The sequence below is a fragment of the Arachis stenosperma genome, chromosome 9, assembly GCF_014773155.1.
Source record: "Arachis stenosperma cultivar V10309 chromosome 9, arast.V10309.gnm1.PFL2, whole genome shotgun sequence".
Lineage (NCBI taxonomy): Eukaryota > Viridiplantae > Streptophyta > Magnoliopsida > Fabales > Fabaceae > Arachis > Arachis stenosperma.
This window is the reverse complement of record NC_080385.1, coordinates 108,811,892-108,883,980: the sequence shown is the minus strand read 5'-3', so window position 1 is coordinate 108,883,980 and position 72,089 is coordinate 108,811,892. Positions and strand designations below refer to the sequence as shown.

Sequence of the window (72,089 nt, the reverse complement as noted above, 5' to 3'; positions counted from 1 at the left end):
ATTAGGACTGTTTATTTTTATTGGTTTAGAGTCTTTTTAGTTGAGTCTAGTTTCATATTCTAAGTTTGGTGTCCTATTTGTGTTTTTCTCTTTAAAATTTTTGAAAAAATTAGTGTTTGATTTTCTAAAATTTTAAGTTTGGTGTCATTTTGTGTTTTTCTCTTTCATCTTTTTAAAAATCAAATCTTTTTCATAAAAATTTTTCAATCATATCTTTTTAATTGCTGTTTTCAAAATCTTTTTAATTAACTAATTGATTCAGTTCTCAATTTGCTTTGATCTTCTTTTCTTTTTGATTTTCGAAATTTTATTCTTTTTTTTTATTTCTTTTTGTTTTTATTTTTATTTTTTGTTTAATTCAAAAAAAAAAAACCAAAAAAACAAAATTTATCTCTTTGCAATCATTATCATTTCCCTTTTGTCCATTATGGACTCAAGTGGAATTAATCAGTCCAAGAGGACTCTGGGGTCATATGCCAACCCCATTACAGCTGCATATGGGAGTAGCATTTGTATACCCCCCATCAAAGCAAGCAGCTTTGAGCTAAACCCTCAACTCATTATCATAGTGCAGCAAAATTGCCAGTATTCCGGTCTTCCACAGGAAGAACCTACTGAGTTTCTGGCACAGTTCTTACAAATTGCTGACACAGTACATGATAAAGAGGTAGATCAGGATGTCTACAGACTATTACTGTTTCCATTTGCTGTAAAAGATCAAGCTAAAAGGTGGTTAAATAACCAACCTACAGCAAGCATAAAGACATGGAAACAGTTATCAGACAAATTCCTGAATCATTTCTACCCTCCAAAGAGGATGACACAGCTAAGGCTGGACATCCAAGGCTTTAAACAAGAGGATAATGAATCCCTTTATAATGCCTGGGAGAGGTATAGAGGTATGCTTAGAAAATGCCCCTCTGAAATGTTTTCAGAGTGGGTACAGTTAGACATCTTCTACTATGGGCTCACAGAAAAAGCTCAGATGTCTTTAGACCACTCAGCTGGTGGATCTATACACATGAGGAAGACAATTGAAGAAGCTCAAGAGCTTATAGACACGGTTGCTAGAAACCAATACTTATATTCTAGCAGTGAGTTCGTTCCAAAAGAGGAGGTCATGGCATTAGTCACTGATCCTAATCCTCAAGAACAGATGAATGAGCTTAATCAACAATTGCTCCTGATGACAGAACAGTTAACAGAATTTAAAGAAATGCTCCATGATACTAAAGTTGCTAACAAGAACATAGAACTGCAGTTGAATCAAGCAAAACAGCAAATATCTAAACAGATAACAGAAGGATGTCAAGCAGTTCAACTAAGGAGTGGGAAAACACTGAACACCACTGCTCAAAGGAGCAAGAAGGCAAACAAAGAACAATTGACAGAGGATAACCAAACCACTGTTCAAAATCCCTCTGAGGACAACAAGAGCCCAGAGAGGAACATTATTGGCGTTCAAACGCCAGAAAGGGAAGGAAAGTTGGCGTTAAACGCCCATTCCTTGCCCAGTTCTGGCGTTCAAACGCCAGAAAAGGGGGAGAAGTTGGCGTTTAACGCCCAATCTTCACCCATTCCTGGCGTTCAAACGCCCAAGGAGGATCAGACACCTGAGAGTGCTGATAATTATCCCTCTAACAAGGCTTCTTCAACCACTTCTGTAAGGAATAAACCTGCAGCATCTAAGGTTGAGGAATATCAAGCCAAGATGCCTTATCCTCAGAAACTCCGCAAAGCGGAACAGGATAAGCAATTTGCCCGCTTTGCAGACTATCTAAGGACTCTTGAAATAAAGATTCCGTTTGCAGAGGCACTTGAGCAAATACCTTCTTATGCTAAGTTCATGAAAGAGATCTTAAGTCATAAGAAGGATTGGAGAGAAACTGAAAAAGTGTTTCTCACTGAAGAATGCAGTGCAGTCATACTAAAGAGCTTACCAGAAAAGCTTCAAGATCCTGGAAGCTTTATAATACCATGCACATTAGAGGGCGCTTGCACCAAGACAGCCCTATGTGATCTTGGAGCAAGCATCAATCTAATACCTGCATCCACTATCAGAAAGCTTGGGTTGGCTGGAGAAGTCAAACCAACCAGGATATGCCTCCAACTTGCTGATGGCTCCATTAAACACCCATCAGGCATAATTGAGGACATGATCGTCAAGGTTGGGCCATTTGCCTTTCCCACTGACTTTGTGGTGCTGGAAATGGAGGAGCACAAAAGTGCAACTCTCATTCTAGGAAGACCATTCCTAGCAACTGGACGAACTCTCATTGATGTACAAAAAGGGGAAGTAACCCTGAGAGTCAATGAGGATGAGTTCAAGTTGAATGCTGTGAAAGCAATGCAGCACCCAGACACACCAGATGACTGCATGGGCGCTGACATTATTGACTCTCTGGTAGAAGAGATCAATATGACTGAAAGCCTAGAATCAGAGCTTGAGGACATCTTCAAGGATGCTCAACCTGATCAAGAAGAACTAGAGGAAGTAAAGGAATTTTCGAAAATTCCTCAGGAGGAGGATAAACCTCCCAAACCTGAACTCAAACCTCTACCACCATCTCTGAAATATGCATTTCTAGGAGAGGGTGACACTTTTCCAGTGATTATAAGCTCTGCTTTAGATCCACAGGAAGAGGAAGCACTGATTCAAGTGCTAAGGACGCACAAGACAGCTCTTGGGTGGTCCATAAGTGATCTTAAGGGCATTAGCCCAGCTAGATGCATGCACAAGATCCTATTGGAGGATAATGCCAAACCAGTGGTCCAACCACAGAGGCGGCTAAATCCAGCCATGAAGGAGGTGGTGCAGAAAGAGGTCACTAAATTACTAGAGGCTGGGATTATTTATCCTATTTCTGATAGCCCCTGGGTGAGCCCTGTCCAAGTAGTTCCCAAAAAGGGAGGCATGACAGTGGTTCATAATGAAAAAAATGAACTGGTTCCTACAAGGACAGTCACAGGGTGGCGTATGTGTATTGACTACAGAAGGCTCAATACAGCCACCAGAAAAGATCATTTTCCTTTACCATTCATAGACCAAATGCTAGAAAGACTAGCTGGTCATGACTATTACTGCTTTTTGGATGGCTATTCAGGCTACAACCAAATTGCAGTAGATCCCCAGGACCAAGAGAAAACATCATTCACCTGCCCTTCTGGCGTGTTTGCCTATAGGAGAATGCCTTTTGGTCTGTACAATGCACCTGCAACCTTTCAGAGGTGCATGCTCTCTATCTTCTCAGACATGGTAGAGAAATTTCTGGAAGTCTTCATGGATGACTTCTCAGTATATGGAGACTCATTCAGCTCCTGTCTTAACCACCTATCACTTGTCCTGAAAAGATGCCAATAGACTAACCTGGTTTTAAACTGGGAGAAATGTCACTTTATGGTGACTGAAGGAATTGTCCTTGGGCACAAAATTTCAAGCAGGGGAATAGAGGTGGATAAGGCAAAGGTAGAGGTAATTGAAAAATTACCACCACCTGCCAATGTTAAGGCAATCAGAAGCTTTCTTGGGCATGCAGGATTCTACAGAAGGTTTATAAAGGATTTTTCAAAAATTGCCAAACCTCTAAGTAATCTGCTAGCTGCTGACACTCCATTTATCTTTGATAATGAGTGTCTGCAGGCATTTGAGACCCTGAAAGCTAAGCTGGTCACAGCACCAGTTATCTCTGCACCAGATTGGACATTGCCATTTGAATTAATGTGTGATGCCAGTGATCATGCCATTGGTGCAGTGTTGGGACAGAGGCATAACAAGCTTTTGCACGTCATTTATTATGCCAGCCGTGTTCTAAATGACGCACAAAAGAACTACACAACCACAGAGAAAGAGTTACTTGCAGTGGTTTATGCCATTGACAAATTTAGATCTTATCTAGTGGGATCAAAGGTGATTGTGTACACTGACCATGCTGCTCTTAAATACTTACTCACAAAGCAGGATTCAAAACCCAGGCTTATCAGATGGGTGTTGCTTCTGCAAGAGTTTGATATAGAAATAAGAGACAGAAAAGGGACAGAAAACCAAGTGGCTGATCATCTGTCCCGAATAGAACCAGTAGCTGGGGCGTCCCTCCCTTCTACTGAGATCTCTGAGACCTTCCCAGATGAGCAACTCTTTGCCATTCAGGAAGCTCCATGGTTTGCAGATATGGCAAACTATAAAGCAGTGAGGTTCATACCCAAGGAGTACAGCAATGTGCAAAGAAAGAAATTAATTTCAGATGCCAAGTACTACCTCTGGGATGAACCATATCTCTTTAAGAGATGTGCTGACGGAGTGATCCGCAGGTGTGTACCCAGAGAAGAAGCACAAAGGATCTTATGGCACTGCCATGGATCACAATATGGAGGACATTTTGGAAGTGAACGAACAGCCACTAAAGTCCTCCAGTGTGGCTTCTACTGGCCTACTCTCTATAAAGATTCCCGAGAGTTTGTGCGCAACTGTGACAGTTGCCAAAGAGCTGGTAACCTGCCTCACGGATATGCCATGCCTCAACAAGGGATATTAGAGATAGAATTGTTTGATGTATGGGGAATTGACTTCATGGGGCCATTCCCACCATCATACTCAAACACTTACATTCTGGTGGCAGTGGACTATGTATCTAAGTGGGTAGAAGCCATTGCTACACCCACCAATGATACCAAGACCGTACTGAAATTCCTCCAGAAAAACATCTTCAGTAGATTTGGTGTTCCCAGAGTACTAATCAGTGATGGGGGCTCTCATTTCTGCAACAAACAGCTATACTCTGCTATGGTTAGATATGGAATCAGCCATAAAGTGGCAACTCCGTATCATCCACAGACCAATGGGCAAGCTGAAGTCTCTAACAGAGAGCTAAAAAGAATCCTAGAACGGACTGTGATAGCCCGAAGAAAGGATTGGGCAAAGAGCTTGGATGATGCTCTGTGGGCATACAGAACAGCATTCAAGACCCCTATAGGAACCTCTCCATACCAACTGGTGTATGGGAAGGCCTGTCATTTGCCTGTGGAACTGGAACATAAAGCCTACTGGGCAACCAGATTCCTAAACATGGATGCTCAGTTAGCTGGTGAAAAAAGATTGCTCCAGTTAAATGAGTGGTGCGCGAAATTGTGAACAATACTTTTCACAACTCTCATAATCCCTGGTCATGAACTCCAAAAACTTGGTGGTTCAATTCCATGGCATTACACAACTTCGCACAACTAACCAGCAAGTGCACTGGGTCGTCCAAGTAATACCTTACGTGAGTAAGGGTCGATCCCACGGAGATTGTTAGCATTGAAGCAAGCTATGGTCATCTTGTAAATCTTAGTCAGGCAAACTCAATTGTATATGATGATGAACGAAAATAATATAAAGATAAAGATAGTGATACTTATGTATATCATTGGTGTAAGAGCTTCAGACAAGCGTATGAAGATGCCTTCCCTTCTGTCTCTCTGCTTTCCTACTGCCTTCATCCAATCCTTCTTACTCCTTTCCATGGCAAGCTCGTGTAGGGTTTCACTGTTGTCAGCAGCTACCTCCCATCCTCTCAGTGAAAGCAATTGCATATGCTCCGTCACAGCATAGCGGAATTCATCTGTCGGTTCTCAATCAGACCGGAATAGAATCCATTGATTCTTTTGGCGTCTGTCACTAACGCCCCGCCCTCAGGAGTTTGAAGCACGTCACAGTCATTCAGTCATTGAATCCTACTCAGAATACCACAGACAAGGTTAGACCTTCCGGATTCTCTTGAATGCTGCCATCAATTCCTGCCTATACCACGAAGACTCTGATCTCACGGAATGGCTGGCTCGTTTGTCAGGCGAGCACTCGGTTGTCAGGCGATCAACCATGCATCGTGTTATCAGGAATCCAAGAGATAGTCACTAAGCCTCAGATGCTTGTAGAACAAGAATGGTTGTCAGTCACCTTGTTCATGGGTGAGAATGGTGATGGGCGTCAATCATCACCTTCATCATGTTGAAGAACAAGTGATATCTTGGATAAAGAACAAGCGGAATTGAATGGAAGAACAATAGTAATTGCATTAATACTCGAGGTACAGCAGAGCTCCACACCTTAATCTATGGTGTGTAGAAACTCCACCGTTGAAAATACATAAGCATAAGGTCTAGGCATGGCCGAATGGCCAGCCTCTCTAAGATAGCATAAAACAAAGATAGCTACCAAAAGTCTCTCTTAAAGCTCTTAATACAATAGTAAAAGGTCCTACTTATAGAAAACTAGTACATAGATGAGTAAATGACATAAAAATCCACTTCCGGGCCCACTTGGTGTGTGCTTGGGCTGAGCAATGAAGCTTTTTCGTGTAGAGACTCTCCTTGGAGTTAAACGCCAGCCTTAGTGCCAATTTGGGCGTTTAACTCCCAATCAGGTGCCAGTTCCGGCGTTTAACGCTGGAATTTCTTGAGGTGACTTTGAACGCCGGTTTGGGCCATCAAATCTTGGGCAAAGTATGGACTATTATATATTGCTGGAAAGCCCAGGATGTCTACTTTCCAACGCCGTTGAGAGCGCGCCAATTGGGTTTCTGTAGCTCCAGAAAATCCACTTCGAGTGCAGGGAGGTCAGAATCCAACAGCATCTGCAGTCCTTTTGAGTCTCTGGATCAGATTTTTGCTCAGGTCCCTCAATTTCAGCCAGAAAATACCTGAAATCACAGAAAAACACACAAACTCATAGTAAAGTCCAGAAAAGTGAATTTTAACTAAAAACTAATAAAAATATACTAAGAACTCAACTAAAACTACCAAAAACATACTAAAAACAATGCCAAAAAGCATACAAATTATCCGCTCATCACAACACCAAACTTAAATTGTTGCTTGTCCCCAAGCAACTGAAGATCAAATAAGATAAAAAGAAGAGAATATGCAATGAACTCCAAAAACATCTATGAAGATCAGTTTTAATTAGATGAGCGGGGCTTTTAGCTTTTTGTCTCTGAATAGTTTTGGCATCTCACTCTATCCCTTGTAATTCAGAATGATTGGCTTCTTTAGGAACTCAGAATCCAGATAGTGTTAATGATTCTCCTAGTAAAGTGTGATGATTCTTGAACATAGCTATTTATTGAGTCTTGGCTGTGGCCCAAAGCACTCTGTCTTCCAGTATTACCACCGGATACATACATGCCACAGACACATAATTGGGTGAACCTTTTCAGATTGTGACTCAGCTTTGCTAAAGTCCCCAATTAGAGGTGTCCAGGGTTCTTAAGCACACTCTTATTTGCCTTGGATCACAACTCTTATTCTTTCTTTTTCTTTCTTCTCTCTTTTTTTTTCGTTTTTTTTTTCGATTTTTTTTTTTGCTTGCTTTCTTTCTTGCTTCAAGAATTATTTTTATGATTTTTCAGATCCTCAGTAACATGTCTCCTTTTTCATCATTCTTTCAAGAGCCAACATTCATGAACCACAAATTCAAAAGACATATGCACTGTTCAAGCTTACATTCAGAGAACAAAAGTGTTGCCACCACATCAAAATAATTAAACTATTATAAAATTCAGAATTCATGCAATTCTTTCCTTTTCAATTAAGCACGTTTTTATTCAAGAAAGGTGATGGATTCATAGGACATTTATAACTTTAAAGCATAGACACTAAGACACTAATGATCACAAGACACAAACATGGATAAACATAAGCATAAAAATCGAAAAACAGAAGAATAAAGAACAAGGAAATCAAGGAACGGGTCCACCTTAGTGATGGCGGCTCTTTCTTGCTCTTGAAGATCCTATGGAGTGCTTGAGCTCCTCAATGTCTCTTCCTTGTCTTTGTTGCTCCTCCCTCATGATTCTTTGGTCTTCTCTAATTTCATGGAGGATGAGGGAGTGTTCTTGATGCTCCACCCTTAGTTGTCCCATGTTGGAACTCAATTCCCCTAGGGAGGTGTTTAATTGCTCCCAATAATTTGGTGGAGGAAAGTGCATCCCTTGAGGAATCTCAGGGGTCTCATGGTGAGAGGGGTCTCTTGTGTACTCCATCCTTTTCTTGGTGATGGGCTTGTCCTCATCAATGGGGGTATCTCCCTCTATGTCAACTCCAACTGAATAACAGAGGTGACAGATGAGATGAGGAAAGGCTAACCTTGCCAAAGTGGAGGTCTTGTCTGCCACCTTGTAGAGTTCTTGGGCTATAACCTCATGAACTTCTATTTCTTCTCCAATCATGATGCTATGGATCATGATGGCCCGGTCTATGGTAACTTCGGACCGGTTGCTAGTGGGAATGATTGAGCGTTGTATGAACTCTAACCATCCTCTAGCCACGGGCTTGAGGTCATGCCTTCTCAATTGAACCGGCTTTCCTCTTGAATCTTGCTTCCATTGTGCGCCCTATTCACATATGATTGTGAGGACTTGGTCCAACCTTTGATCAAAGTTGACCCTTCTAGTGTAAGGGTGCTCATCTCCTTGCATCATAGGCAAGTTGAACGCCACCCTCACACTCTCCGGACTAAAATCCAAGTATTTCCCCCGAACCATAGTGATATAATTCTTTGGATTCGGGTTCACACTTTGGTCATGGTTCTTGGTGATCCATGCATTGGCATAGAACTCTTGAACCATCAAGATTCCGACTTGTTGAATGGGGTTGGTAAGTACTTCCCAACCTCTTCTTCGGATCTCATGGCGGATCTCCGGATATTCACCCTTTTTGAGTGAAAAGGGGACTTCGGGGATCACCTTCTTCAAGGCCACCACTTCATAGAAGTGGACTTGATGCACCCTTGAGAGGAATCTATCCATCTCCCATGACTCAGAGGTGGAAGCCTTTGCCTTCCCTTTCCTCTTTCTAGAGGTTTCTCCGGCCTTGGATGCCATAAATGGTTATGGAAAAACGAAAAAGCAACGCTTTTACCACACCAAACTTAAAATGTTTGCTCGTCCTCGAGCAAAAGAAGAAAGAAGAGAGTAGAAGAAGAAGAAATGAAGAAGAGGGGGAAGGTGGTGTGTTCGGCCAAGAAGGGAAAGAAGGGGTGTTTAGGTTGTGTGAAAATGAAGGGTTGAAGAAGGGTATATATAGGAGAGAGGGGGGTAATGGTTCGGCCATGATGGGTGGGTTTGGGAGGGAAAGTGGTTTGAATTTGAAGGGTGAGGTTGGTGGGGTTTTATGAAGGATGGATGTGAGTGGTGAAGAGAAGGATGGGATTTGATAGGTGAATGGTTTTTGGGGAAGAGGTATTGAGGTGATTGGTGAATGGGGGAAGAAGAGAGAGAGTGATGGTGGGGTCCTGTGGGGTCCACAGATCCTGTGGTGTCAAGGAAAAGTCATCCCTGCACCAAGTGGCATCAAAATTCACGTTTTGAGCCATTTCTGGCGTTAAACGCCGGGCTGGTGCCCATTCCTGGCGTTTAACGCCAGGTTGTTGCCCTTTACTGGCGTTTAACGCCAGTCTGGTGCCCCTTTCTGGCGTTAAACGCCCAGAATGGTGCCAGACTGGGCGTTAAACGCCCAACAGCTAGCATTACTGGCGTTTGAACGCCAGCTTCTTTTCCTCCAGGGTGTGCTGTTTTTCTTCCTATTTTTCATTCTGTTTTTGCTTTTTTCATTGTTTTTGTGATTTCTTATGATCATCAACCTACAAAAAAGATAAAATAACAAAAGAAAATAGTTAACTATAAAACATTGGGTTGCCTCCCAACAAGCGCTTCTTTAATGTCATTAGCTTGACAGAGGACTCTCATGGAGCCTCAGAAATGCTCAGAACCGTGTTGGAACCTCCCAACACCAAACTTAGAGTTTGAATGTGGGGTTCAACACCAAACTTAGAGTTTGGTTGTGGCCTCCCAACACCAAACTTAGAGTTTGACTGTGGGGGCTCTGCTTGGCTCTGTTTTGAGAGAAGCTCTTCATGCTTCCTCTCCATGATGATAGAGGGATGTCCTTGGGCCTTAAACACCAAGGATTCTTCATTCACTTGAATGATCAACTCTCCTCTATCAACATCAATCACAGCCTTTGCTGTGGCTAGGAAGGGTCTGCCAAGGATGATGGATTCATCCATGCACTTCCCAGTCTCTAGGACTATGAATCAGTAGGGATGTAATGGTCTTCAATCTTCACCAAAACATTCTCTACAAGTCCATGAGCTTGTTTTCTTGAATTGTCTGCCATCTCTAATGAGATTCTTGCAGCTTGCACCTCAAAGATCCCTAATTTCTCCATTACAGAGAGGGGCATGAGGTTTACACTTGACCCTAAGTCACACAAGGCCTTCTTGAAGGTCATGGTGCCTATGGTACAAGGTATAGAAAACTTCCCAGGATCCTGCCTCTTTTGAGGCAGTTTCTGCCTAGACAAGTCATCCAGTTCTTTGGTGAGCAAAGGTGGTTCATCCTCCCAAGTCTCATTTCCAAATAACTTGTCATTTAGCTTCATGATTGCTCCAAGGTATTTAGCAACTTGCTCTTCAGTGACATACTCATCCTCTTCAGAGGAAGAATACTCATCAGAGCTCATAAATGGCAGAAGTAAGTCCAATGGAATCTCTATGGTCTCATTTTGAGCCTCAGATTCCCATTGTTCCTCATTGAGGGGCTCAGAGGAGATTGGTACACGCCCACTGAGGTCTTCCTCAGTGGCGTCCTCCTCCTCTCTTTCCTCTCCATATTCGGCCATGTTTATGGCTTTGCACTCTCCTTTTGGATTTTCTTCTGTATTACTTGGGAGAGTACTAGGAGGGAGTTCAGTAACTTTCTTGCTCAGCTGACCCACTTGTCCTTCCAAATTTCTGATGGAGGACCTTGTTTCATTCATGAAACTTTGAGTGGTCTTTATTAGATCAGAGACCATTGTTGCTAAGTCAGAAGTATTCTGCTTAGAACTCTCTGTCTGTTGCTGAGAAGATGATGGAAAAGGCTTGCTATTGCTAAACCTGTTTCTTCCACCATTATTGTTATTGAAACCTTGTTGAGGTCTCTCTTGATTCTTCCATGAGAGATTTGGGTGATTTCTCCATGAAGAATTATAGGTGTTTCCATAGGGTTCTCCTAGGTAATTCACCTCTTCCATGGAAGGGTTCTCAGGATCATAAGCTTCTTCCTCAGATGAAGCATCCTTAGTACTGTTTGGTGCATTTTGCATTCCAGACAGACTCTGAGAAATCAAATTGACTTGTTGAGTCAATATCTTGTTCTGAGCCAATATGGCATTCAGAGTGTCAATCTCAAGAACTCCTTTCTTCTGACTAGTCCCATTGTTCACAGGATTCCTTTCAGAAGTGTACATGAATTGGTTATTTGCAACCATTTCAATCAATTCTTGAGCTTCTGCAGGCGTCTTCTTCAGATGAAGAGATCCTCCAGCAGAGCTATCCAAAGACATCTTGGATAGTTCAGAGAGACCATCATAGAAAATACCTATGATGCTCCATTCAGAAAGCATGTCAGAAGGACATTTTCTGATTAATTGTTTGTATCTTTCCCAAGCTTCATAGAGGGATTCTCCATCCTTCTGTCTGAAGGTTTGGACTTCCACTCTAAGCTTACTCCATCTTTGTGGTGGAAAGAGCTTTGCCAAGAAGGCATTGACTAGCTTTTCCCAAGAGTCCAGGCTTTCTTTAGGTTGAGAATCCAACCATATTCTAGCTCTGTCTCTTACAGCAAAAGGGAATAGCATCAGTCTATAGACCTCAGGGTTAACCCCATTAGTCTTGACTGTGTCACAGATTTGCAAGAATTCAGCTAAGAACTGATGAGGATCTTCCATTGGAAGTCCATGGAACTTGCAATTCTGTTGCATTAGAGAAACTAATTGAGGCTTAAGCTCAAAGTTGTTTGCTCCAATGGCAGGGATAGAGATGCTTCTCCCATAAAAATCAGGAGTAGGTGCAGTGAAGTCACCCAGCACCTTCCTTGCATTGTTGGCATTGTTGTTGTTTTCGGCTGCCATGTGTTCTTCTTCCTTGAAGAATTCGGTCAGGTCCTCTAAAGAGAGTTGTGCTTTAGCTTCTCTTATCTTTCTCTTCAAGGTCCTTTCAGGTTCAAGATCTGCTTCAACAAGAATGCCTTTGTCTCTGCTCCTGCTCATATGAAAGAGGAGAGAAAAAGAAAATGTGGAATCCTCTATGTCACAGTATAGAGATTCCTTGAAGTGTCAGAGGAAAAGAGAAATAGTAAGAAGAAGGAGAAGAAGAATTCGAACTTTAATTAGATAAGGTTCGAATTGTGCATTTAGAAGGAGTGGTACTCCATAAATAGAAGGATGTGGGAAGGAGGGAAGAGAATTTTCGAAAATTCAATTAAAAGATTTTGAAAACATTTTGAAAATTTGATTGATAATTTTCGAAAATTAAAAGTGAAAAAGAAATCAAGTGATTTTTGAAAAAGATTTTGAAATTAGAAATTAAAAAGATTTGATTGAAGACTATTTTGAAAAAGATGAGGTTAAAAAGATTTGATTGAAAAGTTATGGTTTTAAAAAGATGTGATTGAGAAGATATGATTTGAAAACAATTTTAAAAGATATGATTTGGAAACAATTTGAAAAGATATGATTAAAAGAAATTGATGACTTGCCTAACAAGAAAAGATATGATTCAATCATAAAACCTTTCTTAAATAGAAGAGGCAAAAAATGTTCAATCAAATCATTAATTGTTAGTAAGTATCTTTGAAAAAGGAAAGAAATTGATTTTGAAAACATTTGATTGAAAAGATATGATTTGAAAAAGATTTGGTTTTGAAAAACTTTGAAAATTTGAAAAAAAAATTGATTTGAAAACAAAATCTTTCCCCTAGCACCATCCTGGCGTTAAACGCCCAGAATGGTATACATTCTGGCGTTTAACGCCCAAAATGCTACCTCTTTGGGCGTTAAACGCCCAACCAGGTACCCTGGCTGGCGTTTAAACGCCAGTCTGCCTTCTTCACTGGGCATTTTTGAATGCTCAGCTTTTTCTGTATAATTCCTCTGCAGTATGTTCTGAATCTTCAATTCTTATTATCATTGACTTGAAAAGACACAATTTAAAAATATTTTTGGATTTTTAATAATCAAAATGCAACAAGAATCAAATAACAATGCATGCAAGACACCAAACTTAGCAGTTTGTGTACTACTGACACTATATGAGACACATAAACACTCAAGAAATATTTTTGGTTTTTATGATTTTTGTGAAATTTTTTTGGTTTTTTGTGATTTTCGAAAATTAAGTGGAAAAAGATATCAAAATTCTTAATGAGAATTCCAGGAATCAGTGCAATGCTAGTCTAAGACTCCGGTCCAGGAATTAGACATGGCTTCACAGCCAGCCAAGCTTTCAAGGAAAGCTTCGGTCCAAAACACTAGACATGACCAAAGGTCAGCCAAGCCTTAGCAGATCACTGCTCCAAAAGCAAAATTGATGAAAATCAACAAGCTCTTGTGGTGTTAAGTTGAAACCTCGGTCCAATCAGATTAGACATGGCTTCTCAGCCAGCCAGATTTCAACAAATCATCATGAAACTCTAGAATTCATCTTCAAGAATTTCGAAAAAATAAATACCTAATCTAAGCAACAAAATGAACCGTCAGTTGTCCAAACTAGAACAATCCCAGGCATTGTTACCAAAAGCGTGCTCAAAACTTGAACAATCCCCGGCAACGACGCCAAAAACTTGGTGCGCGAAATTGTGAACAATACTTTTCACAACTCTCATAATCCCTGGTCATGAACTCCAAAAACTTGGTGGTTCAATTCCATGGCATTACACAACTTCGCACAACTAACCAGCAAGTGCACTGGGTCGTCCAAGTAATACCTTACGTGAGTAAGGGTCGATCCCACGGAGATTGTTAGCATTGAAGCAAGCTATGGTCATCTTGTAAATCTTAGTCAGGCAAACTCAATTGTATATGATGATGAACGAAAATAATATAAAGATAAAGATAGTGATACTTATGTATATCATTGGTGTAAGAGCTTCAGACAAGCGTATGAAGATGCCTTCCCTTCCGTCTCTCTGCTTTCCTACTGCCTTCATCCAATCCTTCTTACTCCTTTCCATGGCAAGCTCGTGTAGGGTTTCACTGTTGTCAGCAGCTACCTCCCATCCTCTCAGTGAAAGCAATTGCATATGCTCCGTCACAGCATAGCGGAATTCATCTGTCGGTTCTCAATCAGACCGGAATAGAATCCATTGATTCTTTTGGCGTCTGTCACTAACGCCCCGCCCTCAGGAGTTTGAAGCACGTCACAGTCATTCAGTCATTGAATCCTACTCAGAATACCACAGACAAGGTTAGACCTTCCGGATTCTCTTGAATGCTGCCATCAATTCCTGCCTATACCACGAAGACTCTGATCTCACGGAATGGCTGGCTCGTTTGTCAGGCGAGCACTCGGTTGTCAGGCGATCAACCATGCATCGTGTTATCAAGAATCCAAGAGATAGTCACTAAGCCTCAGATGCTTGTAGAACAAGAATGGTTGTCAGTCACCTTGTTCATGGGTGAGAATGGTGATGGGCGTCAATCATCACCTTCATCATGTTGAAGAACAAGTGATATCTTGGATAAAGAACAAGCGGAATTGAATGGAAGAACAATAGTAATTGCATTAATACTCGAGGTACAGCAGAGCTCCACACCTTAATCTATGGTGTGTAGAAACTCCACCGTTGAAAATACATAAGCATAAGGTCTAGGCATGGCCGAATGGCCAGCCTCTCTAAGATAGCATAAAACAAAGATAGCTACCAAAAGTCTCTCTTAAAGCTCTTAATATAATAGTAAAAGGTCCTACTTATAGAAAACTAGTACATAGATGAGTAAATGACATAAAAATCCACTTTTGGGCCCACTTGGTGTGTGCTTGGGCTGAGCAATGAAGCTTTTTCGTGTAGAGACTCTCCTTGGAGTTAAACGCCAGCTTTAGTGCCAGTTTGGGCGTTTAACTCCCAATCAGGTGCCAGTTCCGGCGTTTAACGCTGGAATTTCTTGAGGTGACTTTGAACGCCGGTTTGGGCCATCAAATCTTGGGCAAAGTATGGACTATTATATATTGCTGGAAAGCCCAGGATGTCTACTTTCCAACGCCGTTGAGAGCGCGCCAATTGGGTTTCTGTAGCTCCAGAAAATCCACTTCGAGTGCAGGGAGGTCAGAATCCAACAGCATCTGCAGTCCTTTTGAGTCTCTGGATCAGATTTTTGCTCAGGTCCCTAAATTTCAGCCAGAAAATACCTGAAATCACAGAAAAACACACAAACTCATAGTAAAGTCCAGAAAAGTGAATTTTAACTAAAAACTAATAAAAATATACTAAGAACTCAACTAAAACTACCAAAAACATACTAAAAACAATGCCAAAAAGCATACAAATTATCCGCTCATCAATGAGCTAGAGGAGTTCAGACTCAATGCCTTTGAAATGCTAAAATTTATAAGGAAAAGGCAAAGAAGTGGCATGACAAGAGATTGTCAACCAGAGTCTTTGAGCCAGGACAAAAAGTTCTGCTCTTCAACTCCAGGCTCAAATTGTTCCCAGGAAAACTCAAATCCCGGTGGAGGGGTCCGTATGTGATCACAGGAGTGTCACCATATGGATATGTTGAGCTTCAGGATATTGATTCTGACAGAAAGTTCATTGTTAATGGACAGAGAATCAAGCATTATCTTGAAGGCAATTTTGAGCAGGAGTGCTCAAAACTGAGACTTGAGTGATTCTCAGTGAAGGTCCAGCTAAAGACAGTAAAGAAGCGCTTGCTGGGAGGCAACCCAGTCATTAGGAGGGTATATGATTAGTTCTTACAGAGGCAAGTATCAAAAAATGAAGGAATTCACAGAGTTACAGAAGGATTCAGCTCAAAAAGCAGAGAAAATGAGCTTACTGGCGAAAAAATGCCAGTAAGGGGCATTTTGGGCGTTAAACGCCAGAATGGGTACCATTCTGGGCGTTTAACGCCAGGAATGGTGCCATTTTGGGCGTTAAACGCCAGAATGAGCACCATTCTGGGCGTTTAACGCCAGGTGTGCAGCATCCTGGACGTTTTGGAAAAACGCCCAGTGACAAAGGAATTCTGGCGTTTAACGCCAGCCAGGGCACCTGGCTGGGCGTTAAACGCCCAAATGGGGTAGCAAATGGGCGTTAAACGCCAGAATGGGTGCCATTCTGGGCGTTTAACGCCAGCTTGGTGGGGGGACCACAATTTTGTTTTCAATTCAATTTTTTTCAAACTTTCCTTTTCTCACCCATACTTTTTCTACAAAATCACACTTCAATCATTCATCATTCACTTTCAAATCTTCAAAAATCAAAACCAATCTTCAAATTTATTTTAAATCAATTACAAACATTGTTCAAAAATTTCACCCTTTTCTCAATTTCTTTCCATATCTTCTCTAATCTCCTTTCAAATTTCTCTCTTCTTTTTCGAAAACTCCCCTCCCCCCTTATAAATACACGTTTGGCTCCCTCATTCCATCACACCATTCGAATTTCCTCTTCCTCCCCCTCTCTTCTCTCTTTTCTTTTGCTTGAGGACAAGCAACCTCTAAGTTTGGTGTGCTTTTCCGTGATCACTAAGCCAAGATTCATCAAGATCATGGCTCCTAAGGGAAAACAAACCAATTTAAGAGGCAAGAAAGAGACTAATCCAAAGAATCTTTGGAATCAAGAGAAGTTCTTAACCAAGAACATGAAGACCATTATCACAAAATAATGGGGTGAGGTCAGTGATCCCGGAAGTAAAATTTGATCTGAAAGAAGATGAATATCCGGGGATCCAAGAGCAAATTCGAAACAGAGGTTGGGAAGTTCTAACCAATCCTGAGACAAAGGTTGGAAGGAACATGGTTCAGGAATTCTACTCAAATCTGTGGCTGACAGATAAGCAGAGAATGACTGGAACCGCTTACCATACCTATAGAACCATGGTCAGAGGGAAAGTTATATACTTCCATCTGGACAAAATAAGAGAAATCTTCAAGTTGCCTCAACTGCAAGATGATCCTGACTCCTTTAATAGGAGGATGGTGAGAGTGGACAAAGGGTTGGATCAAGTTCTAGAGGACATATGCCTCCCTGGAACTAAGTGGATAACCAATTCTAAGGGTGTCCCAAACCAACTCAAGAGGGGAGACCTCAAACCAATTGCAAGAGGTTGGCTAGACTTCATTGGGCGTTCCATATTGCCCACTAGCAACCGTTCTGAGGTCACCATCAAGAGAGCAGTGATGATTCATTGCATTATGCTTGGAAAAGCAGTGGAGGTGCATCATGTGATTGCTTGTGAGATCTACACAATTGCAAATAAGAATTCCATTGAAGCCAAATTGGCTTACCCAAGCTTGATCTCCTTGCTCTGTAAAGAGGCTGGGGTAAAGATGGGAGCAGATGAATTCATACCCATTGAAAGGCCAATCACCAAGAAGTCAATGGAAGGAACAAGAGAAGCAGGGGCGTGAAATCCAAGAATTGAAACGCCAAAAGCTCTCCTCTCAAGCTGAGGGAGCATCCACTTCTCAAAATCAAGGTTGTTGAGTCCTAACTCTGTGAAAACCTCTATCATTAGGAGCCTATTGTTTTCGTTTTTTTTATTATTTTATTTTGTTTCATCTTATATTTATTTTCTGAGTCTTGTTCTTAATTCATAATTAATAAAATTAAAGTTTATGCCTTAAAGCTATGAATATCTTATGAATCCATCACCTCTCTTAAAAGAAAATTGCTTTAATCACAAAAGAACAAGAAGTACAGGATTTCGAAATTTATCTCTGAAACTAGTTGAATTAGTTTGATGTGGTGACAATACTTTTTGTTTTCTGAATGAATGCTTGAACAGTGCATATGTCTTTTGAATTTGTTATTCATGAATGTTAAAGTTGTTGGCTCTTGAAAGAATGATGAAAAAAGAGACATGTTATTGAGGATCTGAAAAATCATAAAAATGATTCTTGAAGCAAGAAAAAGCAGTGAATACAAAAAAAAAATAAATAAATAATTTTCGAAAAAAAAAAGAGAAAAGAGAAGAAAAAAAAAAAAAGAGAGAAATAAAGTTGTGATCCAAGGCAAAAGAGTGTGCTTAAGAACCCTGGACACCTCTAATTGGGGACTTTAGCAAAGCTGAGTCATAATCAAAAAAAGGTTCACCCAATTATGTGTCTGTGGCATGTATGTATCCGGTGGTAATACTGGAAAACAGAGTGCTTTGGGCCACAGCCAAGACTCATAAAGTAGCTGTGTTCAAGAATCATCATACTTAACTAGGAGAATCAATAACACTATCTGGATTCTGAGTTCCTAAAGAAGCCAATTATTCTGAATTTCAGAGGATAAGGTGAGATGCCAAAACTGTTCGGAGGCAAAAAGCTACTAGTCCCGCTCATCTAATTGGAACTATGTTTCTTTGATATTTTGGAGTCTATAGTATATTCTCTTCTTTTTATCCTATTTTGATTTTCAGTTGCTTGGGGACAAGCAACAATTTAAGTTTGGTGTTGTGATGAGCGGATAATTTATACGCTTGTTGGCAGTGTTTTTAGTATGTTTTTAGTATCTTTTAGTTAGTTTTTATTATATTTTTATTAGTTTTTATTTAAAATTCACTTTTCTGGACTTTACTATGAGTTTGTGTGTTTTTCTGTGATTTCAGGTATTTTCTGGCTGAAATTGGAGGTTCTGAGCAAAAATCTGATCCGGAGACTGAAAAGGACTGCAGATGCTGTTGGATTCTGACCTCCCTGCACTCGAAGTGGATTTTCTGGAGCTACAGAAGCCCAATTGGCGCGCTCTCAACGGCATTGGAAAGTAGACATCCTGGGCTTTCCAGCAATATATGATAGTCCATACTTTGCCCAAGATTTGATGGCCAAAACCGGCGTGGCAAATCAGCATCAGAAATTCCAGCGTTAAACGCCGGAACTGGCATAAAACTTGGAGTTAAACGCCCAAACTGGCATGAAAGCTGGCGTTTAACTCCAGAAAACGTCTCTACACATAAAAGCTTCAATGCTCAGCCCAAGCACACACCAAGTGGGCCCGGAAGTGGATTTTTCTGTCATTTACTCATTTCTGTAAACCTTAGGATACTAGCTTTTACTATTAATAGGATCTTTTGACATTGTATCAGTACCTTATGATCTCATGACATTTTTTACACGTTTCTTGTATACTTTCCACAGCATGAGTCTCTAAACCCCATGGTTGGGGGTGAGGAGCTCTGCTGTGTCTTGATGGATTAATGCAATTACTACTGTTTCTTATTCAATCATGCTTGCTTCCATTCTAAGATATCACTGCTCTTAACCCGGATGAATGTGATGATCTGTGACACTCATCATCATTCTCAACTATGAACATGTGCCTGACAACCACCTCTGTTCTACCTTAGATTGAGTAGATGTCTCTTGGATTCCTTAACAAGAATCTTCGTGGTATAAGCTAGAACTGATGGCGGCATTCAAGAGAGTCCGGAAGGTCTAAACCTTGTCTGTGGTATTCTGAGTAGGACTCAATGATTGAATGACTGTGACGTGCTTCAAACTCCTGAAGGCGGGGCGTTAGTGACAGACGCCAAAAGAATCACTGGATTCTATTCCGGTCTGATTGAGAACCGACAGATGATTAGCCTATGCTGTGACAGAGCATCAGGGACGTATTTTCACTGAGAGGATGGGAGGTAGCCACTGACAACGGTGAAACCCTACATACAGCTTGCCATGGAAGGAGCCTTGCGTGTTTGATGAAGATGACAGTAGGAAAGCAGAGATTCGGAAGATGGAGCATCTCCAAAGCCTCAGCCTATTCTCCATTACTGCAAAACAAGTACCTTTTTCATGTTCTTCTGCTTTTTACAATCAATCCTGATAATTTCTGATATCCTGACTAAGATTTACAAGATAACCATAGCTTGCTTCAAGCCGACAATCTCCGTGGGATCGACCCTTGCTCACGCAAGGTATTACTTGGACGACCCAGTGCACTTGCTGGTTAGTTGTGCGGGATTGCAAAAGTGTTATTGCAATTTCGTGCACCAGTCTTCCTCATCACTTGAGTCATAGATTGGAGGTTGAGAGAAATCCACCTCTGCATCATCTTCATATTCACTTGGGGAAGATTCTTCGATTTCAGAGAATTCACTTGCGGATGCAAGTTCATCACCAAAAGAGCTAGACTTGTGAATATCATCATCAAGGGAAATTGCTTCTTAGATTATTCCATCTGATTCCTCATAAACGACTTGCCTTGGAGATTGTACAGTATCTTCCTTAGCATCAACTGTAGCATCCTGGACGGAGTTTTCCTTAATTCTGGATTCCCAAGGAAGTTCAGCATCGCCTAGATCTTCAACCAACTCTTCTTCTTGAACAATGACAGCTTCTTCCACTTGTTCTAGTACAAATTCATTCTCTGCCTTGTCCACTGGAGTATCTAGTATTTCTTTCATGCTACGCTCTTCATCGGGTTATCCACATGGAGCTGTGGTTGATCCTTGTATATTTGAGCGCTTAGTGGCCTATTGGATTAGTGCTTGCTCCAGTTGTTGAATGGTTGTTTGAAATTTAATTACTGTTTCTTTTAGGCGATCCTCTGCTTTGCGGTTTGCTGGACTTAGACATGATACATAGGGAAGTGGTGATGATTGGGAACGATTGGATTGGTATTGGGGTAAGGAAGGATCATATGATGGCGAATGGTGAAGAAAAGCTTGTGAGTGTGGTGGTTCGAGGTTATGTTGAAAGGATGGTTCATATGCATGGGGTGGAGCTTGTTGGTAGTTACAAGGTTGTCCACCATGTCTTTCAGCTGGGTGTGCATTGTAGAATGGTCGTTGTCCATGATATCTTGGAGGGTATTGTTGCCTAAAGGGTTGATTAGATCCTCTTGGTTCCATCCATCCTTGATTGGTCTGACCTTGATGCACATTCCTGCTGTAACTTCTATTTCCTTTAACAATATTAGAACCAAACTCAAAGCGAGAGGGGTGAGAGTTCATAGTAGCAAATAAAGATAAAAAGGAAAAACGAAAATAAATAAACAAGCAAAAGAAAAATATTTACAATAACCAATAATAAGGCACACGTTAGCAGTTCCCCAGCAACGGCGCCATTTTGACGTTGGGATTTTTGCCAGTAAAGAATGTCATAAAAACAGTTGCGTTGTAGATATAGTCTCTAAACCGACAAAAATCCCTTCGTACAAACATTTTGGGTGTCACAAGTAACAAACCCCTTTAGAAATTGTTAACCGAGTATTCAAACCTCGGGTCGTCTTCTCAAGGAACTGCGAGGAAGTATGTTCTTATTATTGGTTATAAAGGTTGTAATCGGGGTTTAGAAGGTAAGAAGCAAGTAATTTAAATGATGAGTGAATTAAATGGCAATTAAAAATAAATAATAACTGTAAAACAACTCTTGGCAAGATAAGGGAATTTAGAGGTCTAACTTAGTTATCTCTCTCAACTATAATAAAAAGTTGAATCTAAACTCCACTTGGTCAACCTTTACCAGGGCAAAGGAAAGTCAAGGGACTAATTAAATTGACCTTTGAATCCTAATTATTTCCTAAGAAAAGGTTGGGATTATTCAGGTTCAGCTCAATTAGCAAGATAACGATTATTAATTACGTTGAGTTTAATAACTGTTGAGTTACTAAATTCTTAATCAGAACCAAAAGGGGAAAAAATAAAATTGCTGGAATAATAAAAATATCCTTAGATGGGAAACAATGGTAACTTAATTCAAAGAGAACAATTATAAACTGAAAATACCTCAATTATCATTAATTCAAAGAACAATCCGTGACATGGGAGAAATTCATAAATCATATTATAATAATCAATTCAAATGTTGGAATAAATAAATAAAAGTAAAACTTAAAATAAAAGAACATTAAACCTGGGATCCAGAGTTACTCTTAAAACAAGAAGAAATCCTAAATCCTAAAAGAGAGAGAGAGAAGATCTCCCTCTCAACTAAATCTAGATCATTGAAAACTAAAATTATGCGAGCTCCCTTTGAATGGATGCTTTCCCTCACTTCATAACCTCTGATCTATGCTTTCTGGACTTGGATTTGGGCCAAAAAGGGCTTTAGAATTTGCTGGGGCGTGTTCTGTAATTTTCTGGTGCGTGGCCTCTGTCACGCGTCTGCGTGGGTCACGTGGTCGCGTCATTCGGAGCTTTTCCTTGCCACGCGGTCGCGTCAGTCATGCGACCGCGTCATGTGCGTTCTGCTTAAGGCGCACGGTCGCGTCAGTCATGCGGCCACGTCGCTGAATCTTCGCTTCTGGCACGCGATCGCGTCGTCCATGCGATCGCGAGAACACCAGTTTCCTTAAAGCTCCGTTTTGCTTTCTCCTTCCATTTTTGTATGTTTCCTTTTCCATCCTCTAAGTCATTCTGCCTTAGAAAATCTGAAACTACTCAACACACTAATCACGGCATCGAATGGAAATAAAGGTAATTAAAATAATTAATTTTTAAAGCTTAGGAAACATGTTTTTCACAATACGACATAATAAGGAAGGGAAAGTAAAACCATGCAATTAATGTGAATAAGTAGGTGAAGGATTATATAAATCACTCAAATTAAGCATAAAAGAACTCATGAAATATGGGTTTATCAACCTTGGAGGTTTCCCCTTCTATAAATAAGGGAGAACAGCCAGGGCTTGAAGCAAAGAAAAGAGTGGAAAGCACAGTGTTCCTATAGCTACCCCAGCTAACAGAAATTCTTCTCCTTCAATGTTCTTCATTTTGTATTTTTCTATTTAATTTTGTCTATCTTGAGTCTCATGGAAAAATGCAAACAGTGAGGTTTGTAAGAAAAATCCATAGAGCGGAAAAAGGCAGAGTGCACAAAATTAAAAGAAAAAGCCATAGATGTCCTTAGATGTCTTTTGTACATCTGTGTTGTGTTTCATGATTTTGCTTGAATCCCCTTGCAAGTTGGGTTAGCACTTTGCAGTTGAAAGCTTGGTGGGTTATTGGTGGACGAAATTGTGATCCATGCTCTTTGTACTTGTATGAAATTTAATAACTGGCTCTATTTGAATTCACAACTCCGTTCAACTAACCAGCAAGTGTACTGGGTCGTCCAAGTAATAAATCTTACGCGAGTAAGGGTCGATGCCACAGAGATTGTTGGTATGAAGCAAGCTATGGTCACCTTGTAAATCTCAGTTAGGCAGATTAAATTGGTTTATGGATTCGAAAATTAATAGTTAATAGAAAATAAAAAGGGATAGAAATACTTATGTAAATCAATAGTGGGAATTTCAGATAGGCGTGTGGAGATGCTGTGCTCCTCTCGGATCTCTATTTTCTTATTGCTTTCATCCAATCCTTCTTACTCCTTTCCATGGCAAGCTGTATGTAGGGCATCACCGTTGTCAATGGCTACATCCCATCCTCTCAGTGAAAATGGTCCTATGCTCTGTCATAGCACGGCTAATCATCTGTCGGTTCTCAATCAGGTTGGAATAGAATCCCTTGATTCTTTTGCGTCTGTCACTAACGCCCAGCCTTCAGGAGTTTGAAGCTCGTCACAGTCATTCAATCCCAGAATCCTACTCGGAATACCACAGACAAGGTTTAGACCTTCCGGATTCTCATGAATACCGCCATCAATTCTAGCTTATACCACGAAGATTCTGTTGGGGAATCTAAGAGATATGCGCCCGGCCTAAGGTAGAACGGAAGTGGTTGTCAATCACGCGCGTTCATAGGTGAGAATGATGATGAGTGTCACAGATCATCACATTCATCAAAGTGTTGTGCAACGTATATCTTAGAATAATAATAAAAGAGAATTGAATAGAAAGTAATAATAATTGTATTGAAACTTGAGGTACAGCAGAGCTCCACACCCTTAATCTATGGTGTGCAGAAACTCCACCGTTGAAAATACATAAGTGAAAGGTTCAGGCATGGCCGAATGGCCAGCCCCCTAAAACGTGATCAATAGCCTCCTAAGATGAAGAATAAAACAAAATTGAGACCAAAGATGAAACGTGGTCAAAAGACGTCTAATACAATAGTTAAATGTCCTATATATACTAGACTAGCTACTAGGGTTTACATGAGTAAGTAATTGATGCATAAATCCACTTCCGGGGCCCACTTGGTGTATGTTTGGGCTGAGCTTGATCTATCCACGAGCTGAGGCGTTTATTGGAGTTGAACTCCAAGTTATAACGTGTTTTGGGCGTTCAACTCCGGATCATGACGTGTTTCTGGCGTCTAACTCCAGGCAGCATCATGTACTTGGCGTTCAACGCCAAGTTACGTCGTTAATTTCCGAATAAAGTATGAACTATTATATATTGCTGGAAAGCTCTGGATGTGTAATTTTCAACGCCGTTGAGAGCGCGCCATTTGAAGTTCTGTAGCTCCAGAAAATCCATTTCGAGTGCAGGGAGGTCAGATTCCAACAGCATCAGCAGTCCTTTTGTCAGCCTTTTTCAGAGTTTTGCTCAAGTCCCTCAATTTCAGCCAGAAATTACCTGAAATCACAGAAAAACACACAAACTCATAGTGAAGTCCAGAAATGTGAATTTAACATAAAAACTAATGAAAACATCCCTAAAAGTAGCTTGAACTTACTAAAAACTACCTAAAAACAATGCCAAAAAGCGTATAAATTATCCGGTCATCACAACACCAAACTTAAATTGTTGCTTGTCCCCAAGCAATTGAAAATCAAATAGGATAAAAAGAAGAGAATATACTATGAACTCCAAAATATCAATGAATATTAATTCTAATTAGATGAGCGGGACTTGTAGCTTTTTGCTTCTGAACAGTTTTGGCATCTCACTTTTTCCTTTGAAGTTCAGAATGATTGGCTTCTCTAGGAACTTGGAATTTTGGATAGTGTTATTGACTTTCCTAGTTAAGCATGTTGATTCTTGAACACAGCTACTTATGAGTCTTGGCCGTGGCCCTAGGCATTTTGTTTTCCAGTATTACCACCGGATACATAAATGCCACCGACACATAACTGGGTGAACCTTTTCAGATTGTGACTCAGCTTTGCTAGAGTCCCCAGTTAGTGGTGTCCAGAGCTCTTAAGCACACTCTTTCTGCTTTGGATCACGACTTTAACCACTCAGTCTCAAGCTTTTCACTTGGACCTTCATGACACAAGCACATGGTTAGGGACAGCTTGATTTAGCCGCTTAGGCCTGGATTTTTATTTCCTTGGCCCTCCTATCCATTGATGCTCAAAGCCTTGGATCCTTTTTACCCTTGCCTTTTGGCTTTTTCTGCTTGCTTTTTCTTTTTCTTTCTAATTTTTTTTCGCCAGTTTTTTTTCGCAAGCCTTTGCTTTTTTACTGCTTTTTCTTGCTTCAAGAATCAATTTTATGATTTTTCAGATCATCAATAACATTTCTCTTTGTTCATCATTCTTTTCAAGAGCCAACAATTTTAACATTCATAAACAACAAGATAAAAAATATGCACTGTTTAAGCATTCATTCAGAAAACAAAAAGTATTGTCACCACATCAATATAATTAAATTAAATTCAAGGACAATTTTCGAAATTTATGTACTTCTTGTTCTTTTGAATTAAAAACATTTTTTTTATTTAAGAGAGGTGAAGGATTTATAGAATTTATTCATAGCTTTAAGACATAGTTACTACATACTAATGATCATGAAGTAGAGACACCAAACATAGATAAACATAACATAGAAACCGAAAAACAGAAAGAAATAAGAACACGGAATGAATCCACCTTAGTGGCGTCTTCTTCTTGAAGGACCAACAATGTCCTTAAGCTCTTCTATGAACCTTCCTTGCCTTTGTTGCTTCTCCCTCATTGCTCTTTGATCTTCTCTTATTTCATGGAGAATGATGGAGTGCTCATGATGTTCCACCCTTAATAAATCTTCTAAGAAAGTGTTGAGTTGTTCCCAATAGTTGTTGGGAGGAAAGTGCATCCCTTGAGGCATCTCAGGGATTTCTTGATAATGAGCTTCCTCATGCATCTCTTGAGAACCGTGAAGGGTCTCTCTTGCTTGCTCCATCCTCTTCTTGGTGATGGGCTTATCCTCTTCAATGGAGATGTCTCCTTCTATGATAACTCCAGCTGAGTAACATAGATGGCAAATAAGGTGAGGAAAAGCTAGCCTTGCCATGGTGGAGGGCTTGTCGGCTATTTTGTAGATTTCATTGGAGATGACCTCATGAACTTTTACTTCCTCTCCAATCATGATGCTATGAATCATGATGGCCTGATCCACAGTAACTTCAGATCGGTTGCTAGTGGGAATGATGGAGCGTTGAATGAACTCCAACCATCCTCTAGCCACAGGCTTGAGGTCCAGTCTTCTTAGTTGGACTGGCTTGCCTTTGGAGTCTCTCTTCCATTGAGCTCCTTCCACACATATGTCCATAAGGACTTGGTCCAACCTTTGATTAAAGTTGACCCTTCTAGTGTAGGGGCGTTCATCTCCTTGCATCATGGGCAAGTGGAACGCCAATCTCACATTCTCCGGACTAAAATCTAAGTATTTCCCCCGAACCATTGTGAGATAATTCTTTGGACTCGGGTTCATACTTTGATCATGGTTCCTAGTGATCCATGCATTGGCATAGAACTCTTGAACCATTAAGATTTCGACTTGTTACATGGGGATGGTTAGGACTTCCCAACCTCTTTTTCGGATCTCATGTCGGATCTCTGGATACTCATTTTTCTTGAGCTTGAAAGGGACCTCAGGGATCACCTTCTTCTTTGCCACAACATCATAGAAGTGGTCTTGATGGCTTTTGGAGATGAATCTTTCCATCTCCCATGACTCGGAGGTGGAAGCTTTTGTCTTTCCTTTTCCTTTTCTAGAGGATTCTTCGGCCTTAGGTGCCATTGATGGTAATGGAAAAACAAAAAGCTTATGCTTTTACCACACCAAACTTAAAATATTGCTCGTCCTCGAGCAAGAGAAGAAAGAAGAGAAGAAGAAGAAGAATAGAATATGGAGGAGAATGGGAGGTGTAGGTTAGGCCAAGGTATGGAAGAGGGGGTTGTGTTGTGTGAAAATGAAGTAGAATGGAAGGGTATATATAGAGAAAGGGGAGAGGGTAGGTTCGGCCATTTAGGGTGGGATTGGGTGGAAAAATGTTTTTGAATTTTGAAGGTAGGTGGGGTTTATGGGGAAGAGTGGATGGATGTGAGTGGTGAAGGGGGTAATTGGGAAGAGAGATTGAGGTGATTAGTGAAGGGTTTTTGGGAAGTGTGACATGGGGAAGAGTGAAAATAGGATTAGGAGGTAAGGTGGGAATATAGTAGGTGGGGATCCTGTGGGGTCCACAGATTCTGAGGTGATCCTGTGGGGTCCACAGATCCTGAGGTGTCAAGGAATTCCATCCCTGCACCAAATAGGCATGTAAAATGCCTTTGCATACCATTCTGGCATTTAAACGCCGAGTGGTTGATGAGCGGATAATTTGTACACTTTTTGGCATTGTTTTTAGTATGTTTTTAGTAGTTTTAGTTGAGTTCTTAATATATTTTTATTAGTTTTTAGTTAAAATTCACTTTTCTGGACTTTACTATGAGTTTGTGTGTTTTTCTGTGATTTCAGGTATTTTCTGGCTGAAATTGAGGGACCTGAGCAAAAATCTGATTCAGAGACTGAAAAGGACTGCAGATGCTGTTGGATTCTGACCTCCCTGCACTCGAAGTGGATTTTCTGGAGCTACAGAAGCCCAATTGGCGCGCTCTCAACGGCGTTGGAAAGTAGACATCCTGGGCTTTCCAGCAATAGATGATAGTCCATACTTTGCCCAAGATTTGATGGCCCAAACCGGCGTTCAAAGTCACCTACAGAAATTCCAGCGTTAAACGCCGGAACTGGCACCTAATTGGGAGTTAAACGCCCAAACTGGCATAAAAGCTGGCGTTTAACTCCAAGACAAGTCTCTACACGAAAATGCTTCATTGCTCAGCCCAAGCACACACCAAGTGGGCCCGGAAGTGGATTTTTATGTCATTTACTCATCTCTGTACACCCTAGGCTACTAGTTTTCTATAAGTAGGACCTTTTACTATTGTAATAGATAGAGAGTCTTTTGATCATGTTTTGATGATTGAACTCACTTTGGGAGGCTGGCCATTCGGCCATGCCTAGACCTTGTTCTTATGTATTTTCAACGGTGGAGTTTCTACACACCATAGATTAAGGTGTGGAGCTCTGCTGTACCTCGAGTATTAATGCAATTACTATTGTTCTTCCATTCAATTCCGCTTGTTCTTTGTCCAAGATATCACTTGTTCTTCAACTTGATGAAGGTGATGATTGACACTCATCACCATCCTCACCTATGAACAAGGTGACTGACAACCATTCTTCTTCTACAAGCATCTGAGGCTTAGTGAATATCTCTTGGATTTCTGATTGCATGATGCATGGTTGATCGCCTGACAACCGAGTGCTCGCCTGACAAACGAGCCAGCCATTCCGTGAGATCAGAGTCTTCGTGGTATAGGCAAGAACTGATGGCGGCATTCAAGAGAATCCGGAAGGTCTAACCTTGTCTGTGGTATTCTGAGTAGGATTCAATGATTGAATGACTGTGACGTGCTTCAAACTCCTAACCTGCTGGGCGTTAGTGACAGACGCAAAAGAGGGATTCTATTCCAGTAGGAGCGGGAACCAACCGGTGATTGGCCGTACTGTGACAGAGTGCGTGAGCATTAGCTTTCACTGCGAGGATGGGAGGTAGCCACTGACAACGGTGAAACCCTACACGAGCTTGCCATGGAAAAGAGTAAGAAGGATTGGATGAAGACAGTAGGAAAGCAAAGAGACGGAAGGGAAGGCATCTTCATACGCTTGTCTGAAGCTCTTACACCAATGATATACATAAGTATCTCTATCTTTATCTTTTATGTTATTTTCGTTCATCACCATATCCATTTGAGTCTGCCTGACTAAGATTTGCAAGATGACCATAGCTTGCTTCATACCACCAATCTCTGTGGGATCGACCCTTACTCGCGTAAGGTTTATTACTTGGACGACCCAGTGCACTTGCTGGTTAGTTGTGCGAAGTTGTGTTTATGCCATGGTATTGAGCACCAAGTCTTTGGAGCCATTACTAGGGATTGTTTATGTTTTGAAAAGTATTGATCACAATTTCGTGCACCAAGTTTTTGGCGCCGTTGCCGGGGATTGTGTTTGTGTATGGACAACTGACGGTTCATCTTGTTGCTTAGATTAGGCATTTATTTTTTTTTTTCGAAATTCTTGAAGATGAATTCTAGAGTTTCATGATGATTTGCTGAAATCTGGCTGGCTGTAAAGCCATGTCTAATTTCATTGGACCGAGGTTTCAACTTATCATCACAAGAGCTTGTTGATCTTGCTTTTGGAGCAGTGATCTGCTAAGGCTTGGCTGGCCTTTGGCCATGTCTAGTGTTTTGGACCGAAGCTTTCTTTGAAAGCTTGGCTGGCTGTGAAGCCATGTCTAATTCCTGGACCGGAGTCTTAGACTAGCATTGCACTGATTCCTGGAATTCTCATTAAGAATTTTGATACTTTTTTCTAATTAATTTTCGAAAATCACAAAAAAATTACAAAATCATAAAAACCAAAAATATTTCTTGCTTGAGTCTAATGTCTCATCTTAAGTTTGGTGTCAATTGCATGCATTCATTCTTGTGTCTTAAAGATCTTCAAGTAATTCTTGATGATTTCTTACTCTGATCTTTGAATTCTTTTGACTTGAGTGTTTATGTGTCTCATATAGTGTCAGTAGTATACAAACTGCTAAGTTTGGTGTCTTGCATGCATTGTTATTTGATTCTTGTTGCATTTTGATTATTAAAAATCCAAAAATATTTTTTTTATTTGTGTCTTTTCAAGTCAATAACACAAAGAATTGAAGATTCAGAACATACTGCAGAGGAATTATACAGAAAAAGCTGAGCATTCGAAAATGCCCAGTGAAGAAGGCAGACTGGCGTTTAAACGCCAGCCAGGGTACCTGGTTGGGCGTTTAACGCCCAAAAAGGGTGCATTTTGGGCGTTAAACGCCAGAATGTATACCATTCTGGGCGTTTAACGCCAGGATGGTGCTAGGGGGAAGATTTTGTTTTCAAATCAAATTTTTTTCAAGTTTTCAAAGTTTTTCAAAATCAAATCTTTTTCAAATCATATCTTTTCAATCAAATGTTTTCAAAATTAATTTCTTTCCTTTTTCAAAGATACTTACTAACAATTAAAGATTTGATTGAACATTTTTTGCCTTTTCTGTTGAGGAAGGTTTCATGTTTGAATCATATCTTTTCTTGTTAGGCAAGTCATCAAATTTTGTTTAAAAAATCAAATCTTCTAAAATTGTTTTCAAATCAAATCTTTTTAAAATGTTTTTCAAATCATATCTTTTTTAAAATTGTTTTCAAATCATATCTCTTCATCACATCTTTTTAAAACCAATCATATCTTCTTAACCACATCTTTTTCAAAATAGTTTTCAATCAAATCTTTTTAATTTCTAATTTAAAAATCTTTTTCAAAAATCACTTGGTTTCTTTTCCACTTTGATTTTCGAAAATCAATTAATGTTTTTCAAAAATGTTTTCAAAATATTTTAATTAATTTTCAAAAATCTTCTTCCCTCCTTCTCACATCCTTCTATTTATGGAGCACCACTCCTTCTCAATGCACAATTCGAACCTTATCTAAGTAAAGTTCGAATTCTTCTTCTCCTTCTTCTTTCTATTTCTCTTTTCCTCTGACACCTCAAGGAATCTCTATACTGTGATACAGAGGATTCCACATTTTCTTGTTCTCTTCTCTTTCATATGAGCAGGAGCAGAGACAAAGGCATTCCTGTTGAAGCTGACCCTGAACCCGAAAGGACCTTGAAGAGAAAGCTAAGAGAAGCCAAAGCACAACTCTCTTTAGAGGACCTGACCGAATTCTTCAAAGAAGAAGAAGACATGGCAGCCGAAAACAACAATAATGCAAACAATGCAAGGAAGGTGCTGGGTGACTTTACTGCACCTACTCCTGATTTTTATGGGAGAAGCATCTCTATCCCTGCCATTGGAGCAAACAACTTTGAGCTTAAACCTCAATTAGTTTCTCTAATGCAACAGAATTGCAAGTTCCATGGACTTCCAATGGAAGATCCTCATCAGTTTTTAGCTGAATTCTTGCAAATCTGTGACACAGTCAAGACTAATGGGGTTGACCCTGAGGTCTATAGACTGATGCTATTCCCTTTTGCTGTAAGAGACAGAGCTAGGATATGGTTGGACTCTCAACCTAAAGAAAGCCTGGACTCTTGGGAAAAGCTAGTCATGCCTTCTTGGCAAAGTTCTTTCCACCACAAGATGGAGTAAGCTTAGAGTGGAAGTCCAAACCTTCAGACAGAAGGATGGCGAATCCCTCTATGAAGCTTGGGAAAGATACAAACAATTAATCAGAAAATGTCCTTCTGACATGCTTTCTGAATGGAGCATCATAGGTATCTTCTATGATGGTCTCTCTGAACTGTCCAAGATGTCTCTGGATAGCTCTGCTGGAGGATCTCTTCATCTGAAGAAGACGCCTACAGAGGCTCAAGAGCTCATTGAAATGGTTGCAAATAACCAATTCATGTACACTTCTGAAAGGAATCCTGTGAACAATGGAACTAGTCAGAAGAAAGGAGTTCTTGAGATTGACACTCTGAACGCCATTTTGGCTCAGAATAAAATATTGACTCAACAAGTCAATTTGATTTCTCAAAGTCTGTCTGGAATGCAAAATGCACCAAGCAGTACTAAGGAGGCTTCATCTGAGGAAGAAGCCTATGATCCTGAGAACCCTTCAATGGAAGAGGTGAATTACCTAGGAGAACCCTATGGAAACACCTATAATTCTTCATGGAGAAATCACCCAAATCTCTCATGGAAGAATCAAGAGAGACCTCAACAAGGTTTCAATAATAATGGTGGAAGAAACAGGTTTAACAATGGCAAACCTTTTCCATCATCTTCTCAGCAACAGACAGAGAATCCTAAGCAGAACCCCTCTGACTTAGCAACCATGGTCTCTGATCTAATCAAAACCACTCAAAGTTTCATGAATGAAACAAGGTCCTCCATTAGAAATTTGGAGGCACAAGTGGGACAGCTGAGCAAGAAAGTTACTGAACTCCCTCCAAGTACTCTCCCAAGCAACACAGAAGAAAACCCAAAAGGAGAGTGCAAAGCCATCAATATGGCCGAATTCTGGGAGGAAGAAGAGGCAGTGAACGCCACTGAGGAAGACCTCAATGGGCGTGCACTGACCTCCAATGAGTTCCCCAATGAGGAACCATGGGAATCTGAGGCTCAAAATGAGACCATAGAGATTCCATTGGAATTACTTCTGCCATTCATGAGCTCTGATGAGTATTCTTCCTCTGAAGAGGATGAGTATGTCACTGAAGAGCAAGTTGCTAAATACCTTGGAGCAATCATGAAGCTAAATGACAAGTTATTTGGAAATGAGACTTGGGAGGATGAACCTCCTTTGCTCACCAAAGAACTGGATGACTTGTCTAGGCAGAAATTACCTCAAAAGAGACAAGATCCTGGGAAGTTTTCCATACCTTGCACCATAGGCACCATGACCTTCAAGAAGGCTCTGTGTGACTTAGGGTCAAGTGTAAACCTCATGCCTCTCTCAGTAATGGAGAAGCTAAGGATCTTTGAGGTACAAGCTGCAAAAATCTCACTAGAGATGGCAGACAACTCAAGAAAACAAGCTCATGGACTTGTGGAGAATGTTTTGGTGAAAGTTGAAGACCATTACATCCCTACTGATTTCATAGTCCTAGAGACTGGGAAGTGCATGGATGAAACCATCATCCTTGGCAGACCCTTCCTAGCCACAACAAAGGCTGTGATTGATGTTGATGGAGGTGAACTGATCATTCAAGTGAATGGAGAATCCTTTGTGTTTAAGGCTCAAGGATATCCCTCTGTCACCATAGAGATGAAGCATGAAGAGCTTCTCTCAAATCAGAGTCAAGAAGAGCCCCCACAGTCAAACTCTAAGTTTGGTGTTAGGAGGCCACAACCAAACTCTAAGTTTGGTGTTGAACCCCCACATTCAAACTCTAAGTTTGGTGTTGGGAGGTTCCAACATTGCTCTGAGTATCTGTGAGGCTCCATGAGAGCCCTCTGTCAAGCTACTGACATTAAAGAAGCGCTTGTTGGGAGGCAACCCAATGATTATATTTTATATAGTTTCTTTTGTTATTTTATGTTTTTTGTAGGTTGATGATCATAAGAAGTCACAAATCCATTGAAAAAGCAAAAACAAAATGAAAACAGGAAGAAAACAGCACACCCTGGAGGAAGATGTTGCTGGCGTTCAAACGCCAGTAAACCTAGCAGTTGGGCGTTTAACGCCCAGTCTGGCACCATTCTGGGCGTTTAACGCCAGAAAGGGGCACCAGACTGGCGTTAAACGCCAGAAAAGGGCAAGAACCTGGCGTTAAACGCCAGGAATGGGCACCAGCCCGGCGTTTAACGCCAGAAATGGCTCAAAACGTGATTTTGAGCAACATTTGGTGCAGGGATGACTTTTCCTTGACACCACAGGATCTGTGGACCCCACAGGATCCCCACCAACCCCACCACCACTCTCTCTCTTCCCCCATTCACCAATCACCTCAATACCTCTTCCCCAAAAACCCTTCACCTATCAAATCCATCTTTCTCTTCACCACTCACATCCATCCTTCATAAAACCCCACCAACCTCACCCTTCAAATTCAAACCACTTTCCCTCCCAAACCCACCCAATATGGCCGAACCCCATTTCCCCTCTCTCCTATAAATACCCTTCTTCACTCCTTCATTTTCACACAACCAAAACACCACTTCTCCCCCTCTTTGGCCGAATACACCACCATCTCCCTCTTCCTCATTTCTTCTTCTTCTACTCTCTTCTTTCTTCTTTTGCTCGAGGACGAGCAAATATTTTAAGTTTGGTGTGGTAAAAGCGTTGCTTTTTGTTTTCCATAACCATTATGGCATCCAAGGCCGGAGAAACCTCTAGAAAGAGGAAAGGGAAGGCAAAAGCTTCCACCTCCGAGTCATGGGAGATGGATAGGTTCATCTCAAGGGTGCATCAAGACCACTTCTATGAAGTTGTGGCCTTGAAGAAGGTGATCCCTGAGGTCCCCTTTTCACTCAAAAAGGGTGAATATCCGGAGATCCGCCATGAGATCCAAAGAAGAGGTTGGGAAGTACTTACCAACCCCATTCAACAAGTTGGAATCTTGATGGTTCAAGAGTTCTATGCCAATGCATGGATCACCAAGAGCCATGATCAAAGTATGAACCCGGATCCAAAGAATTATCTTACTATGGTTCGGGGGAAATACTTGGATTTTAGTCCGGAAAGTGTGAGGGTGGCGTTCAACTTGCCTATGATGCAAGGAGATGAACATCCTTACACAAGAAAGGTCAACTTTGATCAAAGGTTGGACCAAGTCCTCACAATCATATGTGAAGAGGGCGCACAATGGAAGAGAGATTCAAGAGGCAAGCCGGTTCAATTGAGAAGGCATGACCTCAAACCCGTGGCTAGAGGATGGTTGGAGTTTATCCAACGCTCAATTATTCCTACTAGCAACCGGTCCGAAGTTACTCTAGACCGGGCCATCATGATCCATAGCATCATGATTGGAGAAGAAGTGGAAGTTCATGAGGTTATAGCCCAAGAACTCTACAAGGTGGCGGATAAGTCCTCTACCTTGGCAAGGTTAGCCTTTCCTCACCTCATTTGTCACCTCTGTTATTCAGTTGGAGTTGATATAGAGGGAGACATCACCATTGATGAGGATAAGCCCATTACCAAGAAAAGGATGGAGCACACAAGAGACCCCTCTCATCATGAGATCCCTGAGATGCCTCAAGGGATGCACTTTCCTCCACAAAACTATTGGGAGCAACTAAACACCTCCCTAGGAGAATTGAGTTCCAACATGGGACAACTAAGGGTGGAGCACCAAGAACACTCCATTCTCCTCCATGAAATAAGAGAAGATCAAAGAATCATGAGAGAGGAGCAACAAAGGCAAGGAAGAGACATTGAGGAGCTCAAGCACTCCATAGGACCTTCAAGAGGAAGGAAGAGCCGCCATCACTAAGGTGGACCCGTTCCTTGATTTCCTTGTTCTTTATTCTTCTGTTTTTCGAATTTTAGTGCTTATGTTTATCCATGTTTGTGTCTTATGATCATTAGTGTCTTAGTGTCTATGCCTTAAAGTTATGAATGTCCTATGAATCCATCACCTCTCTTGAATAAAAACGTGCTTAAATTGAAAAGAAAAGAATTGCATGAATTTTGAATTTTATAACAGTTTAATTATTTTGATGTGGTGGCAACACTTTTGTTCTCTGAATGTATGCTTGAACAGTGCATATGTCTTTTGAATTTGTGGTTCATGAATGTGGCTCTTGAAAGAATGATGAAAAAGGAGACATGTTACTGAGGATCTGAAAAATCATAAAAATGATTCTTGAAGCAAGAAAAAGCAGTGAATATAAAAAAAAAAAGAGAAGCAAAAAGCAAACGAAAAAAAAAAACGAAAAAGAAAAAGAAAGAAAAAGAAAGTGAAAGAAATAAAGTAGTGATCCAAGGCAATAAGAGTGTGCTTAAGAACCCTGGACACCTCTAATTGGGGGCTTTAGCAAAGCTGAGTCACAATCTGAAAGGGTTCACCCAATTATGTGTCTGTGGCATGTATGTATCCGGTGGTAATACTGGAAGACAGAGTGCTTTGGCCACAGCCAAGACTCAATAAAGTAGCTGTGTTCAAGAATCATCATACTTAACTAGGAGAATCAATAACACTATCTGGATTCTGAGTTCCTAAAGAAGCCAATCATTCTGAGTTCCAAAGGATAAAGTGAGATGCCAAAACTATTCAGAGGCAAAAAGCTAAAAGCCCCGCTTATCTAATTAATACTGATCTTCATAGATGTTTTTGGAGATCATTGCATATTCTCTTCTTTTTATCTTATTTGATCTTTAGTTGCTTGGGGACAAGCAACAATTTAAGTTTGGTGTTGTGATGAGCGGATAATTTGTACACTTTTTGGCATTGTTTTTAGTATGTTTTTAGTAGTTTTAGTTGAGTTCTTAATATATTTTTATTAGTTTTTAGTTAAAATTCACTTTTCTGGACTTTACTATGAGTTTGTGTGTTTTTCTGTGATTTCAGGTATTTTCTGGCTGAAATTGAGGGACCTGAGCAAAAATCTGATTCAGAGACTGAAAAGGACTGCAGATGCTGTTGGATTCTGACCTCCCTGCACTCGAAGTGGATTTTCTGGAGCTACAGAAGCCCAATTGGAGCGCTCTCAACGGCGTTGGAAAGTAGACATCCTGGGCTTTCCAGCAATATATGATAGTCTATACTTTGCCCAAGATTTGATGACCCAAACCGGCGTTCAAAGTCACCTACAGAAATTCCAGCGTTAAACGCCGGAACTGGCACCTAATTGGGAGTTAAACGCCCAAACTGGCATAAAAGCTGGCGTTTAACTCCAAGACAAGTCTCTACACGAAAATGCTTCATTGCTCAGCCCAAGCACACACCAAGTGGGCCCGGAAGTGGATTTTTATGTCATTTACTCATCTCTGTACACCCTAGGCTACTAGTTTTCTATAAGTAGGACCTTTTACTATTGTAATAGATAGAGAGTCTTTTGATCATGTTTTGATGATTGAACTCACTTTGGGAGGCTGGCCATTCGGCCATGCCTAGACCTTGTTCTTATGTATTTTCAACGGTGGAGTTTCTACACACCATAGATTAAGGTGTGGAGCTCTGCTGTACCTCGAGTATTAATGCAATTACTATTGTTCTTCCATTCAATTCCGCTTGTTCTTTGTCCAAGATATCACTTGTTCTTCAACTTGATGAAGGTGATGATTGACACTCATCACCATCCTCACCTATGAACAAGGTGACTGACAACCATTCTTGTTCTACAAGCATCTGAGGCTTAGTGAATATCTCTTGGATTTCTGATTGCATGATGCATGGTTGATCGCCTGACAACCGAGTGCTCGCCTGACAAACGAGCCAGCCATTCCGTGAGATCAGAGTCTTCGTGGTATAGGCAAGAACTGATGGCGGCATTCAAGAGAATCTGGAAGGTCTAACCTTGTCTGTGGTATTCTGAGTAGGATTCAATGATTGAATGACTGTGACGTGCTTCAAACTCCTAACCTGCTGGGCGTTAGTGACAGACGCAAAAGAGGGATTCTATTCCAGTAGGAGCGGGAACCAACCGGTGATTGGCCGTACTGTGACAGAGTGCGTGAGCATTAGCTTTCACTGCGAGGATGGGAGGTAGCCACTGACAACGGTGAAACCCTACACGAGCTTGCCATGGAAAAGAGTAAGAAGGATTGGATGAAGACAGTAGGAAAGCAAAGAGACGGAAGGGAAGGCATCTTCATACGCTTGTCTGAAGCTCTTACACCAATGATATACATAAGTATCTCTATCTTTATCTTTTATGTTATTTTCGTTCATCACCATATCCATTTGAGTCTGCCTGACTAAGATTTGCAAGATGACCATAGCTTGCTTCATACCACCAATCTCCGTGGGATCGACCCTTACTCGCGTAAGGTTTATTACTTGGACGACCCAGTGCACTTGCTGGTTAGTTGTGCGAAGTTGTGTTTATGCCATGGTATTGAGCACCAAGTCTTTGGAGCCATTACTAGGGATTGTTTATGTTTTGAAAAGTATTGATCACAATTTCGTGCACCAGTGGTGCACGTTCTGGGCGTTCAACGCCCATGTAAAGCATGTTTCTGGCGTTGAACGCCAGTTTCATGCTTGTTACTGGCGTTCAGCGCCAGCTTTTCCTCTAGGCACATTCCTGGCGTTCAGCGCTAGAATGTTGCTTGTTTCTGGCGTTCAGCGCTAGATTCATGCTCTGTTCTGGCGTTGAACGCCAGCTAGATGCTTCTTACTGGCGTTGAATGCCAGCCTGTGCTTCCTCCAGGGTGTGATTTTTCTTCTGCTGTTTTTGATTCTGTTTTTAATTTTTATATTTTTTTCGTGACTCCTCATGATCATGTACCTAATAAAACACAAAATAAAAATAAAATAAAATAAAATAAAAATTAGATAAATAAAATTGGGTTGCCTCCCAACAAGCGCTTCTTTAATGTCAATAGCTTGACAGTGGCTCTCATGGAGCCACAAGGTGATCAGGTCAATGTTGTATAGTCCCAACACTAAACTTAGAGTTTGGATATGGGGTCTTAACACCAAACTTAGAGTTTGGTTGTGGCCTCCCAACACCAAACTTAGAGTTTGACTGTGGGGGCTCTTCTTGACTCTGAACTGAGAGAAGCTCTTCATGCTTACTCTCTTTTGTCACAGAGGGATGGCCATGTGCCTTAAACACAAGGTAGTCCCCATTCAATTGAAGGACTAATTCACCTCTGTTGACATCTATCACAGCTCCTGCTGTGGCTAGGAAAGGTCTTCCAAGGATGATGCATTCATCCTCTTCCTTCCTAGTGTCTAAGATTATGAAATTAGCAGGGATGTAAAGGCCTTCAACCTTTACTAACACGTCCTCCACTATTCCATAAGCTTGTCTCAATGACTTGTCTGCCAATTGTAATGAGAACAAGGCAGGTTGTACCTCAATGATCCCCAGCTTCTCCATTACAGATAGTGGCATAAGATTTATCCCTGACCCCAGATCACATAGAGCTTTTTCAAAGGTCATGGTGCCTATGGTACAAGGTATCAAAAACTTGCCAGGATCTTGTCTCTTTTGAGGTAAAATTTGCTGAATCCAGGTATCTAGTTCACTAATGAGCAAAGGAGGTTCACTTTCCCAAGTCTCATTACCAAACAACTTGGCATTCAGCTTCATGATAGCTCCTAAATATTGAGCAACTTGCTCTCCAGTCACATCTTCATCCTCTTCAGAGGAAGAATAGTCTTCAGAGCTCATGAATGGTAGAAGGAGATTTAATGAAATCTCTATGGTCTCTATATGAGCCTTAGATTCCCTTGGATCCTTAATAGGAAACTCCTTCTTGCTTGAGGGACGGCCCAGGAGGTCTTCCTCACTAGGATTTTCGTCCTCCTCCTCCCTTGTGTATTCGGCCATATTGATTATATCAATGGCCTTGCACTCTCCTTTTGGATTCTTTTCTGTATTGCTTGGGAGAATACTGGGAGGAGTTTCAATGACTTTCTTACTCAGCTGGCCCACTTGTGCCTCCAGATTTCTGATGGAGGATCTTGTTTCACTCATGAAACTGAAAGTGGCTTTTGACAGATCAGAGACTAGATTGGCTAAATTAGAAGTATTTTGTTCAGAATTCTCTGTCTGTTGATGAGAAGATGATGGAAAAGGCTTGCTATTGCTCAGCCTATTGCGTCCACCATTGTTAAAGCCTTGTTGAGGCTTTTGTTGATCCTTCCATGAGAAATTTGGATGATTTCTCCATGATGAGTTATAAGTGTTTCCATAAGGTTCACCCATGTAATTAACCTCTGCCATGGCAGGGTTCTCAGGATCATAAGCTTCTTCAGAAGCTGCCTCTTTAGTACTGTTGGATGCATGTTGCCATCCATTCAGATTTTGAGAGATCATGTTGACCTGTTGAGTCAACACTTTGTTCTGAGCCAATATGGCATTCAGAGCATCAATTTCAAGAACTCTTTTCTTCTGAGGTATCCCACTATTCATGGAATTCCTCTCAGAAGTGTACATGAATTGGTTGTTTGCAACCATGTCAATGAGTTCTTGAGCCTCTTCAGGTGTTTTCTTTAGGTGAATAGATCCACCTGCAGAATGGTCCAATGATATTTTTGAAAATTCAGATAGACCATAATAGAATATATCTAATATGGTCCATTCTGAAAACATGTCAGATGGACATCTTTTGGTCAGCTGCTTGTATCTTTCCCAAGCTTCATAGAGGGATCCACCATCTTTTTGTTTGAAAGTTTGAACATCCACTCTCAGCTTGCTTAGCTTTTGAGGAGGAAAGAATTTATCCAAGAAGGCTGTGACCAGCTTATCCCAAGAGTCCAGGCTATCCTTAGGTTGTGAATCCAACCATATTCTAGCTCTGTCTCTTACAGCAAAAGGGAAAAGCATGAGTCTGTAGACTTCAGGATCAACTCCATTCGTCTTTACAGTCTCACAGATCTGCAAGAACTCAGTTAAAAACTGATAAGGGTCTTCAGATAGAAGTCCATAAAACTTGCAGTTTTGTTGCATTAAGGAAACTAGCTGAGGTTTCAGCTCAAAGTTGTTGGCTCCAATGGCAGGAATGGAGATGCTTCTTCCATCAAATTTGGACGTTGGCTTTGTGAAGTCACCAAGCATTCTCCTTGCATTATTATTATTTTCGGCTGCCATCTCCTTCTCTTGTTCAAAAATTTCTGAAAGGTTGTTTCTGGATTGTTGTAATTTAGTTTCTCTTAGTTTTCTTTTCAGAGTCCTTTCAGGTTCAGGATCAATTTCAACAAGAGTGCCTTTTTCCCTGTTCCTGCTCATATGAAAGAGAAGAAAACAAGAAAAGAAGAGGAATCCTCTATGTCACAGTATAGAGATTCCTTTATGTTAGTAGAAAAAGAAAGGGGAGAAGAATGTAGAAGAGTGGGTTCGTATATTTAGATGGAGAGAGATGAAGAGAAGTGTTAGTAATTAAATAATTAAATAGAATAAGAAAAGAGAGGGAGAATTTCGAAAATAATTTTGAAAAAGAGGTTAGTAATTTTCGAAAATTAAATATAAGATATAATTAAAATTAAAATTTAGAACAAAAAGAATTTTTTGAAAAAGAGGTGAGATATTTTCGAAAATTAGAGAGGGAAAAGTAGTTAGGTGGTTTTGAAAAAGATAAGAAACAAACAAAAAGTTAGTTAGTTGATTGAAAAAGATTTGAAATCAAAATTTAAAAAGATAAGAAGATAAGAAGTTAAATAAGATATTTTGAAATCAAATTTTGAAAAAGATAAAATTTTTGAAAAAGATATGATAAAAGATAAAAAGATTTAATTTAAAAATTTGAAATGACTTACTTCACTAACAAAAAACTACAAAAATTTGAATCAATCACATTAATTATTAGTGAGTTTTCAAAAATTTGATATAAAGATAAGAAAAAGATTTTGAAAATATGTTGAAAAAGATTTTTGAAATTTTCGAAAAATAGAAAAGAAATGAAAAAGATATAATTTTTGAAAAAGATTTTGAAAAGATAAGATTTTTAAAATTGAAAATTTGACTTGACTTGTAAGAAACAACTAATTTTAAAAATTTTTTTGACTAAGTCAACTCAAATTTTCGAAAATTATGAGAAAAATAAGAAAAAGATATTTTTTTGATTTTTGAATTTTTTTAATGATGAAAGAGAAAAATTAAAAACGTCATTTTTGTGTTTTTTTTTCTTTTCTTTATGGATCAAAACAAAGAATACATGCAAGAACATTATGAATGTCAAGATGAACACCAAGAACACTTTGAAGATCATGATGAACAACAAGAACATATTTTTGAAAAATTTTAATGCAAAGAAAACATGCAAGACACCAAACTTAGAAATTTTTAATGCATGGACTCTAACAAACGAAAAATGCATATGAAAAACAACATAAGACACAAAACAAGAAAACATCAAGATCAAATAAGAAGACTTGTCAAGAACAACTTGAAGATCATGAAGAACACTTTGAATGCATGAAATTTTCGAAAAATGCAAGAAAAAATTTTTAGAGCATGCAATTGACACCAAACTAAAATTGACTCAAGACTCAAACAAGAAACACAAAATATTTTTTTGGTTTTTATGATTTTATGATTTTTTTGGATTTTTATTAATTAAATTTTTTTTTCGAAAATATTTTTGGAAAAACGAAAAAAGAAAAGAAAAATTTTGAAAAGAAAATTACCTAATCTGAGCAACAAGATGAACCGTCAGTTGTCCATACTCGAACAATCCCCGGCAACGGCGCCAAAAACTTGGTGGATGAAATTGTGATCCATGCTCTTTGTACTTGTATGAAATTTAATAACTGGCTTTATTTGAATTCACAACTCCGTTCAACTAACCAGCAAGTGTACTGGGTCGTCCAAGTAATAAACCTTACGCGAGTAAGGGTCGATCCCACAGAGATTGTTGGTATGAAGCAAGCTATGGTCACCTTGTAAATCTCAGTTAGGCAGATTAAATTGGTTTATGGATTCGAAAATTAATAGTAAATAGAAAATAAAAAGGGATAGAAATACTTATGTAAATCAATAGTGGGAATTTCAGATAGGCGTGTGGAAATGCTGTGCTCCTCTCGGATCTCTATTTTCTTATTGCTTTCATCCAATCCTTCTTACTCCTTTCCATGGCAAGCTGTATGTAGGGTATCACCGTTGTCAATGGCTACATCCCATCCTTTCAGTGAAAATGGTCCTATGCTCTGTCACAGCACAGCTAATCATCTGTCGGTTCTCAATCAGGTTGGAATAGAATCCCTTGATTCTTTTGCGTCTGTCACTAACGCCAAGCCTTCAGGAGTTTGAAGCTCGTCACAGTCATTCAATCCCGGAATCCTACTCGGAATACCACAGACAAGGTTTAGACCTTCCGGATTCTCGTGAATGCCGCCATCAATTCTAGCTTATACCACGAAGATTCTGTTGGGGAATCTAAGAGATATGCGCCCGGCCTAAGGTAGAACGGAAGTGGTTGTCAATCACGCGCATTCATAGGTGAGAATGATGATGAGTGTCACGGATCATCACATTTATCAAAGTGTTGTGCAACGTATATCTTGGAATAAGAATAAAAGAGAATTGAATAGAAAGTAATAATAATTGTATTGAAACTTGAGGTACAGCAGAGCTCCACACCCTTAATCTATGGTGTGCAGAAACTCCACCGTTGAAAATACATAAGTGAAAGGTTCAGGCATGGCCGAATGGCCAGCCCCCTAAAACGTGATCAATAGCCTCCTAAGATGAAGAATAAAACAAAACTGAGACCAAAGCTGAAACGTGGTCAAAAGACGTCTAATACAATAGTTAAATGTCCTATATACACTAGAGTAGCTACTAGGGTTTACATAAGTAATTGACGCATAAATCCACTTTCGGGGCCTACTTGGTGTATGTTTGGGCTGAGCTTGATCTATCCACGATCTGAGGCGTTTATTGGAGTTGAACTCCAAGTTATAACGTGTTTTGGGCGTTCAACTCTGGATCATGACGTGTTTCTGGCGTCTAACTCCAGGCAGCAGCATGTACTTGGCGTTCAACGCCAAGTTACGTCGTTAATTTCCGAATAAAGTATGGACTATTATATATTGCTGGAAAGCTCTGGATGTCTACTTTCCAACTCCATTAAGAGCGCGCCATTTGGAGTTCTGTAGCTCCAGAAAATCCTTTTCGAGTGCAGGGAGGTCAGATTCCAACAACATCAGCAGTCCTTTTATCAGCCTTTTTCAGAGTTTTGCTCAAGTCCCTCAATTTCAGCCAGAAATTACCTGAAATCACAAAAAAACACACAAACTCATAGTGAAGTCCAGAAATGTGAATTTAACATAAAAACTAATGAAAACATCCCTAAAAGTAGATTGAACTTACTAAAAGCTACCTAAAAACAATGCCAAAAAGCGTATAAATTATCCGCTCATCAGTTACCAAGTCAAGTTCAGGATTGGGGTTAGATTTTGGACTTGTCCCAGATAGGAAGGATAGTTCTTAGGGAGAATTGGTGTATGTAATCATGATTATAGTGAAATTCCATCATTGTTGTAATGGAGACTAGATGTAGGCTGTATTGCACTTAGCAGCTGAACCAGGATATATCTTGATGTGATTTTCTCTCTCTTCTACTCCATTTCTTTTTCTGCTGCATAGGAGACAAAACTGAAAAATATCTCTTGGTTGGTTACGAAACAAAAAGAAAAAGTCTCTTGACTAGGTACGAGACAAAAACAAGAAATATCTCCCCAAGTATCCCAAGGAGACAACAAGTGTTATTAGGCAAAAAAGGGGCTAAGATTCAACCCCCTTTCTCTTAGTTACTGATAAACCATCATGTATGATTAATCATACCTAGAAAAAATACACCTATTGGAAGGAGAGATTGAAGATTTTTGTGTAAACGGTAGATTACAGACTTTGGAAGATCATCTTGGAAGGTCTTCAATTCCCAACAACCACAAGTGCAGAAGGAGTAGTCTCTCTTAAAGTGGAAGCCAGTTGGACTGAAGAAGACAGAAAGAAGGTGGAGCTCATTGCCAAGGCTATCAACTTGCTCAACTGTGCAATCAGCTTCGAGGGATACCGACGAGTATCACGATGCACAACGGCAAAGGAAATCTAGGACAAACTTCAAGTCACTCATGAAGGAACCACCATTGTAAAGAAGACCAGGATAGAAATGCTGAACAGAGAATATGAAATGTTCTCAATGAAGGAAGGAGAATCAATAGATGAAATGTTTGAAAGATTAAACATAATCATTATTGGCTTGGATGCTATGGGAATCAAGTATCCTAAATCTGTACTTATGAGGAGAGTGTTGAGATGTCTCACAAAAGAGTGGGAAACTAAGGCATTAATAATATCTGAGAGTAATGGTCTTGACTCTATGACATATGATGATTTGAGAGGAAACTTACTGGCTTTTGAAAACACCTATTTGAAAAAAGATTCAAAAAGAAAAGGAATAGCTCTTACATCTATTTCTAATCCTCTAGATGAGGAATCCAGTGATAATTCCTCTGAAAATGAATTTGTGTTGTTTGCCAAAAAATTCAAGAAAATGGTAGAAGCTCAAGGAAAGAAGCAACGGGAACCAGTTCAAGAAAACAAAAGAATGATTTCAGTAAGGTGACATGCTACAACTACAAAGAGACTGGGAATTTCAAATCAAATTCCCCAAGTTGAAAAAGGAAGAGAAGCCAAAAAAGGGAAAGAAAAAGGGACTGATGGCTTCTTGGGAGGACTTGGAAAATAACTCAGAAGACGATGAAGAATCAGAAACTAAGTCCTAACCATGTCTCATGGCAGATCACGTTGAACAGGTATGCCTAGCATCCAAGCGGAAAGATAATATGTTGTACATGGACAATGGATGCTCTAGGCATATGACCAAAAAGGCAACCTTCTTTATTAAGCTTGATGAGTATAATGGGGGGTTTGTCACTTTTGGTGATGATGGTAAAGAGAAAATAGTGGCCACTGGAAAAGTTGGTAAAAGCTTCTCATCTTTTATAAATGATGTTATTCTTGTTGATGGTCTGAAACACAATTTTACTAAGTGTTAGCCAATTATGTGATCTTGGATATGAAGTCATTTTTAGAAAATTGGTGTGCTTAGTTATTTGTGAAAAATCTGGGGATATTTTATTTGAAGCCAAAAGGTGTAAAAATGTATATGGTTTGACTCTTGAGGATTTAAAGGATCAAAATGTAACTTGTTTTACCTCTCTTGAATCTGAAAAATGGCTTTGGCATAAGAAATTAGGTCATGCTAGTATGTACCAAATTTCTAAGCTAGTTAAGAAAAACTTGGTTAGAGGAATTCCAAATATTAAATTTGATAAGGATATTACTTGTGATGCTTGTCAACTAGGCAAACAAGTGAAATCCTCTTTTAAACCAAAAGATGGAATTTCAGCCAAGAGGCCATTAGAAATGTTACACATTGATCTTTTTGGTCCAACAAGAACTCAAAGTTTAGGAGGTAAATACTATGATTTGGTGGTGGTGGATGATTACTCAAGATTCGGTTGGATACATTTTCTTGCTCATAAGAATGATGATTTTTGTGCTTTCTCAACCCTTTACAAAAGAATTCAAAATGAAAAAGATTTGAAAATAGCCCACTTAAGAAGTGATCACGGAAAAGAATTTGAAAACCAAGATTTTGAAAAATTCTGTGATGATTTTGAAAATTGCTCATAACTTTTCATGCCCTAGAACCTGGTGCACGGAATTGTGATCACACTTTTCACAACTCTGGTACAAATAACCAGCAAGTGTACTGGGTCGTCCAAGTAATAAAACCTTACGCGAGTAAGGGTCGATCCTACGGAGATTGTCGGCTTGAAGCAAGCCATGGTCATCCTATAAATCTTAGTCAGGCAAATTCAATTGGTTATGAGTTTTGATAATTGAAAGATAAATAAAACGTAAATTAAAATAAAGATACTTATGTAATTCATTAGTGGAAATTTCAGGCTTCTGAACCTCTGCTTTCCTATTGTCTTCATCAAATCATGCGTGCTCCCTTCCATGGCAAGCTGTATGTTGGTGGATCACCGTTATCAATGGCTACCATCTGTCTTCTCAGTGAAAATGATCTAGGTATAGTTTCTGTACAGCTAATCAACTGTCGGATCTCTCGTCTCGGATGAAAAATACCAGGCACAGCTACCGCATGGCTTATCATCTGTCGGTTCTCACTTGTGTCGGAATAGGATCTCTCTATCCTTTTGCACACTGTCACTGCGCCCAACATTCGTGAGTTTGAAGCTCGTCACAGTTATCCCGTCCCAGATCCTACTCGGAATACCACAGACAAGGTTTATACTTTTCGGATCACGGGAATGCTACCAATTGGTTCTAGCCTCTACCACGAAGGTTCTAATCTCACGGATTCAAATGCTCTGTTGTCAGGAGAGGCAAGTCAAATCCGTGGATCAGAGACCCAAGAGACTATACTCCGGCTGTCGTCCAATGACTACGTTGAACATCATGTAGACCGCTTGTGGTTGTCATGCACGCGGATCTTGGCTAAGCGAGTAACAAAGATAGTGGGTGATTGTCACAGGTCATTGATGATCGGATTTCCTATAGGTAAAGAAATATAAAAATACGATCGCGTTGTAAGTATAGTTTCTAAACCAATACAGAATTCTTTTGTACAAAAGTTTTGTTTGTCACAAGTAACAAACCCCTAAATAAATTGATAACCGAAGTATTTAAACCTTGGGTCATCTTCTCAAGGAATTACAGGGAAGTATGATTTATTATTGGTTATGCAAAGGTGTACTTTGGGGTTTCAAAAAGGTTTGAACAAGTAATTTAATTGACAAGAAATAATAAATTAATAATTAATAAAACACTTGGCAAGGTATGAGAATTAGAAGTCCTATCCTAATTATCCTTATCAATTGTGATGAGGATTGGATTTTTCTCCCACTTGTTAACCTCTAACTATGAAGGTAAGTTAAGTGGATAAATTAAATTGATTCTTCAGGTCCTAGTCTTTCCTTGGGAAAGGCTAGAGTTATTGGACTCGAATTAATACTTGAAGAATTCCAATTTTCAATCAACAATGAGTTTGATAACTCAAGTGTCTCCAATGACTCAACCAAAGCTAAAAGGGAAAAATCTAAATTATTTATATCATAAATAAAGGAAAGCAATCATAAATCTGAAATACCTCAATCTGAATTAATAAAGATATAAATTGTAACATGGAGAAGTTCATAAGCAAATTTGGTAACATAAGTCATTAATAAATAAAAGCATTAAAGTATCTAAAAGTAGAAGAGAAGTCAAAATAAAGGAATATTGAACCTGGTATGAAGAAACAATCCTAATGACTAAAAGAAATCCCAATCCTAAAACCTAAGAGAGAGGAGAGAACCTGTCTCTCTAAAAACTACATCTAAATTATGAAAAGTGAATTATGAGTCATATCCCTTCATTCCTCCACTTTGCAGCCTTTAATCTGTGTTTTCTGAGCTGGAAATAGCCCAGGATTCGCTAGTTGCGAAATCTGCCACGCTGATTTTCGTCACTACGACGCGTCCGCGTGGAGCACATGTTCGCGTTACCTAGCTCTATGAACACTATGGCAAATTATATATCAAATTGAAGCCCCGGACGTTAGCTTTTTAACGCAACTAGAACCGCCTCATTTGTACCTCTGTAGCTCAAGTTATGATCATTTGAATACGAAGAGGTCAGGTTGACAACTTTGGCAATTCCTTCAGTTTCTTGCATTCCTTCCACTTTTGCATGCTTCATTTACATCCTCTAAGCCATTCCTGCCCTGTAATCTCTGAAAACACTTAACACACAGATCACAGAATCTAATGGTAATAAGAGAGGATTAATATTAGCAAATTTAAAGTCCAAAGAAGCATGTTTTCAATCATAGCACAAAATCCGGAAGGAAAAAGTAAAACCACGCAAATAGTATGAATAAGTGGGTAAAGAGTTGATAAAAACCACTAAATTGAGCATAAGATAAACCATGAAATAGAGGTTTATCAACCTCCCCACACTTAAACATTAGCATGTCCTCATGCTAAACTCAAGAGAAACTATAAAGGAGTGAAGAGGAATGATAGAGAGTATGCAATGCAACCTATCTATGTGAATGCAACTGCATGCAAAATGTTTCTACCTACTTGGTTAAAAGTAAATAAGTTCTCGAAGACAAAAAAAAATTCAAATTCCACTAATTCAAATCATATAGTGAAAACAAGTAAACTTGTAAGAAGATAGCTCATGAAAGCAAGGAACATAGAATCAAGCATTGAACCCTCACTGGTAGTGTATGTGCACTCTAATATCTCTAGTGTATAGGGTAATTCACTCTACTATTCTCTAGTCATGCTTTCTAAACTTTGTTCTTCATCTAACCAATCAACAAATATTTAGTATACCAATGCAAACATCATGAGGTCTTTTCAAGGTTGTAATGGGGCTGAGGTAAAGGTAAGGATGTTTATATAAGGCTAAGTGAGCTAACAAAGTGATTCCTTAATTAGTCTAAGATCTCACTTAACATACATACTTTATATAAATTCAAAGTTCTTTTACCTACTTATCCAAATTTTCCCCACTTTTGTATTACATGCTCATGTACCAAATTTAATTCTGAATTTTGTCCCATGTGCATTGATTCTTTTTATTTTGCATTGGGGAAATTTTTGTATCCCCTTATTTAATTACTCAAAATTTTTTTGTTTTTTTATCTATGCACATGGTAAATTAATTTATTTTGATTTCACATGAGCATGCTTCCCAAATTTTTTTGAGATAACTTATTCAATTTAGTTCCCCCTTTTTATTTTATTTTATTTTATTTTATGTGTTTTTTTCATTCCATGTTCCCATAAAATTCCCCATACTTAATTTATACACAATATCTATCTTAAGCTAATCAAGGATTCAACTTGGGATTTTTATTTTGTTTTTCTGCTTAAGGCTAGTAATGTGGTTATAAAATAGAAGAAGGTGTAAAAAGGCTCAAGGGGGCTAACAAAGGTGATTGAAAGGGTAGGCTATTTGGAATAAGTGAGCATAAATAAGTAATGGCCTCAATCATATACAAGCACGTAAATACACTAAATAATGGACATATAGAATGGAACAAAGCAAAGATTGCAATTATAGAGAAGAAAACACGCAAGAATAAAAATTTATGGTTAAATAATGTAACCATATAAATAAGCTCAAAATCTCACAGATTGTCTGTTCTTTGGCTCAAAAACCATGTTCCAGATACAACTTCAAACAAATTTAACACAAAATTTTGATTTTAAATTAGTGAAATTTTTCAAAAATAGGGTCTTTAGAAGAAACTTATTATTTTTCAACTAAGTAGAATATACAAAAAATCAAACAAACATGCAAGCAAATATGCAAATGCAATAATGAACAAACAAAGAAAATAGAGTATTGGTGTTGAAAAGAAGGTAACTAACCCCTGGAAGTCAGTATCGACCTCCCCACACTTAAAAATTGCACCGTCCTCGGTGCATGCTAAGATGTGCAAGTAGATGGGAGTTGTGGTTCCTCAGCTGGTGCTCTTTTTGTTCCTTTCTTTGCTGGTGGTTTGGGAGTAGCTTTCTCTCTACCCTTCTTGGTGGCCATCCTGAAAAGAGAAAAAGAAAGTAACTTTTAAAGCTAAGGGTTAGAGCAAAGAAGAGAACGGGAAATGTGGTAATCAATGCACAGTAAAGAAGAATGACGTTAACACATGGTCATGACTACATGTGAAAAGTCATCAATGGAAATATAGTAAGTGCATGTGATGACAGTTAAATGTAATGTATTTATTGGTATGCCGGCAAAGACATGAGTAGCATAGATCAAGCATTCAATGTCCAAGTTAGATTACCAAGCCTTTCAAACAAACAATATGTTTGTATGGAGAATTATAAATAATTAATAAAATATAAAAAAGATTTTGTGAAAAACAGGCATGAACGTAGGATAACAGAAAAGTAGTGCATGATGCCATACGGGCTTTTTCACAAACACTTAGCATGCATGTTAAATAAGTTATTGAAAGTATTAAATTGAACATGCACGCAACCCTATAAAAAGTAATATATAATTGTCAAACAATTCCTTAATAAACCACAAGCAAAATAATGACCCAAATAAATTTTCAACACCAATTAAAAGAAAAAGAAAGAAGGGAAAGAAAAGATTTAGATTTGGGGAAGAAAAGATAAGATAGTTGGCGGTGATTTGGATAAGTTGTGCGGCGCAGGTGACGCAGACGCGTGGAGCACGCGTTCGCGCGGTTGGCGCAATTTGTAAGTGACGCGGATGCGTGGGCGACGCGTTCGGGTGATGGGGTTTGTGCTTCCAGCACTATTCCAGCCCCACTCCATCAAAACTTGCTGACGTACACCCGTTTATGTCGATTTTACAGGGCCATGCGTTCGTGTGGGTGACGCGGACACGTGGGAGGCATTTTTCCCACATGATGCGGACGCGTCAGTGACGCGGTCGCGTGGGTCAAATTGTGCCAAAGGCACGCCTCCAGCCACACTTCCGCGTGACTCTCTGTTCAATCTTATTTGCTTTCCAACGCACATTCGACGCGGACGTGTCAGCGACGCTGTCGCGTCGTGTGCATTTTTTTCCTTTTTTTTTAAATATGCAAAATGCAGAATGCAATGCTAATATGAATGTTATGCATGATTCCAGGTTCAATCAAAACTCAAAAACAAACAAAACAGACTAAAATTAAAACTGAAAAGGGGACGATCATACCATGGTGGGTTGTCTCCCACCTAGCACTTTTAGTTAAAGTCCTTAAGTTGGACATTTGGTGAGCTCTCTGTCATGGTGGCTTGTGCTTGAACTCATCTTGAAACTTCCACCAATGCTTGGACTTCCAATAAGCTCTATCAATACCAAGTAAATTTCTCAAGCTTTGATGGAGTTCTTCACAAGTTTTGAGCTCCCAAATTTGATCCTCATATATTCCCAGATCCTAAATCTTGTTTCTACACCCGTCTTCAAGTTGATTATCATGATTCCATCCGGGTGGTTCAGCTTTAGAATTCTCACTGAAGTGTCCAAACAACTTCCTAGACCCATTCAATTGAGCTCTACACCAACCTTTGCGTTTAAACTTAAAGCTTCCAACCATAATGAACCTTGCAGAACAATTCTTACCACTGACCATCTTCCTCTTACTCTTAATGTCACAAAGAGCTCTAAGTTGACCATCGGTCTCCAGTAGCCCATATTCAAGTGGAATTAGAAAGCTAAGGGATATGAATTTTATCCACTTGAATGTTGTGAAGGATGATGGCAACTTAGGGGGAGGGGTCTCCAACAACTTTGGCAAGGTAGTTGCAGGCTTTACTCCCTTGTGCTCTTCTCTGACAACTTCCACCTCTTTGCAAGCTTCTTCACTTTCAACCTCTTCTTCTTGGTAGCTTTCTTCCAATTTAATCTCTTCTTCATTACTTACCAAGGGCATGGGAGGCTGTGCTTCTGCTTCTTTAGTCGCCGTCTCTTGATCAACCTCTTCCAAGTCTTCAACCAGGATATGCCTTAGAGGTTGTACACCCTCCTCAGCATCAATTTCAATCGCCTTGGAAGGAGGCTCTATAACCTGACTTTCCCATGGAGGTTCCGCATCTTCTAAGTCTTCAACCACTTCTTCTTCTTTAACGATTATGGCTTCTTCTAATTGTTCCAATACAAAGTCATGCTGCTCATTACCCACCAGAGTTTCTAGCTTCTCCTTCATGCTGCGTTCTTCAGTAGATTCTCCACACGAAGCCATGGGAGTTCCTTGAGTGTCCAGATGTCGGGAGTCTAGTCAGCTTATCGCTTGGCCCAGTTGTTGAATGGTTGCATGGAGTCGATCCATTGTCTCCTTGAAACGATCCTTTGACTCTTGTTGCGCTCGGCTATCATAAGTAGGATCATAATGCTCTTGGATTGATGGATATGGAGATGGTGAATATTAAGGTGGTGGTTCTTGGAAGTAATTGGGTTGGAATTGGGGTGGTTCTATATATGGTTTATATGGTGGTTGGTATGATGGTTGAGGGTTAGGGTCATATGGAGGTGAATGGCGGAAAGGAGCTTGTGAGTATGGTGGTCTAAAGTCATATTGAGGAGGGGGTTCATAGGCATATGGTGGTGGTTGTTGATAATCAAAAGAGTGCTCACCATAGCCATTGCCTTGATATGCATCACAGAATGGTTGTTGATAGTCCATTGGAGGCGGTTGTTGCCATGAGGGTTGATTAAATTCTTGTGACTCCTCCCATCTTTGATTGTCCCGACCTTGATGCATGTTCTCATTGTAATCTCCTCTTCCTGCAACATAATTATGACCAGACTCATAGCCAAAGGGGTGAGAGTTAATAGTAGTAGGAAAAAATAAAAACAAAAACTAACAAAAAGAAAATATTTTGAAAAAGATATGATTTTTGAAAAAAAAAATATAAGATAAGATTTTGAAAAAGATATGATTTTTGAAGAAAAAGATAAGATAAGATTTTGAAAAAGATATAATTTTTGAAAAAAAGATTTGAATTTCGAAAAAATAAGATAAGATAAGATAAAAATTTTAAAATAAAAATCAGAATTTTTTTGAAAAAAATATTTACAATAACCAATAATAAGGCACACGTTTGCAATTATCGGCGACGGCGCCATTTTGACGATCGGATTTACTATCGGTAAAGAAATATAAAAATATGATCGCGTTGTAAGTATAGTTTCTAAACCAATAGAGAATCCTTTCGTACAAAAGTTTTGTTTGTCACAAGTAACAAACCCCTAAATAAATTGATAACCGAAGTATTTAAACATCGGGTCGTCTTCTCAAGGAATTGCAGGGAAGTATGATTTATTATTGGTTATGCAAAGGTGTACTTTGGGGTTTCAAAAAGGTTTGAACAAGTAATTTAATTGACAAGAAAAAATAAATTAATAATTAATAAAACACTTGGCAAGGTATGAGAATTAGAAGTCCTATCCTAGTTGTCCTTATCAATTGTGATGAGGATTGGATTTTTCTCCCACTTGTTAACCTCTAACTAAGAAGGTAAGTTAAGTGGATAAATTAAATTGATTCTTCAGGTCCTAGTCTTTCCTTGGGAAAGGCTAGAGTTATTGGACTCAAATTAATTCTTGAAGAATTCCAATTTTCAATCAACAATGAGTTTGATAACTCAAGTGTCTCCAATGACTCAACCAAAGCCAAAAGGAAAAAATCTAAATTATTTATATCATAAATAAAAGAAAGCAATCATAAATCTGAAATACCTCAATCTGAATTAGTAAAGATATCAATTGTAACATGGAGAAGTTCATAAGCCAATTTGGCAACATAAGTCATTAATAAATAAAAGCATTAAAGTATCTAAAAGTAGAAGAGAAGTCAAAATAAAGGAATATTGAACCTGGTATGAAGAAACAATCCTAATGACTAAAAGAAATCCTAATCCTAAAACCTAAGAGAGAGGAGAGAACCTGTCTCTCTAAAAACTACATCTAAATTATGAAAAGTGAATTATGAGTCATCTCCCTTCATTCCTCCACTTTGCAGCCTTTAATCTGTATTTTCTGGGCTTGAAACTGGGCCAGAAATAGCCCAGAATTCTGCCATGCTGATTTTCGTCACTGCGACGCATCCGCATGGAGCACGCGTTCGCGTCACCTAGATGTATGGCCACTATGACAAATTATATATCAAACCGAAGCCCCAGAAGTTAGCCTTTCAATGCAACTGGAACCGCCCCATTTGGTCTTCTGTAGCTCAAGTTATGATCGTTTGAATGCGAAGAGGTCAGGCTGATAACTTTGTCAATTTCTTCAATTTCTTGCATTCCTTCTACTTTTGCATGTTTCCTTTCCATCCTCTAAGCCATTCCTGCCCTGTAATTTCTGAAAACACTTAACACACATATCACGACATCTAATGGTAATAAGAGATGATTAATATTAGCAAATTTAAAGTCCAAAGAAGCATGTTTTCAATCATAGCACAAAATCCAGAAGGAAAAAGTAAAACCATGCAAATAGTATGAATAAGTGGGTAAAGAGTTGATAAAAACCACTCAATTGAGCACAAGATAAACCATGAAATAGTTTATCAGTCCCCCCTTCATTCTGACTTAACTAAATTAAGTACGAGAGTATATCTTGGAGAAGAAGTTAGCGTGAATTGAAAGAGAAACAATACTACTTGCATTAATTCATGAAGAACAGCAGAGCTCCGCATCTTAATATATGAGGTATAGAAACTCCACCGTTGGAAAATACATAAGAGAAAAAGGTCTAGGCATGGCGGAACGGCCAGCCTCCCAAATGTGAAAAATGGCATAAGATCCCCTGAATACAATAGTAAAAAGTGCTATTTATACTAAACTAGTTACTAAGGATTACAGAAAATAAGTAACTAAGTGCAGATAGTGCAGAAATCCACTTCCGGGGCCCATTTGGTATGTGCTTAGGCTGAGCATTGACCTTTCCACGTGCATAGGCCTTTTCTAGAGTTAAACGCCAGCTTGGATGCCAGTTTGGGCATTTAACTCGAGTTCTGGTGTCAGTTCCGGCGTTTTATGCCAGAAAAAGGTCTCTAGCTGGCGTTTGAATGACAGTTTGGGCCATCAAATCTCAGGAAAATTATAAACTATTATACATTGATGGAAAGCCCAAGATGTTAGCTTTCCATCCCAATTAAGAACGCGCCAATTGGTCTTCTGTAGCTCTAGAAAAATGTGTTTGAGTGTAGAGAGGTCAGAATCCAACAGCATCTGGAGTCCTTTCTCAGCATCTGAATCATATTTTTGCTCAGATCCCTCAACTTCAGCCAGAAAATACCTGAAATTACATAAAAATACACACACTCATAGTAAAGTCCAGAAATGTGATTTTTGTATAAAAACTAATAAAAATATAATAAAAAGTAACCAAAACATACTAAAAGCTACCTAAAAACAATGCCAAAAAGCGTATAAATTATCCGCTCATCACAACACCAAACTTAAATTGTTGCTTCTCCCCAAGCAACCAAAAACAAAATAAGATAAAAAAGAAGAGAAAATACAATAAATTTCAAAAATATCAATGAAGATTACTTTTAATAAGATGAGCGGGACTAGTAGCTTTTTGCCTCTGAATAGTTTTGACATCTCTCTATCCATTGGAGTTCAGAATTGTTGGCCTCTTTAGGAACTCAGCAATATAGATAATGTTATTGACTTTCCTAGTTAAGTTTTTTTTTATTCTTGAACACAGCTACTTTATGAGTCTTGGCCGTGACCCTTAGCATTTTGTTTTCTAGTATTACCACCGGATACATAAATGCCGCGGACACATAACTGGGTGAACCTTTTCAGATTGTGACTCAGCTTTGCTAGAGTCCCCAGTTAGAGGTGCCCAGAGTTCTTAAGCACACTCTTTTGCTTGGGATCATGACTTTTACCACTCAGTCTCAAGCTTTTCATTTGGACCTTCATGACACAAGCACATGGTTAGGGACAGCTTGATTTTGCCGCTTAGGCCAGGATTTTATTCCTTTTGGGCCCTCCTATCCACTGATGCTCAAAGCCTTGGATCCTCTTTACCCTTGCCTTTTAATTTAAAGGGGTACTGGCTTTTTCTGCTTGCTCTTTTTTTTTCCGCAAGCTTTTGCTTTTTACTGCTTTTTCTTGCTTCAAGAATTAGTTTTATGATTTTTTTATATCACCAATAACATGTATCCTTTTTCATTATTCTTTCAAGAGTCAACTTTTCTTAATTCCAATTTCAAACATGCACTATTTAAGCATACATTCAGAAAGCAAGAAGTATTGCCACCACATCAAAATAATTAAACTAATTTCAAGATAAATTTCGAAATTCATGCACTTCTTGTTATTTTGCAAATAAAAACATTTTTCATTTAAGAAAGGTGCGAGATTCATGGAATCATTCATAGCTTTAAGACATAGACTCTAAACACTAATGATCATGTAATAAAGACAAAAAACACAAACAAAACATAAAACATAGGAAACGAAAAACAGAAAAATAAATAATAAGGAAATTAAAGAACGGGTCCACCTTAGTGACGGCGGCTAGTTCTTCCTCTTGAAGATCCTATGGAGTGCTTTAGCTCCTCAATATCTCTTCCTTGCTTTTGTTGCTCCTCCCTCATGGCTCTTTGGTCCTCTCTGATTTCATGGAGGATAATAGAGTGCTCTTGGTGCTCCATCCTTAGTTGCTCCATGTTGGAACTTAAATCTCCTAAAGAGGTGTTGAGTTGCTCCCAATAGCTTTGTGGAGGAAAGTGTATACCTTGAGGTATCTCAGGGATTTCTTGATGAGTAATTTTCTCATGCTCTTGTTGAGGTCTAAAATGCTGCCAGACTGGGCGTTAAACTCTAATTCTGCTATCCTTACTAGCGTTTAACGCCAGCTAGACACCCTTTTCTGGCGTTAAACGCCAGTCTGTCGACTAATTTTGGCGTTTAACGCCTAGAATACTGACAGACTAGGCGTTAAACACCCATTCTGCTATCCTTACTGGTGTTTAACGCCAGCCAGGCACCATTTCCTGGCATTAAATGCCAGTCTGTCTGCCAATTCTGGCGTTTAATGCCCAGAATGCTGCCAGACTGGGCTTTAAATGTCCATTCTGCTATCATTACTGGTGTTTAAACGCCAATAAGCCTGTCCTCTAAGGTGTGCTATTTTTGATTCCGCTTTAATTCTGCAGCTATTTTTGTGACTCCACATGATCATCAACCTAAAGAAAACATAAACTAACAATGGAAAATGAAATGAAAAATTAATTAACATAGACAAATAGGATTGGGATGCCTCCCAATAAGCGCTTCTTTAATGTCAATAGCTTGACAGTAAGCTCTTACAGAGCTTCACAGATACTCAGAGCATGATTGTGGCCTCCCAACACCAAACTTAGAGTTTGAATGTGGGGGCTCTGCTTGACTCTATATGGAGAGAATTGGATGAAACTTTTCATGCTTCTTTTTCATGTTTACAGAAAAAGATCCTTAAGCCTTAAACCCAAGGTAGTCCTCATTCAATTGAAGGACTAACTCTCCTCTGTTTACATCAATCACAGCCCTTTCTGTGGCTAGGAAGGGTCTTCCAAGGATGATGGATTCATCTTCATCCTTCCCAGTGTGTCTAGGATTATGAAGTCTGCAGGGATGTAAAGGCCTTCAACCTTCACTAAGACATCCTCTACAAGTCCATAATCCTATTTCATTGATTTGTCTGTCATCTCTAATGAGATTCTTGCAGCTTATACCTCAAAGATCCTTAGTTTCTCCATTACAGAGAGTGGCATGAGGTTTATACCTGACCCCAGGTCACACCGAGCCCTCTCAAAGATCATGGTGCCTATGGTACAAGGTATTAAGAACCTTCCGGGATCCGGTTTCTTCTGGGGTAATTTCTGCTGCACCAAGGTATTCAGTTCATTGATGAGCAATGGAGGTTCATCCTCCCAAGTCTCATTACCAAATAACTTGGCATTCAGCTTTATGATTGCTCCTAGATACCGAGCAATTTGCTCTTCAGCAATATCTTCATCCTCTTCAGAGGAAGAATACTCATCAGAACTCATGAATGGTAACAGTAAGTTTAGTGGAATCTCTATGGTCTCTATATGAGCCTCAAATTCTATTGGTTACTCATTAGGGAACTCCTTAGTGGTCAGTGGACGTCCATTGAGGTCTTCCTCACTGGAAATCACTGCCTCTTCCTCCTCTATAGGTTCAACCACTTTGGTTATATTGATGGCCTTGCACTCTCTCTTTGGATTTTCTTCTGTATTGCTTGGGAGAGTGCTATGAGGGATTTCAGTAACTCTTTTACTCAACTGACCCACTTGTGCCTCCAAATTTCTGATGGAGGACCTTGTTTCAGTCATGAAACTGAGAATGGTCTTAGATAGATCAAAGACTATGGTTGCTAAGACAAAGAGGCTTTGCTCAGAATTCTCTGTCTGTTGCTGAGAAGATGATGAAAAAGGCTTGCTATTGCCAAACCTGTTTCTCCCACAATTATTATTATTGAAGCCTTGTTGAGGCTTCTGTTGATTCTTCCATGAGAAATTTGGATGATTTCTCCATGAAGGATTATAGGTGTTTCCATAGGATTCTCCCATGTAGTTCACCTCTTCCATTGTAGGATTCTTAGGGTCATAAGCTTCTCCTTCAGAGGAGGCTTCTATAGTACTGCCAGATGCAGCTTGCAATCTAGTCAGATTCTGAGAAATCATATTGACTTGCTGAGTCAATATTTTGTTTTGAGCCAATATGTCATTCAGAGTATCAATCTCAAGAACTCCTTTCTTCTGAGTTATCTCATTATTCATAGGATTTCTTTCAGAAGTGTACATGAACTGGTTATTTGCAACCATCTCAATGAGTTCCTGGGATTCTGCAGGGGTTTTCTTCAGATAAAGAGATCCACCAGCAGAGTGGTCCAATGACATCTTGGACAATTCAGACAGACCATCATAGAATATACATAAGATGGTCCATTCTGAAAGCATGTTAGAAGGACACCTTCTGATAAATTACTTGTATCTTTTCCAAGCTTCATAGAGGTATTCACCTTCTTTCTGTCTGAAGGTTTGGATTTCCACTCTAAGCTTGCTCATCTTTTGAGGTGGAAAGAATTTGGCCAAGAAAGCATTGACTAACTTTTCCCAAGAGTTCAGGCTTTCCCTAGCTTGTGAGTCCAACCATATCCTAGCTCTGTCTCTTACAGCAATGGGGAAAATCATAAGTCTATAGACCTCGGGATCAACCCCATTGGTCTTAACAGTGTCATAGATTTTCAAGAATTCAGCTAAGAACTGATGAGGATCTTCCAATGGAAGTCAATAAAACTTGCAATTATGCTGCATTAGAGAAACTAATTGAGGCTTAAGCTCAAATTTATTTGATCCAATTGCAGGAATTGAGATGCTTCTTCCATAGAAGGTGAAATTTGGTGCAGTAAAGTCACCAAGCATCTTCCTTGCATCTCCACTATTGTTCTCAGGTTCGGTTGCCATGTCTGCCTCTTTTTTGAAATTATCTTTAAGGTCCTCTCCGGAGTGTTGTGCTTTAGCTTCTCTTAGCTTCCTCTTCAGAGTCCTTTCAGGTTCAGTATCAGCTTCAACAAGAATGTCTTTATTCCTATTCCTACTCATATGGAAAAGAAGAGAACAAAGAGAGTAGTGGAATCCTCTATGTCACAGTATAGAGATTCCTTTATGTGTCAGAGGAAAAGAAGAATAGAAGAATTAGGTAGAGAGAAAATTAGAAGAATTCGAACACAGAGAGAGGGAGAAGGTTCGAATTATTAGATGAGTAGAAGAGAAATGTTAGTAAATAAATAAAATAAATAGAAATAGATGAGAGAGAGTATTCAAATTTTAAGAAGAGGGAAAAATATTTTTATTTTTATTTAATTAATTAAGTTAGTTTCAAAAATTTGAAAAAGAAATACAAGAAAATTAAAAACTAAAACAATTAGATAATTAAAAAGATTTTTGAAAAAGTGGTTAGTTATTTTCGAAAATTAGAAGTTGAAAAGAAGTTAGGTGGTTTTGAAAAAGATAAGAAATAGTACTTTTTTTTAAAAATTAAACAAACAAGTCAAGTAGTTAGTTGAAAAAGATTTGAAAATAAATTTTGAAAAGATAAGAAGTTAGAAAAAGATTTTGAAATTAAAATTTAAAAAAATATGATTGAAATTTATTTTGAAAAATAATTGAAAAATAAATTAAAAAGATTTTATTTTTAAAATTAAAGTTGATGACTTGACTAACAAGAAACTAAAAGATATGATTCTAGAATTCAAAGATTGAACCTTTCTTAACAAGAAAGTAATAAACTTAAAATTTTTGAATAAAAACATTAATTGTTAGCAAGGATTTTCGAAAATATGAAATAAAATTAAGAAAAAGATTTTGAAAAATTTGTTTTAAAATTTTCAAAAACATTAAAAGAAAAATGAAAAAGATTTTGAAAAATTTTAAGAATAAAATTTGAAAATCATAAAAAAATGAAAAACAATTGATTTTAAAAAATATTTGAAAAGATAAAGTTTTTAAATTGAAATTTTGACTTGGATAACAAGAAACAACTAAATTTTAAAAATTTTTTGACCAAGTCAACTCAAAATTTCGAAAATTATGAGAAGAATAAGGAAAAGATATTTTTTTACTTTTGAATTTTTAATGAGGAGAGAGAGAAAAACAACAAAATGAAACAAAACATAAAAATTTAAGATCAAAACAAATAATGCATGCAAGAACACCTTGAATGTCAAGATGAACACCAAGAACACTTGAAGATCATGATGAACATCAAGAACATATTTTTGAAAATTTTTAAGAAAAGAAAGACATGCAAGACACCAAACTTAAGAACTTTTGTACTAGGGACACTAACAATTCGAAAATGCACCAGAAAAATAAGAAAAGACACAAAACAAAAAAATTAAAGGTCAAACAAGGAAAATCATCAAGAACAACTTGAAAATCAAAGAAGAACACAATGCATGAATTTTCGAAAATCTAAGAAAAAATTAAAAACATGCAGTTGACACCAAACTTAAAATTTGACACAAGACTCAAACAAGAAACACAAAATTCTTTTTTTTTGGTTTTATAATTTTATTAAATTTTTTTGTATTATTTTATTTTATTTTTTTTTTACTTTTTGAAAAGAAAATAAAGGTTGAAACAAGAAAGAAGGTTACCTAATCTAAGCAACAAGATGAACCGTCAGTTGTCCAAACTCGAACAATCCCCGGCAACGGCGCCAAAAACTTGGTGCTCGGAATTGTGATCACACTTTTCACAACTAACCAGCAAGTGCACTGGGTCGTCCAAGTAATAAAACCTTATGCGAGAAAGGGTCGATCCTACGGAGATTGCTGGCTTGAAGCAAGCTATGGTCATCCTGTAAATCTTAGTCAGAGGGATTCAATTGGTTATGAGTTTTGATAATTGAAAGATAAATAAAACGTAAATTAAAATAAAGATATTTATGTAATTCATTGGTGGGAATTTCAGATAAGCGTGTGGAGATGCTTTGTTGCTTCTGAACCTCTGCTTTCTTATTGTCTTCATCCAATCATGCGTGCTCCCTTCCATGGCAAGCTGTATGTTGGTAGATCACCGTTGTCAATGGCTACTGTTCATACCCTGACCGGGCTCCTCCAACTCGGACAATCCGTAAAAGGTCCGACCTCGTCCTAAGGCCCACGCCTCAAGGTTGGACCTCGGACAATAAAGCAAGGAAGGCCCATCAAAAGGAACGCAGCCCAAAGCCTAAAGGCCGAAAAGGCCTAGAAAAGGCGGTTCCACAAAGATAGAGATAAAACTCCCAAAAAGATAAGATAAGATAAGAATATCTTATCTAGGGAAGATCACGGCCAAATACTATAAAATACACTGGAGCACCCAGGTATGACATTCATTCACATTCTACACATATCTGCTTGGACCCATGCTAACTTAAGCATCGGAGTGTCATTGCAGGTACAACCACCAACCGCTCCGCATATCAAGCTCGGGCCACTGACCCCCCACCTCGGGTCTCTCCAGACGACCGAGCTACACGTTTCAGGTAACCCTCGGAACATTGGCGCCGTTGCCGGGGAACCTGGAAGTCATCCCCCTACCATGGCGGACGATCCTCTCGACAATGACCACGCAGCATCTGAACAAGAGGACGAAATCGATACCGGAGAACGACCGGACAGCCCTCTATCACCGCGCACTCCAGGAGGAAACAAACAGAATCGCCCAAAGACATCACTCCCAAACAAAGATCCACAAAATTCCGAAAAAGAAAAGAGCTCAGAAATTCTAGAAGCAGTCCGGGCACAACAAAACCGACTGAAACAACTCGAAGAGGACATAAAGAAGCAGAAGGAAACCGAACAAGATCTGAGAAGGGAGGCTCGAAAGCGCAGAGAATTAGAAGAAAAACTGCGGAAAATAGAGGCCAACCTGAAAGACCGGACGGAACGCGGCACCACCACCGAGGGCAACCACGATCCCTTCACACAAGAGATCATGAAGGAGAAGGTACCGCGAAACTTCAAACCACCCGATATGGACCTCTACGACGGCACCACCGATCCAAGTCATCACCTCAGCAACTTCAGAAGCAGAATGTACCTAGTCGACGCCTCCGACGCGATTCGGTGCAAAGCCTTCCCCACCACTCTCACCAAGTCAGCCATGAAGTGGTTCGACAACCTGCCACCAAGATCAATCACCAGCTTCGAAGACCTAACCAAAAAATTCCTAACAAGATTCTCTATTCAAAAGGACAAGACAAAACATGCCCCCAGTCTACTCGGGATCAAACAAGGTAACCAAGAAACTCTCCGAGAATACATGGAGCGATTCAACAAAGCCTGCCTGGACATACAACACTTGCCCACTGAAGCAGCCATCATGGGACTAGCAAACGGCCTAAAAGAGGGACCGTTTAGCCAATCCCTATCCAAACGATACCCGACCTCCCTATACGAGGTGCAGGAGCGGGCAGAAAAATATATCAACATGGAGGAAACCTCCCAGCTAAGAGACTCTTCTAGGAAGGAATCAACCTACCCACCCCGAGATCGGGATCAGGAACAGAAGAAAAAAGAAGAACCCAACTCGGACAAGCCACGGAAATACCACAACTACACCCTCCTCCGAGTCTCGCTGGTAGACGTCTACAGAGAAGTATGCCACACCGAAAAGATCCCACCGCCCCGACCGCTAAAACACAAGAAAGCGGGGAGAGATCGGTCCGAATACTGTGAATATCACAAGCTCTACGGTCATTCTACTAACGACTGCTATGACCTAAAAAATGTTATAGAAAAGCTAGCCAGAAAAGGAAAACTTGACAGATACATAGCAGAGAAAGGAGAAGAGACCAGGAAGAGAAGGCGGGGAGACAACGAAGATCGGGCCGAACAAACCCCGCGAACCCCTGAAAGACATGTTCACATGATAAACGGAGGTTTTGCGGGCGGAGGAACATCTAAATCTTCGCGAAAAAGACACCTCAAAGAAGTCTATCACGTCCGAGAAGACAGTCCCCTGTCCGAATTACCCACTATCTCATTTACCCGAGAAGATGCTCAAGGGATAATTCCCGGACACGACGATCCAATGGTAATCACCATTATCCTAGCAAACGCCAACTTACATCGAACCCTGATTGACCAGGAAAGCTCAGCAGATATCCAGTTCAAAACGGCCTTCGACAAACTCGGACTTGAAGAAAAAGAACTAAAGGCCTATCCCACCGACCTATTTGGACTAGGGGATACTCCGATCCATCCCTTAGGATACATCTCGCTACACACTACCTTTGGAAGAGGCGAGCAATCTAAAACATTAAGCATCGACTACATTATAGTCAACGTCACTTCAGCATACAATGCCCTCATCGGGCGACCAACCTTAAACAGATTGGCAGCTATAGTCTCGACCCCACACCTCTGTATGAAATTCCCTACCGCAAAAGGAATCGCTACCCTAAAAGGCGACCAAAAACTAGCGCGGCGATGCTACAACGAAAGCCTGAGCCTAAAAGGGAAGGAGGTCAACACGATAGAACTCGGACGAGTTCAATCCCGAGAAGATCATCGGCCACAACCAGAGGGAGAGACCGAAAAGGTCCAGATTGGGAACACACCTGAAAAAATAACAAACATAGGAGCAAACCTCGAAACGAGCCTAAAAGAGGAACTCATAACCCTCTTAAGGGAGAATTCCGACCTCTTCGCCTGGAAAGCCTCCGACATGCCAGGAATAAGCCCCGACCTGATGTGCCATAAGCTATCAGTTTACCCGGGATCCCGACCTGTCCAACAAAGGCGCCGAAAGCTCGGGCCCGAGCGCATGCAAGCAATAGAAGAACAAGTACAAGCACTGCTAGATGCAGGGTTCATTAGGGAAGTAAAATACCCCCTATGGCTCGCAAACGTGGTCCTGGTAAAAAAGCCCAACGGAAAATGGAGGATGTGCGTCGATTACACGGACCTCAACAAAGCCTGCCCCAAAGACCCATATCCACTACCAAACATCGACGCCTTAGTAGACGCAGCCTCAGGCTATAGATATCTCTCCTTCATGGACGCATACTCGGGATACAATCAAATCCCGATGTACGGACCCGACCAAGAAAAGACCTCGTTCATAACCCCAAAGGCAAACTACTGCTACGTAGTAATGCCCTTCGGGCTGAAGAACGCAGGGGCAACCTACCAGAGGCTAATGAACAAAGTGTTCTCAGAGCACATCGGACTACAGCTGGAGGTGTATGTCGACGACATGCTGGTAAAGACACAAGAAGATAGAAACTTGCTGACCGACCTCACCAGTATCTTCGGCACCCTCAGAAAACACAACATGAGACTTAACCCGACAAAGTGCACCTTCGCCGCAGAAGCCGGAAAGTTCTTAGGCTTCATGCTGACTCAAAGGGGCATCGAAGCAAACCCGGACAAATGCCAAGCGATACTCAATATGAAGAGCCCGACGTGTGTCAAAGAAGTACAACAACTGAATGGAAGGCTAGCCGCCCTATCAAGATTCTTGGCAGGATCAGCAATAAAGTCACTACCTCTCTACTCACTCCTAAAGAAAGGGAAACCCTTCTCATGGACCCCGGAGTGCGAGAAAGCCTTTCAAGAATTCAAGGAATTCCTTGGGCAGCCACCAATCCTAACCCGACCTTTAAAAGGAGAAGAACTCGTACTATACCTCTCGGTCGGAAATCGAGCAGTCGCCTCAGTGTTAATACGAGAAAATGACCAAAGACAACACCCCATATACTTTGTAAGCAAGGCACTACAAGGGGCCGAATTAAACTATCAGAAGATAGAAAAATTCGCCTACGCCCTAGTATTCACCGCTCGGAGACTCCGTCCCTACTTTCAAGCCCACACCATCAAAGTTCGGACGAACCAACCCATGAGACACATCCTCCAAAAAAACAGACCTGGCAGGACGAATACTGCAATGGGCGGTGAAACTGTCCGAGTTCGACCTCCACTATGAAACTCGGACTGCCATAAAATCTCAGTATCTAGCCGATTTCATCGCAGAATACACTGAGACCCCTGGAACCCCACTCTCATGGAACCTATATGTCGACGGGTCCTCGAACAAAACCGGAAGCGGAGCCGGGGTTATACTCGAAAGCGACCAAGGAACGCGGATAGAACTGTCCCTAAAATTCGAGTTCCAGGCTTCGAACAACCAAGCCGAATACGAGGCCCTACTAGTAGGTCTAAAGCTAGCCGAAGAGGTCGGAGCCCAGAAAGTCACGATCTTCAGCGACTCCCAGATCGTCATATCACAAGTAAATGGAAGCTACCAGGCCAAAGACCCAACTATGAAAAAATACCTGGACCAAACACAGGCACAATTACGCCACTTTTCAGAGATACAGATTCAGCACATACCTCGGGAACAAAACGCCCGGGCAGACGCCCTCTCAAAACTTGCCAGCACCAAGCCCGGAGGCAACAACAGAAGTCTCCTCCAGGAAACCTTACAATCCCCCTCCGTGCTAAGAGAGGAAGAAACGCTAAATATATCCAACCAACAGCAAGGGTGGATGACCCCCATACTCAACTACCTGAAGTCAGGAACTCTCCCCGCCGAAAGAAAGGAAGCTAAAAGACTCACGAAAGACGCCCAGAATTATACACTAATTCACGACGTATTATACAGAAGAGGATTCTCAAAACCCCTCCTTAGGTGCGTCCCGACCTCAGAAACAAAAAGCGTCCTCGAAGAAGTCCACGGAGGCATGTGTGGAAACCACCTCGGAGCTCGGGCATTATCCAAGAAAGTAGTCCGAGCCGGGTTCTACTGGCCGACCTTGCAAAGAGACGCAACGGAATTTGTGAAAATATGCCCCCCTGCCAAAAACACGCCAATTTTCACAAGGCACCACCCGAAGACCTTATCAGCATCACCGCACCATGGCCCTTCGCAAAATGGGGACTTGACCTACTCGGCCCGTTCCCCCAAGGACCGGGGCAAGTCAAATACCTCATAGTAGGGGTCGACTACTTCACAAAATGGATCGAAGCTGAACCCTTAGCCACCATCACGGCTCAGAAAAGCCGCAAATTCCTATACAAAAACATCGTCACAAGGTTCGGAGTCCCCTACTCCATCACAACAGACAATGGAACACAGTTCACGGACACAAGTTTTCAGAACTTGGTGGCCGAACTAAAAATCAAACAGCAATTCACCTCAGTCGAGCACCCACAAGCCAATGGACAAGCAGAGGCTGCAAATAAAGTCATCTTGGCCGGGTTAAAACGAAGACTACAAGAAGCCAAAGGGGCATGGGCCGAGGAGCTCCCCCAGGTGCTATGGGCATATCGGACAACTCCACACTCTACAACGGGAGAATCGCCATTCCGACTAGCTTATGGGATGGAGGCAATGATTCCTATCGAAATAGATGAGGGGTCACCTAGAACCATCTTCTACAACGAAAAAGGTAACCCGAAGGCACAAAGGGAGGAACTCGACCTCCTCCCCGAGGTCTGAGAAAGAGCTCGGATTCGAGAAGAAGCCTTAAAACGGCGAACGGCCCTCAGATACAATCAGAAGGTAATAAAACGAAGCTTCTCCATTCACGACCTGATTCTAATCCGAAATGACATCGGAACACAAAGGTCGGGAGAAGGAAAGCTAGCTGCAAATTGGAAAGGGCCCTACAAAGTAACAGAAGTCTTAGGAACAGGCTATTACAAAGTATCTGACCTAGAAGGCAATGAGTTGCCCAGGGCCTGGCACGCCTGTAATCTAAGACGATACTACAGCTAGAAAAAGATAACCCGAGGTGTACTCTTTTTCCCTACAAGGGTTTTTTAATGAGACACCCGGTCAAGTAAGGCACCCGACCTAGTCAAGGGTAAACACTCTGTAAATATTCTTTCTTTTTTAACACTAATCAAATTTTTCTATTTTCTTTTCTCCTTCCTCGTGATGAAATAAATCCTGAAAAGTACCCCGCCAAGGCGCATTAATTTATGCTCGGCAAAACGCAAAAAATCATTGCCAAGAGACCACACAAGGTCGGCAAAGATAAAGCGACGAGGTTCAAATTAATGTGAGAAGTTATAAAAGCAACTCTGAAAAGGCTCAAAAAGCCAAATAAAAAGAGATTACAAAAATAACTTAAAAGGCCGACCCACGACAAGGGCGGACCCAACGAAGGGAAGTACTCGACCACTCCACCCGAAGTCCGAGAAAAAGCCCGGATCCGAGAAAGAAGCCTTAAAACGGCAAAAACAATGATTTCGAAAACGCTTACTAAAAAGTTGCTATACAGAAACAACTAAAAAGTACGAGCGATAAAACGAAATCAAAAGGAAAAAACAAAGTTTCAAAGAAAAAGCGCTAGCTAAAAGGTTGTTATCCAAAAACAACTAAAATAGCATAAAGCGGAGCAAAAAGTCAAAACGCGAACAAAACACCGCATAATAAGCTAAAAAGTTACTACAAGTAGCTAAAAGCGAAAAGGTGTCCAAAGCGTCCACAGAAACCCTCCAAAAAAGCCCACAGGCCGGGCAAAAAACCAAAGATAAAAGGATTACAGAGAATCAAGGTCCTTTCCGGACTCCACATCAACAGAAGGCTGCGGAGGAAACATAGAGATCGGGACAGCATCGACGGCACCGTCATCTCAGGTTTAAAACCTCCACACCAGATCCATCCCCGGCCAAAGGTGAAGTCGGGTTCGCAACCGGAACTTTGGGGTCGGACACCGGAACCTCATCTTCGTTGGGAGCAGGAACAATCTTTCCCTCCACAACAACGTTATCCGTACTAAATAAGCTCAGATCCAGGTCAGGAGCAAGAACCCGGACCTGAGCCTTCAAATTTTCAAACATAGCATCCATACCCTTAGCCACATGACCTTCTAGCTCGTAAAAATCATCCTGAGCAGATTGTAATCTCTCCTTTGTCTCCACAAGCTCGGCATATGTCCGAGTATAATTCTCCGTCGCCGCCTTCGCCATCTCCTCAGATGCTTTCGCTGCCGCCACAGCCGCGGTAGCTTTAGCTTTCTCCTTCTCCAGAGACGCCTCCAGCTCAGTAATCCTAGCAGCCTTCAGTTCACTAATCCTCTCGAACTCAGACTGAGCCTTCTCAAGTCGGGAGCTGGTCGCACCAAGGGGGGATTTCTTGAACTCCCGGGCAATAGCGGCATGAAGACTAGCCATCCGGACACAACTCCGCGCCATATACTGAAAATGATGCTCCATAGACACATCATCAGTAGAAATAAAGGTCTGAGGGAGAATATGCTGTTCAATCCAACCAAGAGCATCAAAATCCTTGTCATTAAAACCCGCAAGCTCTTGAGAGGTCTTCTGTTTCTTGGGAGGAGGACCCGAGGACGAAGGCGGGGAAGAGTGACCGGGTCCAGAGGTCGGAGGATCTTGATTTATAGCTCGGAACTGGGGAATCGGAATAGCCTTCGACCGAGTAGTGACACCCAGGGTAGTCTTCTTCGGAGAAGATCGGGCAGAAGCCTCAGCCTCAATATTCCGAGCAGCCACGGACTTCTTCGTCCGACGAAGGAACTTCATAGAATCCGTCTGAGAAGACATCTCTGCAAAAATCAAAGAAAAAGGATCACCAAAAACAGAAATTCCACCAAAACAAAAAACAAAGCAAAAATACTCTCGGAGGGTCGGGAACTACCTAACTCGGAACGGAGAAGGCTTGGATCCCCCAACATTTTCTTCGTGTCCAAGTGAGGTGCCCGACCCCATAAACTGCTTACCACACCCACAAAAGCCTGCTCCACCTCATCTAGACTCTCAAGGGCATACTTAGTAGACACTACTTTCTCCTGCCAACAAAGAGGAAAAGAAGGCTCTCCACTCTCATCCAAAAAGAAAGGTCGGACGTCTCCAATAGCCCGGACTTTGAAATAAAAGTTCTTAAAATCATGAAAGGACTCATCATACAGGGTGCAAAACTTCCTTCCCTGGTTAGCCCTAAAAGAAACCCAAGATACCTTCCCTCCACCCGACCCTGGCTTTGTCAACACAAACAAGTAGGAAAAAAGAGAAATAGAGGGAGCAACGCCCAAGAACTGACACAAAAGTTGAAACAGCTTTAAAAACGCCCAAGAATTTGGATGGAGCTGCGTAGGAGCAAGATTACAAGACCATAACACCTCAGACTCCAGATCGGTGAAAGGAAGTCGGACACTCAGCTTAGAGAAAAAACAATCATAAGCATAAAAGAAGAGCTTCTCGGAACTATCTAGGGGCGGGAAGCACACTCTCTCCTCAGAATCCGGGCTACTAGTTCATAATCCCTCTCAGACTCTCTATTTTCACATATGCTACAATGCCTACGGAACCTAGCTAAATACTCAGAATCTACCACAGAAGGGACTTTTAGAGGAAGAGGGTCTACCCAATCAAGACCACATGGAATTTTAGTCGACATCGCTTGAAGAACCTTTCGAGACATAAAATTCTTACCTACAAAGAAGAATACAACAGCAAGCAAAAATCACATAAAGAAGACAGCGAAAACCCATTCAGCAAAGCAAGAAACAAAAACCCACGAAGTAAATGCGGCAACCCGGAACAAAACATACCAGAGAACAAAAGAGCCCCCCCCCCATATACAAACAACAAGCAATGGCGGCGCCTCTTTTCGGGGCAACCCAGGCATAAAGAAAAAGAAACAAACAAAGAGCCACACAAAGAACAGAAGCACATGTACACAAGAAAAGAGAAACATGGGAACAAACCTGGAAGAAAGAAACGAGGACGACGAGCTCCGAAGCAAGGAGAACGAAACGACGGCACAGAGGAAATCCCAGAAAGACACACGGAGAGATTCGGGGAAGTAGGGCAAAGAGAAAGAAGAAGCAATGCTCGAAAAGGTAGTAGAAAAACAAAAACGCAGAAAAAAGAAGAAAAGGGGCAAATAAATAAAGCCTTCACAAAGCCCGAACGGAAATCGAGGAGAAACGGTAAAATGCAATAAATGCAGGAACGGCCATTTTTGAATTTTGAAAAACTACTATGCCCGAGCTCGACCTTCCAAAAAAGGACGAACTCGGGCAGGGGCACTGTTCATACCCTGACCGGGCTCCTCCAACTCGGACAATCCGTAAAAGGTCCGACCTCGTCCTAAGGCCCACGCCTCAAGGTTGGACCTCGGACAATAAAGCAAGGAAGGCCCATCAAAAGGAACGCAGCCCAAAGCCTAAAGGCCGAAAAGGCCTAGAAAAGGCGGTTCCACAAAGATAGAGATAAAACTCCCAAAAAGATAAGATAAGATAAGAATATCTTATCTAGGGAAGATCACGGCCAACTACTATAAAATACACTGGAGCACCCAGGTATGGCATTCATTCACATTCTACACATATCTGCTTGGACCCATGCTAACTTAAGCATCAGAGTGTCATTGCAGGTACAACCACCAACCGCTCCGCATATCAAGCTCGGGCCACTGACCCCCCACCTCGGGTCTCTCCAGACGACCGAGCTACACGTTTCAGGTAACCCTCGGAACAGCTACCACCTGTCCTCTCAGTGAAAATAGTCCAGGTATAGTTTGTGTATGGCTAATCAACTGTCGGATCTCTCATCTCGGATGAAAAATACCAGGCACAGCTACTGCACGGCTAATCATCTGTCGGTTGTCACTTGTGTCGGAATAGGATCTCTCTATCCTTTTGCACACTGTCACTGCGCCCAACATTCGTGAGTTTGAAGCTCGTCACAGTCATCTCGTCCTAGATCCTACTCGGAATACCACAGATAAGGTTTAGACTTTCCGGATCTCGGGAATGCTGCCAATTGGTTCTAGCCTCTACCACGAAGGTTCTAATCTCACGGATTTGAATGCTCTGTTGTCAGGAGAGGAAAGTCAAATCCGTGGATCAGAGACCCAAGAGACTATACTCCGGCTATCGTCCAATGACTATGTTGAACATCATGTAGACCGCTTGTGGTTGTCAGGCACGCAGATCTTGGCTAAGCGAGTAACGAAGATAGTGGGTGATTGTCATGGGTCACCCCTTCATTCTGACTTAACTGAATTAAGTACGAGAGTATATCTTGGAGAAGAAGTAAGCGTGAATTGAAAGAGAAACAATAGTACTTGCATTAATTCATGAAGAACAGCAGAGCTCTGCACCTTAATCTATGAGGTGTAGAAACTCCACCGTTGGAAAATAGATAAGAGAAAAAGATCTAGGCATGGCCGAATGGCCAGCCTTCCAAATGTGAAAAATGGCATAACATCCCTTGAATACAATAGTAAAAAGTGCTATTTATACTAAACTAGTTACTAAGGATTAGAGAAAATAAGTAACTAAGTGCAGATAGTGCAGAAATCCACTTCAGGGGCCCACTTGGTGTGTGCTTGGGCTGAGCATTGAGCTTTACACGTGCATAAGCCTTTTCTAGAGTTAAACACCAGCTTGGATGCCAGTTTGGGTGTTTAACTCCAGTTTTGGTGCCAATTTCGGTGTTTTACGCTAGAAAAGGGTCTCTGGCTGGCGTTTGAATGCCAGTTTGGGCCATCAAATCTCGGAAAAAGTATGAACTATTATACATTGCTAGAAAGCCCAAGATGTTAGATTTTCATCCCATTTGAGAACGTGCCAATTGGACTTCTGTAGCTCCAGAAAAACGTGTTTGCGTGCAGGGAGTTCAGAATCCAACAGCATCTGCAGTCCTTTCTCAGCCTCTGAATCTGATTTTTGCTCAGGTCCCTCATCTTCAGCCAGAAAATACCTAAAATTACCGAAAAACAAACACACTCATAGTAAAGTCCAGAAATGTGATTTTTGCA

The 72,089-nt window shown here is 40.3% G+C and overlaps 3 non-coding genes across 3 annotated transcripts; 2 read left to right on the top strand and 1 right to left on the bottom strand.

The window, feature by feature from the left end:
• Positions 1–11,412: 11,412 nt before the first annotated feature.
• Positions 11,413–11,520, top strand: LOC130953737 (small nucleolar RNA R71). Its single transcript, XR_009075899.1, has one exon. It is a non-coding gene; the product is annotated as a small nucleolar RNA R71 (small nucleolar RNA).
• A 19,793-nt stretch (positions 11,521–31,313) lies between these two features.
• Positions 31,314–31,421, bottom strand: LOC130953966 (small nucleolar RNA R71). Its single transcript, XR_009076125.1, has one exon. It is a non-coding gene; the product is annotated as a small nucleolar RNA R71 (small nucleolar RNA).
• A 27,333-nt stretch (positions 31,422–58,754) lies between these two features.
• LOC130953626 (small nucleolar RNA R71) lies at positions 58,755–58,862 on the top strand. The gene has a single exon (XR_009075789.1). It is a non-coding gene; the product is annotated as a small nucleolar RNA R71 (small nucleolar RNA).
• Positions 58,863–72,089: the final 13,227 nt, after the last annotated feature.